The 72,089-nt window shown below is 39.1% G+C and overlaps 2 protein-coding genes across 2 annotated transcripts in view; both read right to left on the bottom strand.

Moving 5' to 3' along the window:
- LOC117394136 (uncharacterized) overlaps positions 1-8,208 on the bottom strand; it is a 137,726-nt gene extending 129,518 nt beyond the window's left edge. The window contains exon 1 of the mRNA XM_055221235.1: positions 8,112-8,208. Within this exon, the coding sequence (XP_055077210.1) occupies positions 8,112-8,168 (57 nt within the window). The 5' untranslated portion in view covers positions 8,169-8,208. The remainder of the gene's footprint in view (positions 1-8,111) is intronic.
- Positions 8,209-33,342: 25,134 nt separating this feature from the next.
- On the bottom strand, positions 33,343-66,034 carry LOC117394135 (desmoglein-2.1-like). The gene is made up of 15 exons (XM_055221336.1): positions 65,912-66,034; positions 64,436-64,552; positions 59,644-59,799; positions 58,734-58,875; positions 54,589-54,758; positions 53,911-54,045; positions 53,416-53,601; positions 47,930-48,344; positions 46,843-47,014; positions 44,358-44,500; positions 43,839-44,060; positions 42,558-42,812; positions 40,700-40,821; positions 40,018-40,320; positions 33,343-35,064 (listed from the first exon to the last, which is right to left on the bottom strand). The coding sequence occupies exons 1-15, from the start codon at positions 65,954-65,956 to the stop codon at positions 33,874-33,876; spliced, it is 3,774 nt and encodes a 1,257-aa protein (XP_055077311.1). The 5' UTR covers positions 65,957-66,034; the 3' UTR covers positions 33,343-33,873.
- Positions 66,035-72,089: the final 6,055 nt, after the last annotated feature.

Below are 72,089 nucleotides of genomic sequence, written 5' to 3'. Positions count from 1 at the left end.
TTCAAATGTTAAAGAGAGAACTACTGAGATACAGCCCTGCCTCCAGTTGGAAAATCTGACCACAATCTGGTTCTCCTTCAGCCACATTACATGATGAGTGTACTAACACAGTCAGTTGTCAGAAAGACTTATCAAAAATGGACAGCAGAGGCTTGTAACAGTCTAAGGGACTGGTTTGAGATGGATGGATGGACATTGATGAAATGACATTAGGCGGTAAGATGTTAATTTCTGCACAGAGATTGTCCTTTCAAAGAAAACCATCTGCTGCTTCGCTAACAACAAGCCCTGGTTCACCACAAAAACTAAGACTCTTTGTGATAAAAAAGGAGGCCTTTAAAAGCAGAGACAAAGCTAGGGCAAGACATGTCCAGAAACTGCTTAAAACAAGCAAAGGAAGACTACAAAAACAAATAGAAGAGACAGCTGCTGAACAACATCAGAGAAGTGTAGAAGAGAGTCTTTAACATCACAGGTTAGAAGACAAAGGGCTCTAATCATATATGAAGATAAGGGCAGAGCCAATGTGTTCTACAGGTTCTTCAACAGGTTTGACACAGGAGCCTGTTCTACCTTCTACTGCTCCAGAAATGTCTATTATCCCACTCTGTCAGTGTCTGAACCAGCCGTATTGATGGAACTGCGGAATCTGCACCCTGGAACAGCCATAGGTCCAGATGGCATCTGTACACGACTTCTAAAAGAATGTGCTCTGTGTGCTGTTGCAGAAGCTCGTTAACCTGATTCTTCAATTAGGTAGGGTCCCTACTCTGAGAAAAAAAAGTCCTGTATAGTACCAGTACCTAAATTAGGTTGCCTAGCTGAACAAAATCTTTACAAAGCAGCATTCTCACCTCTCATATTATGAAAAAAGGCTGCTAATGAGAATCTCAACATCACAGACTAAACATGCTCTAGATCCTCTACAGTTTGCCTACAACAAACATTGGTGTTGAGGATGGTGTACTATACCTGTTACACAAGGTCTATTATCACCTGAATGAAACAGGTAATTATGTTAGGGTTATGTTCTTTGATTATTCAAGTGCACTCAACACCTTCAGACCAACTGTTCTTAGTGAAAACGTAGGAGTCGGGGGGTTGACTCATCGTTTATTGTGTGAACCTCTGATTACCTGAGAGGTAGATCTCAGTATATCAGGCTAGGGAACTGTGTCTCAGATATGTTATTAGTAGCACAGGGGTTCCTCAAGGCACTGTTCTTGCTCCATTCGTTTTCACATTATACACTATTGTTTTTAATTATCAGAACATTTTTAAATGAGTCCTGCCACATTCAAAAATGCTCTGATCACAAAGCAATAGTGCCTTGCATAAAAAATTGACAAGAAGAGGAATACAGGAGTCTTATAGAGAACTTTTATAGATGGAGCCAAGAAAATAGTCTCATTCTAAACACCTCCAAAACGAAAGAGATGGTAATTTTGTTCAGGCGTGAGACACCCTTCAATTCAAACTGTGATCATCAGTGGGGAAAATATTGAAATAGTGTCCCCCTATAAATACCTGGGGGTACATCTGGACAACAAGATGGACTGGTCCAAAAATGCAGATGCACTTTATAAGAGACCAAAGCTGGCTATACAGTCTAAGAAAGCTAAGGTCTTTCAGTGTAAAGAAGTAAACTGCTGCTTTTGTTTCATCAGGCGGTAATGGCTACCTCTGTTTTTTATGCTGCAGTCTGTTGGGGGGCAGTCTCAGAAAAAGAAATCTTAGGAGACTAGAAAAACAAAACAAGAGGGCTGAATCTACCATAGGGAGTAGTTTAGAAACTCTGGTTGAGGTAGTAGAGCAACAGACACCTAACAGGATGGATTCTATAGTGAACATGGACCATCCCCTGAATTCAGCTTTTAAACAAGAGAGAGCAGACAGTGGACATCTTAGATCAAATCAAACTGCAGGACAGAACGTCACAAGAACTCCTTTTTCCCGACTGTCATAAAACTGTAAAATAAGGAGGTTTATGGCAGATAAAGATTTGAAGAGACCTACAATCTGAATTTCTCCTTGGGAATAAATAAAGTCTTTTGGATTTGATTAACTACAAAAGGAAGACATAATAAAGTATATAACTGTTCTGCTGACAGTAAAAATCTGTTTCAGTAAAGGTTCATAATAATTTACTAATTCAATTCAATTCATTTTAGTTTTGTAATGCCAAAAATCACAACAACAGTTGTCTCGAAGGGCGTTCATGTTTTGGTTGATGGGGGAAACTGGAGTACCCGGAGGAAACCCATCCAGACACGGGGAGAAATATGCAAAACTCCACACAGAAAGGCCTGGGCGACCCGGGGATCGAACCAAACCTTCTTGCTGTGAGACATGAGTGTTGCCACTCAGCCACCGTGCTGCCTACACACAAAAACAAAACAACAGGAAAAATCAGACAAAACAAGAAAAATCGGCCAGGCGAGGAGGAGGGAGGGGGACAGAGGAGGGCCCGGTGAGGAGGAATATATATATATATATATATATATATATATATATATATATATATATATATATATATATATATATATATACACACACACATCATAATTATTTGTTACTATTTCATATTAAAAACAGTAATTTTGTTAAAAAATAGTCACTATGCACTCTAGTTTTGGGTTACTTTTGTTTTATTTTGAAGGACCCAGGAAGTGGTCACAATGCATTATGGGTAACAGAAGCAGAATTCAGTCTGATGAAAATGTGTTAGATTAAGCCTGCTTGTTGATGTCAAAAACTGCTCACCTTAAGTTTAAAGAACACATCACTACTAGTTGGTCACAGTGGTGGATTTGGTTTTTAAAACTAGTTTTACTGTGACGTGTAACATTATGTTCAAACCACTATGAAGAATAAACACCGTGGTCTTCAGGAGTCTGTCACATTATTACAGGCTTTACCACAGGGTAGGTGGAAAACATCCATGCATTTCAATGGAGGAGATGGTAATGCTATGAGTAGCTACACAAATGTGTAAATATTCCTATTGGAGAGTGTCTATGCAAATGACAACAAAGCGACCACACATGAGTGGTAAGAAGCCATAAACTGCTATATCAAATGTTTAGCTCAAATACTTTATTTAGCTAGCTTGGAGTCACGTTTAGCATCTAATAATAATAGCATAGACAGGCAATGTTTGTTTTATTCCTCTGTTTTGATGTCTACCTAAATAGGTATAGAAACATTTAAACTATGTACAGATACTATAAAAAGATAAAGAGATTAATAGTACCCTGTTTTCTTATGTGAGATTGGAGTATAGACCTTAGGTTAAAAGAACTGTAAGGCTAACATCAGTATTTCTTAGTTTTTTTTTTTTGCTTTTTTTTAGATAGTAACTCAGACAACCCCACAGTGCACAGTTGTTGGTGTTGGTATGTCCACTGCTGACTTTGTGCGTAGACAGACAGTCAACACATCAACACCTGTGTAAAGGTTAAGCTTGGGTGATATTTGTGAAAGGATAATGCCAATAATAAAGCAATAAAAAAGACCCCATCTTGAAGGAATCATAGCAGAGGACCCCACAGAATGCAAAACAACAAATATAAAAAATCACAAATAACTTATAAAGTAGTAATAAACGATCTCTATGCCATAATTACAAACATAACCTCTTTAATCGCAGTCGCAATTGCAATAAAATATAAAAACAGATGCATTATAAATATAATATTTATTTTAAAAATTAACTAATTAATAAACAGAAAAAGTAACAGATGATTGTCCATTATTGCAGATTATGTTGACGACATCCTGGAGCTGATTTTTGAACAGGTGTTTCCAGACCCAGTTCCATTTGTCCAAGAGATGCTACAGATCCCCATTCCACCTCCACTTTCCACTCAACACCCCCGTCCAGACAAAGCAACTGTTGTTTCTGCTTTTACCTCCCGTTTTAATCCAGCACTGGTCTGAAGCCCAAATACTGGCCTTATTCATCTGATAACTCCTGGCGTATTCGGAGTATGACACCAGATGGCGGAACCAAGCGAACTCTCAGACCCAACCATCCCCAGAACAATGACACAAAACTTCTATAGGCACATTACCTACAGCGAATGAAGCACATATAGGAGTGTGTATTACAGTGTGCAATAATTATTCAGGTATTCTATTTATTCTATTCTATTTAATATTTTTATTTTTTTAAAGTTGTGTCTTGGGTGTGCTTGTAGTGAAACAGAAGTGAAAAAAAGTTATACAGCATGCATGAGACGAAAGTAAAAAGAAGTTACACAGTGTGTAATACTTATTTAAAGACTTTTATATGTGTCTGTGTTTACAGTGTCAGTAAAGTACTTAAAAAATATGTATTGATACAGTGTGCATTGCCATATTTTTTTATTTATTTGATTGTTCTTCCAATGTAAGTTTTAGCATTTGTTTGACAATAAATTGGCACCATAATCAAAAAGTCAACTTACTGTACCATTCCTCTCAGCTGTAATGGTCCAAACTGTGCTTTGTACAAGTTAATGGCATTTTGAAGGGAATATATATTGAGATGCACAGGCTCAAATCCTGGATGGTCCACTGTGCATGTGGGTTGGCTGGGGACTTCTTCCACTCTTGCTCGCACCTACCAAATATATTATCCATAACATGACATAATATACAGTAAATGAAAACAAGCTTTTGTAAAGCAAACTCACTTTGGGGGTTTCTCGACAGTGTCTGTTTTCCACTTCAGCTGGTGCACATGTGGCACAGGTGCCACATGTGCACCTATTGACATGATATAAATAAAATGAACTACAGCAACTGCACACATGAGCCATAACAACATGCTTGACCAGCAAATAACATCAAATGCTATGTTTACACATTAATGCTATGCAGTGAAGTAGGTACTCATAAACAAACTATGTATACACATGTGGATTGATTTATAAATGTAGCACTTTTAGTCGTATTTGTTTTAACAGTATTAGCCAAGCAAACTATATTTTTGCTCAATTTCCTCATAGAAGACAAGCATTTAAATAGGCTTGAAAACCCATGAATAAACTTCACAGATGATTTCATTTATAATAACATACATCATACATACAACATTCATTGATGCACCTAGAAATGCACCTTTGTTAGTATATAATTACAAGTTAACCAACTAACCATTGAGAAGCATTCATTTCAAGCCTATATTCCACAGGTTCGTCTTCTTCTTGCTCCAGGTCAGATTCTGGTTCCAACATGTAGGGTTGGACTGTAAAGTTTTCTTGTTGTGCCATTTTTAATCCGTAGTTAAAAAGTGATCTACTTTCAGCAAAACATCTGTGCAATTCTGTTTTCTAGATGACTACAACAATTGCTGCTGGGGAGGTGGCACAGGTAAAGAAACACTCCCAGTTGCCAGGAGGGGGGAGTGGGCTGTGAAGTATCTGATTTGCATTTAAAAGAGCCAGCGCAAAACGAGTCATTTGCATTCAGTGCTCTGAGCAAGGGTAGGAGATGGGGCTCTAGAACAGAAATGATGAGAAATTAAGATACATAGGATCTAATATTATAGTCATTATACACCATACATACATGTTTTTGTATGCTATAAAAACATAATATTTGTTTGTTTTTTTTTAAATCTTATCTACACCTGCAAAAGCAATGGTTGTAAGTTTTATGCATATTTGATAACTTTAGTAAGTTTTATAAGCTCTGCTGTAGAGATGGTTTTTGCACAGGCATCAGACCTAGCCCATGATCTTGCTAGCTCAGGAGAACTATGTATTAGCATAGTAATACCTACAATATCAAAAATTCACAAAAACGTAGTGTCTCTTTAAGTAGCAGTTTGTGGAGTTAAAAATAAAAATAACAATAATTAACAAGACCTTTTTTGCAGTGAACATACACAATCAAGACCACAAAATTTCATAGTAGTAATTCTAGATAACAGAAGTTTTGAGCTTTTGTAAATACACTTGCTTTAATCAAAGATCCAATGTTTGCAGTGCCAATTGAAATCAAGTTAAGAACAGACATAGGAAATTAGGTATTTTTTTTGTTAATAACTGGTTATTGAGTGTGGACAGATATTTCGGTCAATATCTCAACTGCTGAATTTACAACAAAATAATTTATGTTGTACTTGACCTATTTTGCCATTTTAAAGTTTAGAATCTCCAGATGCTTGTTGAAAAACACTTTCAACAAGCATCAACAAACATGAAATATAACTCTCCTTAAGAGAGAGTTACCAGTGTCAGTATCGGCCCGAGGCACTGACGAAAACTGCTCTTACAAGCTGTCAAATATATTGTCCATAAATCAAGAGTCACTAATTTAACTTATTAAGTTGTAGTGTTTTTATCTTTCCAAAAAATGTGCCAGTTCAAATGCATAATCTTCACTTGCTATACATACGTGTCATGTGTATATTTTTTTGTTTGATTTGATCAGTCAACACGTTAATTATTGTGTTAAATTTTAAGTTATTTTTAATATAAGTTCAGAATCTGTAGTTTAAAACAAGTGATGCACCACTTAAAGCTGCACTATGTAACTTTTCTTAATGGAGATTTTATTCCGTTGCCTGGAATAATTCATCGTGTCAGGACAAGTTGTAAAATTATCTAATAGTGTTGTCACAATATTAAAAATAGACTTGATACTCAATAATGATTCCAATACCACAATGATAGCTAAAACACTCTTTCTTTAGACAACAGAATACCAAGCACTATCACTTAATGTAAAAATTAAATGGCACTGCATTCTTTTATATCACCATGTGGCCTTATATCTGTGTAGTTCCTCAGTCATCCAGGTAGGTTCCACAGTGGTCCATGGGCGTAGTCTATATGGTCTTATACTTGTTTTGATACAGTTCAAGATCATTCTAAAGCTATTCAGGAAAGGTTCATTTCTGTTCTATGAAGGTGACTTTTTCAGTATAGAAACCTGCTCAAATGACTATCTAGTTTTTATATTAGTTTTAGTTTTACAAGCCCACTACCTAATTGTGGCTATGTAATACTATAGAGTGTATATATTAATGGACATAGCTAACCTGCTAGCCACAAGTTCCAAATAGGAAGTGATCATGGGCGTGCTTCCATGATCCATCGACTCAGCCACCAATTCACTTACTATTGAATAACTGTTTCCCCTCTCTGATTTGTATTTTTATTTTGCTATTGTTTCTGTAAATTGAGATATTAACTTTATATCAGGCAAATCAGGAGCCTTCTTTCGACAAGGTTGCTACTGCTAGTGTTAGCAACAGCTTTGATTGACAGTGTAAGAGCCCAAAGGGGCATTCAGCAGACTCGCTCCAGACGAGCTCTTTGGTTGCTATCATACTCGTGGTCCTAAATCCAAATATGGAACTCCCTATAACTGCTTGCCTGAACAAGCTTCATTTGGCCGGTCCCAAACACTATGGACACACTTCGTCCACTTTTTTATGCAGTCTATAGTTAAAACCCTAATGCTAAACTTCACTTAGTCAGTACTCTAAATATTGTATTTTCCTGTCAAGACTAAACAATAAAGTAAAAATAAAAATGTTTTACATGTAAAAAAAAACAAAAAACAAATACAGATAAAAACATATGCTTGATTATTATGTCAACAGCCAATATTTAGTTTATATATGTACATTTTGTCATCTTTTTTGCGAGCATGCAAAGGGTGCCATTATGAAATTCCTTAATGACACGCCATTGAGTAACTTTTAATACTGTGCTGAATGTGCACTTTTTCAATAGCTCAGCAAAATTTGGCAACAAAACAAGAGCCATTTGTTATTCAAGCCAATGCATTGTAAAATAAACTGAGTTGGTTGGAAAGAACTGAAATTTTAAATATATATATATATATATCAAAGTGCTGATAATCCTTTATGAGTTTAGTATTTAAGAGTTTTTGCTACACAACAGGTTCAGACAGATCATTGCCATGTGCTCCAGAATTCCAGCTGCTTTGATAAATATAACACCTGAATCATGTCCAATGTCCATGTCAACAAGACTAGAACACAATTATTTATTTTCCACTTAGCTCTTTGCAATGCACTATTTAGAAACAAATACCACACTTAACTTAAATAGTCCTGACCCCAATAACCTTTCAACCATGCACACACTCACCATGGCCAGTGTCAGGAGCATTAGCAGCAGCACCTGTTGATGGGGGAACCCTGCCATGTTTGCGTCGAGATGTCTCACCTCCGATGGTTGTCTGTCCTCTTCTATCCTGTCAGCTCTGCAGTCACTCTCTAATCAGGATCGTGGACACTCCTCTCTCCTTCTCTCCCCTCCCCCGCGTCCTTCTAGTGTGTGTCTATAGTATTAGTGTCACGTAAACTCATGGTGCATGTTTTGGAAGGGTGTGGTTGAATAGTTTGAAAAAAAAGTGCACAGAAGCCGGAAGCAGGTCTTTTTGATCAGTCTCTCTGACATATGGAGAGAGAAAGGGCTGCAAAGCCTTGGCCTTCTCTCAGTGAGCTTCATGATTAAGTCCCCTGAAATTACTGAGGCTCAGAGTCGCTAATTATGCAGATAACACCATAGTAATCGGTCTCATCCACATCAATAACAGCTATTGAGAAAAGATTTAGCATCTGGCCGAGCAAGTTATCAGCATATATACATCTTGGAAGACATCACCACCTCTTCTTTTTGAGGACCCTGAACAAAAAAACATGTTCTCTCTGATTCTGGTGCACCTGCCTCTGTGATAGACAGCATACTGAGTAACTGTATTACAACCTGGTATGGAAACTGTACTGTGGCAGAGGCTACTACTAGTACTACTACTACTAGTACCACTTTAAATTCAATTTCTTTGCTGTACTGAGAGCTCTCACTGCCAGCTCTGTCCGTGTTATCTTAGCCTGCATGCCTATGTTATCAGAGGTATAATACTCCTTACAACAACATAGCCAGACTGGAAAGTTCTAGACTGGAGTTAAGAAAACTATCACAATGTCTTGAGGGTTCATGTCTCTGGGTGTGACTGGCTCCCATTATGATGGTAAATAAACTTCTCCTGCGTGAGAACTCTAGCGTCATGCCTTTTCTTGGGCTACTGCAATTTATTCTACACTATTACTACTTTCACCCTGCCCACAGGCTCTTCACCCTGCTGCCCCCTGAGGCATTACATGAGCCTTCAGGCGAGAACCAGACTTTTCACCAAGCCAATTTACAAGTTATCAGAGTGCAAATACATTGGATTAGTTCATTCCAGAGGATACAACCTAAATAATAGCAGTCTTTGTGACTTTTGAAATAGTAACTGGTTTTACAGCCCTACAGAATATCAAATCAATTTGTATGGAGGGCCGAAAACTTTGTTTTCCCAAATGTTACGACATTTGACACAAAATTCCATGGGGTCATCCCAATCAATGAAGTCGATCAGACCCATGTCATTTTTTGCACTGTGTTGCCATGGCGATGCACCAGACTGCCAATGTTATCCTAATGGGAATGCTCCCAAATTTTCCCATTCATCAGAAAAAAAAAATATTAGTTTCATCAGAAAAAAAAAAAAATATTAGTTTCATGGAATAATGTCAAATTTGGCACTGTGACTCTTCATGTCATCCCGATCAAAAAAGTCAATTGGACCTATGTCATATCGTTCACTCAGTTGCCATGGCGATGCACAAATGTTTCCCATGTTATCCTAATGGGAAAATTTCCAAATATTTGTACATTTCAAAGTCTCATCAAAACTTATTGGCTTCATTGAAGAATGTGAAATTTGGCACAGTGACACTATTGTCCTTGTCAAAAAAATCCAGAGGGCCAAGTTAGTATGTTGCAAGGTGTTACCATGGCGATGCCTGGAAAATCCCATGTTTTTGCATTTTGTGCATCAGTCCTTCCACTGTGTGTAGACTTTGTTTAGTGACAAATACAGCCCAAAGCTGCAATAACATGGACGAAACTGGCATATTAGCACCTCCCGTAGGGAGTGCCGAGTCGGCCGAGTGCGAAGCACGGCCCGCGAGGGCCGTTCGATGCCACTTGGGGCTTTAATTGTATATCTTTCTTTGGTAATGAACTGGTGAACTTGGTTGCTAAAACAAACATGTAAATGTGAAGGTTCATAGTTGTTTGTTCAATGTCACTGATCAAGTATGGTATTGTTTGCTGTGTTAGATTTGAGTCATAATACTAGTATTACTGCTACTGCATTATTATTATTTTATTTTTTATTTTTTGTCTTGATAGAACAGCTTACAACCACAATTTTGTTCTATGTACATCATCATGTGATATTATTCTATTCTGTGTACATCATCATGTGATATTATTCTATAACCCCTTATAGTAAATTAGAATACTGGTGGTTTGAATGTCCCTCAAACATTTGCTGAGTGCAAACTTTATTTATTCATTTATTTATTCAGTTTGATTGGGACAATGCATGTTAATGAACACACATGATTCAACATGAATGTAAACACACCAGATTATAGCCAAAGGCTAATGTCCCAAGAGATTGGGTCACAAAAGGGTCAAAATAAAACCACACTAGTCATTGCAGTTCCCATAATTGCACATCCCACACATTGCACAGTTCTCATTATTGCACCATCCAAAATATTGCATATTCCACTCACTGCACAGTTCCCGTAATTGCACATTACATTCATTGCACAGTTCCCATTATTGCACCATATGAGATATTGCACATTCGATACATTACACAGTCCCCATTATTTCAGTCAGTTTGACTACCCATTCAAGACACATTTTATTCCCACCCCCTTCATATTTGCCCATACATGTAAAACAAATCTCTATAGAAAAGTTAAAATCACATTGCCACTATATTTATTTTATTTATTTATAGCGGACTGTGCATGTTGACCAACAGTAACTGTTTAACATGCCAGAATTAGCCCAAAGGCTAGTTTTCATCTGTTGTCCGTTGCCATGATGTACAGATGGCTCCTTATAAAAACATTCGCAAGCATGGTTAAAAAGTAGAAAAGCATTAAGTCTTAAGAAGTGAATCATTGCGAAGAAAAATAATTAAAATAGACAAGTTATTAAGAACAGCATGCAATTAATAACAGTAAAAGATTATGTTAAAAAAAGCACAAGAAAATAAACAAAGGGGCAATAAAAGATTTGTTAAAGCAGAATTACAGAGAAGCACATTCATTTCAATTCAATTCATTTATTTTTGTAACGCCCAAAATCACAACAACAGTTGTCTCAAAGGGCGTATGCAAAGGATAAACACTAGATGGCAGCAGCAGGAGTTTGGTGTTGACAGGTCTGATTTGTTAAAAGCCAACGTTTAAATTGAGACTTAAAGGAGCTATATGTGGAGCTTTCCCTGATAATTGTAGGGATGCTGTTCCACCCTTTAGAAACTCTAACAGAATAGGCTGGTTGTCTGATCCCATTCAGAAAGACAGCATTTGGTCAGTCTCCTCTTGAGGCTCCTCTAGTGATGCGGTTTGAGCTTGATCTTAGGCTAACAAAGTCATTGAGCGGTGGAGGGGCGAGTCCATGTAAGATTTTATAAACAAAGCAGGCATCTGTGAATCTAATCAGATTAACCCAACTTAAAATATTATATTTAGATAAGATGCTGCAGTGATGGAAGTGGTGTTTTTTTGTCTAGAACTTTGAGTGTCTGTTTATACAGTGATTGTAGTGGTCTGAGTGTGGTATGGTTTGCCTGGGACAAGCTCGTCAGGCAGTAAGTCAGGTGCGAGAAAATCATGGAGTTCATGTAAATATTGGCTGCTTGGGTGGACATAGAATTTCGGATGAAGCTGAAATTTGATAAATTGAATTTGACCCTTTTGATGGTTTGTTTAACATGTGACTTAAAATTAATATGTGAATCAATTACGATGCCAAGGTGCTTATATTCTTCAACCAATTGTAGTTTTTCACCAGATACAAATATGTCAGGGTTTGTGGTGGAGTTGACACTTTTAGTGAAGTACATGCCAACTGTTTTAGACACATTTAGTTGAAGGCAACACTGATTCAACCATTTGGTGACTTTGATCATAGCATCTGTAAGTTTGATAGCAACTTCGTTTTTGGAGGATCCTTGAACAAACAGGACTGTGTCGTCCGCATACATTTGGATGTTGACTTCAGGGCACACAGTTGGTAGGTCGTTCATATACATACAGAACAAAAGAGGGCCAAGGATTGACCCCTGCGGCACCCCAGTTGAAAAGCAGAGTGGTTCAGATTGATAACTGTTGATTCAAACTGTTTGTGAGCGATGGGAAAGATATGTTTCAACCCATTTTATGGCATTATCAGAGAAGTTAAAGGAAGAAAGTTTGGACAGTAATATCTTATGGTTGACAGTATCAAATGCTTTTTTTTAAATCCAAGAAAATGGCACCAACAACACTGTTATTGTCAAGTAGAAATTTCTCATCTATAGATGAGTGCATGTTTGGTTTGACAATAACCATTTTTTAATTTGATCTTTAGAAGAACTGTACATTTTCTCAGGGTTACCAGGAGCTCAATGTATGTTGTTAGTTTTTTTTTTTTTTTTTTTGTGGCGTTAAGGAACAGTATGCAAGATTTCATAAACACAACCTATCGGTGTCCCCAGAAAGGAGACAGGCATGTTCAAATCATCTTGTAATGTTGATATACATTAACACTGTAAACAGACACATTATGTTATAATTTGGCGTTTTGGTTCTCAGGGCGATTGTCCAATCAGAAAGCAGAATCATTCTCACATAAGTCTTTCATTTGGGTTGCCAGTTCCAATGCTTAAATCCAGTTTGTTTAAACCTAAAAAAACTCTCTCTGATCTGAGTCCTTACTAACTAAACCCCAGCACCTGCAGCCAATCCTTAATCAGTGCTAGTGCAGTCTCTGCAGCTCATTGAGTGAATTCTGAAAGTTCTGACCTTTCATTTGACATAGCCTGTATTGAGAATTATAAAAAAAAAAAAAAAAAAAACCTAAACAACTATGCAGGTTTAGGCACTGGCTTTGTTCAGTTGTGATTGTAACATTGTAAGAGTGCAGGCTACATACAGTTCCTTAAATTGTGAAATAAACTGAGTACATTATTATGTGCTAACCACTTAACTACCATTCTGCTCAAGTCCCGTCTTTCTTCCATATAAATATATTATTGTTACAGCTTTGACCTCTTGCTTTCAAAGTGATGCTTTTATTTGCATTGCACACATATTTGTCTGTGTTTTAGTGACCATAAACATATGTAAACTTGGACATTTTGCTTCAGGATGCACTGTTGTGTTGTTTATCTTCTGTCTGTTTTTGACTTTTGTTATTTTATATGACTAGATTAGAGTTGTAGACATTTGAATGTAAAACTACTATGACTGATTTATAGACTAACTACAGTTCATTCTGCTATTTATTTATTTATTGCAGCTAGTGATATGAACAGGCCTTAAAGTGAACATTTGGAACAAGATCTTATTTTTTGAAGTAATTTAATCTTTGTCTTTCAATTTTTTTGCATTTTTATGCTGATTAACGCTGAACCAACAGAAGAATCAGCACAGAAGCAGAGTAGGAAACACAAGTAAGTGCTTTCAACAAAAAAAACCCAAACATATTTGGTACCCTAATAACAGATAATTGTTTGTTATTATTGTAATAGTGCAAGGTTTTATTTAGGTCATTTTCACAAGTTAGTGCACTCTATGGAGCGACCCAGTAAATTTAGGTCTGTTTATTTTATTTTTGGGTCAGAATTGTGTGGACAAAGTGAGTGTGATATCACTCATAGTGTTCACTCCAGTTAAATTAAACTCATCAAGGCTAGCGGTTACAAGGTGAATTTGGAGCCGGGCTCCATATTTAGTAGTCCGACCGCAAGCATCGTAGCAGCCAAACAGCCAATCTAGAGGGAAGTGTCCTTCCCTTAGCAACGCTGTCAATCAAACCTGTTGGTAATGCTAGCGGGAGGGACTTTGGGTAAAGAAGGCAGCTGATTTGTCTGTTATTAATATTCATATCTTGAGTTACGGACACAATAGCGAAATAAAAATACCAGGATCATGTCAAACAGGTCAATAAGAACATTTTAAGACCAAAATGATAAGCCTGACAGTAACATTTACGGAGAGAAAAGTGATAGTTTTCTAATGCAAAGTGAATGGGAGCCAGAGTCCACAGATCCAGAAGTACAGCCCATGATCCCTTCTTATTTGGAATGCAGCACCATTGAGGGTTCTTTTGTGTATAGTGTATAGTGTATTGTGTATATATGTGTGTGTGTGTGTGTGTGTGTGGGGGGGGGGGGGGGGTACAGAAATAACTGAAAGGTCACAGAAATAACTTGAATCTGACAAAAGTAATAATAAATAAAAACTTCTATGAAATTTAACAAGTAAAAATCAGACATTGCTTTTCAACCATGCTTCAACAGAATTATTTAAAAAAATAAACTTATGAAACAGGCCTGGACAAAATTTATGGGAAGGTATATGTGAAAAAATAATGTGACCAAAGGGACATGGTGTGTTCACTAATTAACATCACAGGTGTCTACAATGTTGTAATCAGTCAGTGGGCCTATATATAGGGCTACAGGTAGTCATTGTGCTGTTTGGTGACATGGTGTGTACCACAGTCAGCATGGACCAGAGGAAGCAAAGGAAAGAGATGTCTCAGGAGATTAGAAAGAAAATTATAGACAAGCATGTTAAAGGTAAAGGCTATAAGACCACTCCAAGCAGCTTGATGTTCTTGTGACTACAGTTGCACATGTTATTCAGAAATTTAAGATCCATGGGACTGTAGCCAACCTCCCTGGACGTGGCCACAGGGAAAATTGATGACAAATCAACAGACGGGTAATGCGGATGGTAACAAAAGAGCCCAGACAAATGTCTAATGAGATTAAAGGTGAACTTCAAGCTCAAGGAACATCAGTGTCATATCCCACCATCCGTCATTGTTTGAGCCAAAGTGGAATTAATGGAAGACGACCAAGAAGGAGACCATTGTTGAAAACAAAATCATAAAAATGCCAGATTGGACTTTGCCAAACTACATGTTGACAAGCCACAAAGCTTCTGGCAGAATGTCTTCTGGACAGATGAGACACAAATGGAACTTTTTGCCAAGGCACATCAGCTCTATGTTCACAGACGGAAAAATGAAACATATCAAGAAAAGAGCACTGTCCCTCCTATGAAACATGGAGGAGGCTCTGTTATGTTCTGGGGCTGCTTTGCTGTATCTGGCACAGGGTGTCTTGAATCTGTGCAGGGTACAATGTAATCTCAAGAATATCAGGGGATTCTAGAGAGAAATGTGCTGGCCAATGTCAGAAAGCTTTGTCTCAGTCGCAGGTCATGGGTCTTGCAACAGGCAAACATGCCATCTGGAAAAGGCACCCTTCAAACATGAGACAACTGACAACTTGCTCATGAGGAGTGGGCCAAAATACCTCCTGAGAGGTGCAAAGTCTCATTAACAGTTACAGGAATTGTCTGATTGCAGTGAGTGCCTCAAACTGTTGTTTTTGTCCAGGCCTGTTTCATGAGTTTATTTTTTTAAATAATTATGTTGAAGCATGGTTTAAAAGCAAAGTTTGACTTTCATTGGTTCAATTTCATAGAATTGTTATGTATTATTACTTTTGTGAGTTTTTCTTTCATTAACCGAAGGGTACCAACAATTTTGTCCACGTGTGTGTGTGTATATATATATATATATATATATATATATATATATACACACCATGAGAAAATAGGGCTGTGGGAACATATGTGCTCTCCCCACCATCAACAAGCCTAATGTAGACACATGGCAAGGTCAGTATTAAACATAAAAAGTAAATGAAGAGTGAAACTTCTTACACCACAGGGAAAAAAATCTCAATCTTATGACAATCTTATCTCACGAGATGTTGCATCCCTGCTTGAACCAAGCACATATCCTGTTGTATAGTTTTTCTATATTGGCTGCACATCAAAATGGGAGGATTAAACCATAATGAGACGTTCACATAGTTAATAAACATCTTTGACAGTTTTATTTGAATATGCCTTGAGTTATTTGAGTTCAAACCTGTTGGACCGGTCTGAGGCTAGCACATGTGAGCTACTTTCAGGTGATCTTATCTGAATAAGGCAGAAAAACAGGGTGGGGCTGCAAGCAGTGACACAGGAAACATAACATCTGCAGTAGTTCTGTGGAATTTCAAATTTAAATTCAAAAAGACTTCAAGTGCTTGTCAACAGTTCAACAGAAAGCCACATCAACAGGTGCAGCACATATTAACCTTTGAAGTTAGCTGGTAGAATGTAAAACTTTGGCAACAAACTAAATTATTTTACTGTCCTTTTTCTTGATCCAGTTAGGTTCATTTGGTCTTCTGATAATTTATTATAATAGAGTCCTTTTTCAGACCAAAGTTTAGGTTGTTTTCATACCTGACAGTTCACTGAAGGCTCACTCAAAACCTGTGGGAATAAGATATTGGCGCTGACAGAATCTCAAGTGTGTGTTTATAAAAGATAGAATTAGGAGAATTGCATTATGGACTGGGACAGAGGAAACATCATTGAGACAGTTGACAACAAAGATTGGTGCAGGATCAAGGATTCAATTGAAATATGGAAATGTCCCCACAGCAGTATAAAGCAAGCGCTGCTGTCCTGCCTTTCAGTAGGAAGACAGTGCTTAAACCTGTATAAATCAGCTGACCACAGGTCACAGCAATACCACATGACCACCCTGAGGAGGACTACGAGTGAGCAGTTGAAACTGTCAGGTGTGGAAACAAACTAAACTTTGGTCTGAAAAAGAATCTGTAAGAATAAGAATCCGTTCTTTACTGAGCATACCATATCTATATTATGCCTGTGATCAGAGGTGGGTGAGTAGCCAAAGAATTGCACTCAACTAAGAGTAACGTTACTTTAAATTAATATTATTCAAGTAAAAGTGCAAAGTAATATTTATAAGGATAGAATATAACAATGCCAATAAGCTGAATAATATCTGAAGGATTAGTGCAAAAACACAAACATTAAAATCATTTAATGTTGACAAGCTTTTGTCACTTGTAGACTAGTGGGAAAAATTACAAAAACTCTGTTAAAAACCACTTGGCCTTCCGAAGGCCTGCTCGCGGGCTGTCGGAACCTTTATGTTACAACTTTACAGCAATGTACGTGTATTTCTGCGTCACCCACACAAACAATATACACATCAAATGAAAGCTACGGCATTCATCTTTCTGAATATGTAAACCATTTACACCTGTAATCACCACAGTGCTGATAGGAAAGACGTTTTTACAGAGAAGTCAGAAAGGTGGATTTGGACTTCACTTGCCTTTTGAGCGCTCTGGTTCTGTCAAACATCACCATATTCACACAAAGTCGGTCTCATTCGTTCCGTAAAGGTCCAGAGAATATAATCCAGTCCAGAAATGATGTCCACAAAGGAAGTTAGATCCTCCATGTCCAATCTGTTCCGTCACTTCTTTGCATTTCTTTTGTCGGTTTCAAGCATAATTAAAGCCGCAAGCGGCATCGAACGGCCCTCGCGGGCCGTGCTTCGCACTCGGCCGACCCGGCACTCCCTGTGGGTGGCGCTAATGCCCCACTTGTCACTTTTTTATTGCGGCTTTGGGCTGCACTTGTCACCAAACAAGTCAAAACACATGTGAAGTGCTGATGCACAAAATGCAAAAACATGGGTTTTGCAGGCATCGCCATGGCAACACCGTGGAAAATACAAACTTAGCCCCCAGACTTTTTTGTCGGGGACGACCTGAAGAATCACTGTGCAAAATTTTATGTTCGTCGTTGACGTTAATAGGTCGTTATAAGACTTTGAAATGTACAAAAATTTGGAAATTTTCCCATTAGGATAACATGGACGCTTTCGCGCATCGTCATGGCAACCCAGTGAAAAATATGACATGGGTCTGATTGACTTTTTTGATCAGGATGACATGAAGAGTCATGGTGCCAAATTTCACATTATTCCATGAAACTAATATTTTTCCCATGAATGGGAAAAATTTGGAGATTTCCCATTAGGATAACATTGGCAGTTTGGCGCATCGCCATGGCAACACGATGCAAAAAAAAGCATGGGTCTGATTGACTTTATTGATTGGAATGACCCAATGGAATTTTGTGTTAAAATTGGTAACATTTGGGAAAACTACATTTTCGGCCGTCCATACAAATATATTAGATGTTCTGTAGGGGGCGCTATCGCGCCAATTTAGTTTCTATCATAATGAGTAGCTTTAGGCCGGAAAGTTTTACAACTGATTCGAATTTGAGCCAAATCGGACTTTGCTTGCGCAAACGGGAGCAAATTTTGACTTTTGAAAATTGCAAAATTTCCGATGGAATTTTGCGGCTTCACCGCACGGAAACCGTAAAAGGGATCATCATGAATTGGATAACTTTTGATGCCCCACTTGTCTAGATGATGTACAGTGAATTTCAGCCCTGCAGGTGAAGCGCCTTCAGAGGAGTTGATTAAAATGCAAGGTCAGCGAAAACGCTGACTCTGCATTTTGGAATTTTCAATCCAAGATGGCCGACTTCCGGTGCGTCAGGGGGCGTGGCCATAATAATCTTTTTTGTTCGGCATCAGTTGAAGAATGTGTGTACCAAATTTCGTGGCTGTATGAGAAAGTTGACGTCGACGTCTCCCATTGACGCAATGTATTTTGACTTTTGCAGGGGGCACTGTCGCGCCATTTTTTTATGCCCAATGATGCACCACATAAAAAACTAAATTTTTTGCCAGACCTGAATTTTGGGCAAAATTTGGTGAGTTTTTGAATATGTTCAGGGGGTCAAATTACTGCTCAAAGAGCAGAAGAGGAAGATGCCAGGAGTGTGTTTGGGGGACATTAGCGCTTCGCGCTTCGCCCATTGACTCAATGTTGACGCTGACATGCTAGCAAGAACAAATATGCATGTCCCATGCCTACGGCATGGGTTGCTAAGACACAGGAGTCTGTGCAGGGGGCGATGGGGGACGACTCCTCCTATTGACTCCTGTTAACGCATGTCAGCGTCAACATCGAGTCAATGGGCGAAGCAACAACAAATATGAAAACCACAGGACACAGGAGTCTGTGCAAGGTGCGGTGCTGCCACGAAGTTGCGCGCTTCGCGCAACTGCAACAATGAGTGCAAAGAACTCATCGTTGCGGAAGCAATAGGCCCTACGCCCTGTAGGGGCTCGGGCCTAATAAACGTCTGACAGCGCCAACTTTGTTTCTCAGCGCAAAACAAACTTGTTAGCTTGTGATTGACACCAAAGTTGGCCAATAAGGTGAGGGTTGTGGGTTACTGGAGCCGCGGACAGTGAACGAGAGCTACAGATGACTGAAAGTGTCGTAACGGGTGAGTGTAGCGGACCAAAGGATGCAGACTCGGGGCAGATTTACAGTATTTATTGTAATAATGGAACAAGGTACAACCAGTGGGTGATCCGGAGGTGAGCAGATGAGCAGGTGAGCAGGAACACAGGAAACACAAGGACCGAGGACGACAGGAAGACAGGCAGACCAGACGGGCGTAGGGCAGAGCAGGCAGGAGACATCCAGGGCTGAAACACGGAACGCTGGAACAGACAGGAATGCAGGGACGACCGGAAGGTAGGGACACGACAGGAAGGTAGAGACACGACAGGAAGGTAGAGACACGACGATGATCCCGCGCTGAGTCTCTTCTCCCAGCTCCTTTTATGCACAGCAGGTGTGTTGATTGCACTGAGGGGCTGCAGGTGCGCGTGGGAGGAGCCAGGAGCCCAGCCCAGATCTGGCAGGTGAGGGAGGGAAGGAGCAGGACAGGAGTAAAACCAGGAGTGGACAGTGCGAATCATGACAGTACCCCCCCCCCCAAGGGCCACCTCCTGGCGGCCCAAAAATTGATACGGGTGGGCGGAGGGCAAAAGTGAACACGACAATGATCTTGCGCTGAGTCTCTCCTCCCAACTCCCTTTATGCACAGCAGGTGTGTGATTGCACTGATGGGCTGCAGGTGTGCGCAGGAGGAGCCGAGAGTTCCGCCCAGCTCTAGGTACAGGCAGGTGAGGGAGGGGGAAGAGCACACAGGGAGGAAAACCAGGAGCGGACAGTGCGGATTATGACAGAAAGACTACGTGCCACTCTCCCCCTTGTAGAATCAAGCTGTTTACATTACACACGTTTAGTAATGTTTTCCCCTTAAAGCCAGTGAACAGTGGAACACGCCGATGCATGACATTCAGTGGTTTACTGTAAACAGACGGAGTTTGCTGCGCGCTTAAAAGGAGGAGACTGGATACAAAAATCCGAGCGTAAAATTACGTGCACGTAATTGCATAATTTTACGCAGCAGTTCTGCATTTTAAACATGACGAAACGGACAAAAGAAAGGAAGTACGTGACCATGGACACTGTGGATGTTTTTACAAGTTAAACTAGAGGCATCTCGGACGCGGAGCGGTTCGTGGAACCAAGTGACGATCTCATGGTGGACTCAGGAGTATAGAACATTATGATTTGATGGACTGGATGCTGACTGGATCGGTAAGCGTGGTTTATTCTGCTATTGACTTAATTGTGGGTCAAATGTGTATAATGTGTAATCATCACGCACACACCACTTGGGCAAAGTGTCTTGCCTAAGGACACAATGACAGAAGTTAGTCCGAGCAGGACTCGATCCTCCAACCCCAACAGCTCTAACCACTGAGCCACTGTTGCAGAATGAGTGTCACACTGTACAATCATGTACAGTGTGTTCTTAGTTTCCAGTGTGTGTTTGTTTACATTATGAAGTTTTTGTGTGTTTGGTCACTGTTTGCAGTGTGTGCTTTGTAAATAATATATTTATTTTGACCCATACCACTGGTTTTGACTATATTTTATATTGTGTTTCGATATGATATATAAATGTACAGTAATACAGCAGCTGGGTGTGCAAATACAGATTTCTCTCAGTGTGAGCTTTCAGTAAAGCCCTTGTTGATGTCTGTGGGTTGAAACATTCAAAAGTTATAGCAGTTTTTCCAAACATTCTCCAAATGTCTTCATTTGGATAGGTGTGGAGAGGCCTGGACTTACTCATGATAAAATTATTTTAAAACTCTCATTTTTATAGGTATTGACCTCAAATTTGAAATGTAAGTGGTCAACAATCTGTCAGTTGAGATATAGTGTATTTTTGGCCCCAGCTCCCTACTGCAGATTTCTACACCCAAAAAATTTAGGCGAGGATGAGAACTTTTTTTTATATATATGTGTGTGTTCCAAAGTATATAAATGCTCAGCAGATATGCTTACAGTGATTCTGACACCTGTGGGTAAAACTATTGGGTGTTACCTTTACAAAGACCCCAAACTTGTCTATTTACTCAGTAATTTATGTATTACTGAGGGTTCAATAATGGTGATTATTTTAATTTGGAGAGGTCAGAACAAAGGCAATTTCACCAAAATGACCCGGAATGCTAAGGGGTTTTAAGAAGAGTGTTTTTTCAGCCAAGGGCCGGAGGGGGTCTGGTTCGGGAACCACAGGATTTCATCTCTGCTATTTGCAGATGATGTTGTCCTGATGGCTTCATCAAGCCAGGACCTGCAGCAGGCACTGGGGCAGTTTGCAGCCGAGTGCAAAGCGGATGGGATGAGAATCAGCTCCTCCAAATCCGAGGCCATGGTTCTCGACCGGAAAAAGGTGGTTTGCCCTCTCCGGGTGGGTGGTGAGTCTCTGCCCCAAGTGGAGGAGTTCAAGTATCTCGGGGTCTTGTTCACGAGTGAGGGAAGGATGGAGCGTGAGATTGACAGGCGGATCGGTGCAGCGTCTGCAGTGATGCGGTCGCTGTATCGGTCCATTGTGGTGAAGAAGGAGCTGAGCCGGAAGGCGAAGCTCTCGATTTACCGGTCAATCTACGTTCCTACCCTCACCTATGGTCATGAGCTCTGGGTAATGTCCGAAAGGACAATATCGCGGATACAAGCGGCTGAAATGGTGACCGGGCGCACCCTTAGGGATAGGGTGAGGAGCTCGGTCACACGGGAGGAGCTCAGAGTAGAGCCGCTGCTCCTACACGTGGAGAGGAGCCAGCTGAGGTGGCTCAGGCATCTGCTCAGGATGCCTCCTGGATGCCTCCCTAGGGAGGTGTTCTGGGCATGTCCCACAGGGAGGAGGCCCCGGGGAAGACCCAGAACACGCTGGAGGGACTATGTCTCTCGGCTGGCCTGGGAACGCCTTGGGGTCCCACCAGAGGAGCTGGAGGACGTGCCCAGGGTGAGGGAAGTCTGGGAGGCCCTGCTTAGACTGCTGCTCCCGCGACCCGGCCCCGGATAAGCGGAAGAAAATGGATGGATGGATGGATGGTTATGGATCATTTTAAACTGGGACATGCTTTCGTCAATATGGTAAAATTATTATACACAGATCCTTCAGCTGTGGTAATAAGTGGAAGTATTACATCATCTTCTTTTCGTATATCTAGATCATCTCGTCAAGGGTGCCCTTTAAGTCCTTTTCTTTTTGCCTTGTCTTTAGAACCCTTAGCTCAAAAAATAAGACAAAATAATTTTTCTCTTTCCTATAAGTTTTAATAATACTAATCACTACATCTCTCTATATTTTGACGACATTTTATTATATAGATAAAGCATCAACCTCTATCCCACATATACTTGAGACATTTAAAGAGTTTGGTCCACATTCTGGATCTTAATTCATATTCCAACCTTGTATCATTTTCCGTCTATAATTCCGAGAGTGGAACATTTCAAATATTTGGGTGTGGAAATCTATTCATCACTAAATGTAATTGCTTCTACAAACTTTACAAACATTTAAAACCAGGTAACTCTTGACCTACAGCGATGGGATAATTTCCCTACCACTTTGCAAACTCGAATCTGTATAATTAAACAGATATATTACCACGTATACTTTTTTATTTTGCAATGCTTCCCCTCTCTCCCCCGCCCAGGTATTTTGAAAGGCTTCACTCTCTGATTTCAAAATATCTATGGAAAGGAAACCAGCCACGTGTCTCTTTAGCTACGTTACAGCGGCACAAATCTTCAGGAGGCCTTTCAGTGTCCAATTTCAAATACTACTACTGGTCTTTTGTTTTACGTCCACTGTCTTCATGGTTCTGCTCAACAAGTGACACTGCATGGAAATGCATAGAAGAAAATCTAGTTCATCCTCATAGATTAAAGGACCTGATTTACTCTGCTATCCCACTTAAACAAGCAAAGACTTGTTTTGGCCCAATAATAACTAATCTACTATCTGTCTGGCGAAACGTGGGAAAAGAATCTAAAACCATACAAAAATGGCATAAGAACAGTCTCTCAAAAAAATCTCATTATGGAGTAAAACCTTATTAGAACTGGATAATCTTAAATAAGCAAGACTGTGTGTATATATGTACATATATAGGAATGTGTATATATATATATATATATATATATATATATATATATATATAGTAATGTATAGGGGTATATGAATACATACATAGTGTGCACACACACACTATATATATATATATATATATATATATATATATATATATATATATATATATATATATATATATATATATATATAATGTTTTATGGAATAGGTGTGTGTATATGTATGTATGCACATTGTTTGTATTTAGTTATGTATTTTGTATGTGTATGTGTGCATACACACAAATAAATTTGATTCTGTACATGTGGATTTTTTTTTTTTTTTTTTGGGGGGGGGTATTATTATTTTGTTGTGCTGTTTTTGTTATTATGTAAACAATAAAAAATTTGATCACAAAAAGACTGAAACTTTGCCTGCATCAGTATTCAAGCAGATGTTATTTGTCACCTTGAAAAGAGCAGTCTAAGTGCTGTGGTGGGGTCTAAAACCACCACACCTGGAAAACATCAAAGGAGTTGTTCATTTGGAGAAAGTTAATAAGTTGTTGGTAAACAACTTTTTTAAGGACTTTGTTTAGAAAGGGCAGATTTGAGATTGGTCGGTAATTGTTCAATATTGTGGCATCAAGGCTGCTCTTCTTTAGGAGAGGCTTCATAACCACAGTTTTCAAAGCTCTTGGAAATGTTCCAGATTGAAGTGACATATTAAGTAAGCAAGCGAGTAGTGACAGCAAACTGTTGAGTACAGACTTCAGAAATTTAGTGGGTAACACATCGAGGCAGCATGTAGATGAACTCAGACGATCTCTTGGACAGTTTAGTCATTTACAGGTGCAAAGTGAATGAGCTCTAAATGGGTGGGTGCTAGGTTGTTATTTGCTTTGTGGAATTGATGGCATTTTTAATGCCCTGAACCTTGTCATTAAAGAATACTGCAAACTCATTGCACTCAGATGTGGAAATTAGTTCTAACGGCAGCTGGAGGGTTTGTTGATCTGTTTACTGTTGCAAACAGGACACGAGAGTTACTGCAACTTCCAATAATGTCAGAAAAATACCTTTCCCTTGTTCTACATAAAGTGTGGTTGTACCTGTGCATCTTTTCTCTGTAAATCTCATAATGAACCCGAAGCTTTGACTTGCCACATTCCTGCTCAGCCCTCCGGCACTCCTTTTTCTCTGCTCTAAGTCATCATTCCTCCATGGTGCCTTCTGCTTCTCTTTAACCATTTTAATCTTCATCGGGGGAATTGTGTCCAGAGCATTCAAAACACTCGAAGTTACAGAGTTCAACATGAGGCATTTTCAAAGTGTATCATCATCAACTGCACTCATGTGCACAATCGGCTGTTTAACTCCTCAATGTGTTGACAAAAATTTTGGGAGGAGTTTTGTAATCGCTGAAACAGTGGGAAACGAGCAAGTTTGGATTCCTTTTTGGATTCCTAGCAGCAGTGTATCTCTGACCTTGATGTTTGGCACAGATCGCCTGTCTGCCGCTGCTCTTTTGCCAAGTTCAGTGCTCTTGTTTTGTGACAAAAATCAATTTTCTGTTTGTATGTTAACATCAACATCAGTATGTGACAGTGGTAAAAAATCATTTTTTATGCTGTATTTTGCATTGGCATTGTCTTTTATCACTTGTTTCGTTGGCTTGGCATTGTTGTCTTTACAAAGTTTTGGAAAAGTCACAGTATCACTCATGTTTAAGCTGAAAGTTTTTTCACCCTCTTCTCTGACAGTAACTGGAGGCTGTTTACCACTGGAAGTCACAGGGAGTGTCCGGTGAAGTCCTTTTTTTCAAATTCTAAATCAAATATCCATGCTTGTATCCATGCTTCTTCCCCCGGACATGTCGCTGGCTCATCAAAAAATGTGTTAAAAAATTTTAAAATGGTTTAAAAGTCTTGGTTTACTTAAAAGAAAATCATAACTAAACAAATCTTCCAGCACTGGAAGAGGTAAAATGATTGAAAAGCAAAGTAAAGAAGGAAGCAGCAGGAGCAAGCAAGGTTTGTGTCTGCACTCTTCAAAAGCAAGAAGTAGAGTTAAACACCCAGGCTAAATTACAGGCCATATCTATGGAGTGGCAAGCACAAATGATATGCACAGTAAGTGGGGTGCTATGGAGTCTGAAGCCCTTGTGTTCTGAGCCTTAACCCCTGCTGAACACTCTGCATTTAATATTTAAACTAATATTTTGACATTACATACTAAGACATGATACAGCCCCCTCCCCTTAAAAATCCTATAATTAAGGCATTGACCTTCTTGAGAGGTTGCCTGGTGTGCCGCACAAAAATATTCAATTTTAGTTTACTATTAAACTACTAATTTAAAGTGGGACTAAACAATACATAATTTCAAATAGAGCTGCTAAACTGGGCAGTACTTGAAGGACTAAAGAAAAGAGTGAGGGGGGATGATGGCCGTGGTCTGGACATATGAGGAACACTATGATTGGGCTAACAGGTGTCCACACTTCAGACTTTGCCTCTGCTGCTAGGTTTTTGCAATCAGAAACTTCGGGCTATAATCAGGGCAGTCTTGCTTGATGTTACCAAATACCTGAAATTGCGGTGGGCATTGGAGCCAGGACACACCAATGTTTATACATTTTTATGTAGAAAGCTGTGAAGTTACTTAGTTTGCACTAACATTGTAATAATACTATTATTATATATACCATACACGCAGTTTAGTAACAATAAAATGTTGATCTAGTGTTTAGTTTCATCCATCCATTTTCTTCCGCTTATCCGGGGCCGGGCCGCGGGGACAGCAGTCTAAGCAGGGACTCCCAGACTTCCCTACCCCAGACACCCCAGACACCCCAGAGCCCCTCCGGTGGGACCCCAAGGCATTCCCAGGCCAGCTGAGAGACAAAGTCCCTCCAGCATGTCCTAGATCTTCCCCGGGGTCTCCTCCCGGTGGGACATGCCCAGAACACCTCACTAGGGCGGCGTCCAGGAGGCATCCTGAGCAGATGCCCGAGCCACCTCAGCCAGCTTGTCTTGACGTGTAGGAGCAGCGGCTCTAATCCGAGCTCCTACCATGTAGCTGAGCTCCTCACCCTATTCCTAAGGGTGCGCCTGGCCACCCTGCGGAGGAAACCCATTTCGGCCGCTTGTAGCCACGATCTCGTCCTTTCAGTTATTTCCTAGAGCTCATGACCATAGGTGACGGTAGGAACGTAAATCAAGAGCTTTGCCTTTCGACTCAGCTCCTTCTTCACCACAGCGGACCGATACAGCCACCGCATCACTGCAGACGCTGCACCAATCCGCCTGTTAATCTCACGCTCCATCCTTCACTCACTCGTGAACAAGACCTCGAGATATTTGAACTACTCTGGATGGGTGAGGCAGAAACGCCCCACCCATCCGGAGAGGGCAAGCCACCTTTTTCCGGTCGAAAACCATGGCCTCGGATTTGAAGGAGCTGATTCTCATCCCAGCCACTTCACACTTGGCTGATCCTCTCGCGGATGGTGAGTCATAAAGGGCTTCTCAACCACTCTTATTCTGACCCGTACCCCTCGACCTGTTTGCCATGGATGACCCTACCAGGGGCATGGAGCCCCCAATAATATAGATCCCAGGATCATTTGGGTGCTCAAACCCCTCCACCACATTAAGGTGGCAATTCAGGGAGGGGTGTTTAGTTTCACTTTAACGTAATAATTGAGCAAACATCTGAAACAGAAAAATAAATAAATAAATGGCTAGCCTGTAGCAAATTACTTAGTGCCTAACACAGTAACATGAACATTTTTGACACTTTTTAAGCTCAAATTGGTCATTTGATCATGTTTTAGTAGATGGTATGGACAAAAAACATTGAAAAATACTGGGTTAAGGAGCAAGGCAAATGTTTTTACCCAAGTTGATTTTTGTTTTTTATTTAACTCCTTCATCATGCAGGGATGGACAGTTATTTTTTTCCCCAAGGCCATATTTGAAACCAGGCATGTTGCAAGGGGCTGGACCAAGGCAATCATTGGTGTAACAAATGCATATTCCTGTAAAATATAGGCTACTGTCTATATCAGGGGTGCCCAAAGTCTTTTCACCGAAGGCCATATCTTGAAAAATATTTGGGCCACAGACAAGTGGTCAGTACAGTGGATAATTAGGATGTGCTCATTTAACATACTTTAAATAAGCATTGAAATATTAATATTAGGTCTGTTTGACAATGTCATGTGATGTTACTTAGGTTACGTTGATAAGATTACTCAAATTTGCAGCTAAAGGTACTGATTATGATCAGTTGGGCCAGTTTAATTGAAGGCCTGAGGGCCAATAAAAAATGGTGTAAGGGCCACATTTGGCTCCTAGTTTGGACTCCCCTTATCTATATACTATAATTATCACTGCTGAAAACTTGCAGTATATAATTTAGGCTGATGGGGGAGTAGAATAATAATAATGGCTTACACTTGTAATGCACTTTACAGCGTGTCAAAGCCTCTCAAAGCACTACACTATACTATATCATTATTCATTAATTTCCACATTTGGTGATGGTAAGCTACTATTGTAGCCACAGCTGCCCTGGGGCTGACGGAAGCGGCCACCACTAGGTGGTGTGGGGGAAGCCTAAGGACAGACGACAGACTTGGTCCGAGCGGGACTTGACCCTCCAACCTTCAGATTTGGGGACCAACACTCTAACCACTGAGCCATTGTCACCCCTGTGTAGTAGAGGAGTAGAGGAACCTAACCAGACACAGGCAGAACTACACTCTGAAAGACCTCACACATTCTAGAAAAAAGAAGAGCGTCTACTATTTACACAACACTTTTAGATTACTCTGGCAATATTGATATACACATTAATAACTGAGCAGAGTTTATCCAAGGACAATCTTTGTGAATCAAAAAACAAGGGACTAAAATCGTACAATACAATTTATCTCCATTATTATTATTATTATTATTAGTAGTAGTAGTAGTAGTAGTAGTAGTAGTAGTAGTAGTAGTAGTAGTAGTAGTAGTAGTAGTAATTTATTTATTTATTTATTTATTAATCGATTTATTTATTTATTTATTTATAGTAATATGCTTCTTTGGCAAGGCAAGTTTATGTGTATCGCACAGTTCATACACAAGGTAATTTAAAGTGCTTTACAGAATAAGAAAGCCATTAAAATCACAAAACAACAAATCAAAACATAATCACAAATAATCATCATAAAATTTATATTTAAGGAGAAAAGTACAGAATAAAAACCTTTTAGTCATGGGCACAGCTAAACAGAACCATTTTGTCAAAGTAGAGGCCTGTCTCACATCTTCAGGAAGACTGTTCCAGGTTTTAGCTGCATAAAACTGAAATGCTTATTCCCTATGTTTAGTCGTGACTCTGGGCACCAGCAGGAGGCCGATCCCTGAAGTCCTCAGAGTGCAAGACGGTTCATATATTCATGGTATTTGTAATTAATTTTTACTTTATTGTAAATGACCTGGCAAACCCTCCACCAGAAAAGTTGCACCTTAAATATTTTCTTATCGTTCAATAAATGATAGATGAAACAATCATGTTTTGCGGTCAGTTTTTATTGTGTGTACCATTTCTTCGCACTAGTGGAACATTTTTAGTTATATTTTTGGCAATATGATAAGATTTGAGCTAGAGAAGGTGAAATTTATAACTTACTGTATATGACTCAGATATAAACTGTAAAAGTTTCATTCTGCAATTTATTTATTGCTGCTCTTTTTAACATTAACATTTAGAATCTATTTAAGGTTTAAAAATAATAATAATAATAATAATAATAATAATAATAATAATAATAATAATAATAATAATAATAATAATAATAATAAAAATAAATAAATAAAACAGTGAGATTAAAATCTCTTTTTCAAGAGTTAACCGGGGCCTGGGTTGTTGTGTCAGTGGCATAAATTAGTTTCAATATTATAGTTTTTCCTCTCTATATATACCACCAGTACCACCACCAACTGTACTTCCAAATGTGTTATCGGATAGGAATGTTTGTTCTTAAAGCTGTCCACCTCCACAGCTCACGCTAGTTTTTTATCACTACTTCTTTTCCTTCTGCTGAACTTGTTTTTGATCTCAGATATTTTGAAGTAATAGTTGTAACCTTCACCAACAAGGTTACAAATTAAAATCTAAGAACAAACTGATGAATAAAAGTAAGCCTAATTTGCTTCTATAGTTGTCATGCTTGTGCAATGGTTGGTCATATGTGAGTTGAGGTTGGGGCTAAATGACAACCTCTTCCAGCAGCTGACAGATAATTGAGTGTTACAAGGGTATTTTTTGCAGCACTTTAAAATATGGTCAAGAGCAAATCTAAGTACATTTTCACAGAAGCTTGACATGAGAAATTCATACACTTTCTAACAAACATGCTAACAACAAGTTATCAGTGATGGTTATCTTAAAGTGGACACACATGTAAAGTCTAGTTTTTTGAGCTTTTACCCATGTAATGACAGTGCCCCCCATCATTAAAGAAGCTATACCAGTGCTAACCAAGACTGGCCTTGCTTAGCTTCCAAGATCAAGATTGCACATTGACAAGCAGGTGTGTCCACATAGAGGGTGTTAAAATCTAATTATTAGTTGTTAGCTTATATGTTTATATTAATGTAACAATCACATACACGTATGACATATTTACAAGCAGAGTAGGCCTTTCAAATTACATGATGATTAAAAATATTAAAATAAAATTGTATGAATGGATAGTTACGGCAATTAAACATGTTTAAATAAATAATTGTTAACTAATAAAAAGGTTAAAGGTTCAATATGTAATTAGTATGTAAAATTTTCTATGGAAACAGTCAAGTAGAAACCCTTCTCCTATAAGAGTCAAGTTTGTGGCAATGCAAGCCTACTCATATTAAGGACATATGTTTTTTCCTATGATTTTTAGCTCAATAAACACAAACACGAAAAAAACAAACAAAAAAAACATGCTTTTATTATTTCTTTCTTTTTTCTTTTAAGTTACATAATGTGTCTTTAAGTAACATGAAAAACAGTGTTATGTCCTCTACTGCACACTTTTGTTAGTAGTATATTGATCTTGTTGGTTAGTAGTATATTGATGATGAAAAAAACATACCGAACTGGAGCAATCTCAAGTGCCCTTCCCATAATTTTATGTATTATTAGACAATTCTGAATCTATTTAGCTTGTGACAGGTTTATTATCAGACATCACAAATCTATGACTAACAAAGCGACTTGTGATCTGTGACCTGCAGTTACCCCTGCCCTGATGCCAGCAGCTGTTACAAAGGTGATGACTTCAATCTAATCATGAACCAATCCTCGCTTGTCCCATGTTCAAGATCAAGTTAGTTCAAGTTCAAGTGATTGACAGGAGGATGTTGTTAGCCAAACCTTTCCTAATGCGTAAGGCTATGGAGGGACATTTATTTTAGGCTACTTTTTAAAGACTACATCACTGTACCACATTTAAAGTCGTTTTCTGACACCATATTTTTTTTCGTTTTACTTGACTCATATTATTTTGAAGTAATGGTACTACTTGAGGAAATTACTTATTACTTGAGGAAGTTGAATTTACCCTTGGAGCTACAGCAACATGTAACAAATGCAAAGCCGCATACAAACAGATTTTTAACCCTTGTGTCTTGTTAAGAGAAATCTGAAGGAACATTTATTGCAATAACTTTGGCTGTGGCTGTTCAAATGCCATGAAAATTAACACAGATGTGTCAACTGGACAAAACATTGTAGGAGTGAAGACGTTTTGCTTCTCATCCAAGCCATTTTTTCAGTTCTGGTCAGATTGCTAAAGACCCAAAGCAAACAAAAAGAAACAACAGGAGACCATTAAAGGTGGAATAGGGTTGTTAAGGATGAAACTTGAGGCAATAGCTGTTTACAGTTTCAGTGTAGTTAGCCCCTCCAGATAGATATAAGGCAGTGTCAACCAGCAATCTGATCAGAAGTGAAGAAGCGATTTGGATGAGAAGTGAAATGTCTTCACTCCTACAACAATTTGTCCAGTTGACAGATTTAAACTCACTATGGATCAGACCTGGATGACTGAGGGATTACACAGACACTTATATAGTTTATAACTATAAAAAAGAAAGCCTTCAAATTTACCTTTACCACATTTAGAATAAGTCATGTTAGTTATAGAAACTCAATTATATAGTGCATTAATGTCAGCTTTAATGTACAAATGTGCACTATTTCATCTGCAATACAGTCAGTCATGTCTTGCAGTGATTGACAGTACAATCTTACAATTATACATCTAACCAAAAAACAAAACTTTTTTTTTGTTATTCAAGATAATCTAAAAACATGATTTACCTCAACCAACAGCTTCTAAAGTAAAGCACCATTTTGTTGAATGCATGCACAAAAATAGTATTGTCAACTGCAGTTTCACAGGAAGTAAGCTTTATGACTCTTTGAGCTGCAACTTTAATACAATGAAAAAACAGCACCGCCACCAAGAGTTCAAACATTATTACTGCAGTAGTTCTTCCCACATTTAAAACAAGTTTGATCATACCTGCACCAACATGTCCATGCAACGTTCAAAGAGGATATAAACTGGAAAAGTAGGTGTATGTCCCTGCAGCTATTTACCTGCTTACACAACACTCTCTACATGCTGCATTGTAAATTTATGCCTGCAATCTTAGTTTGTTTGTTTTGTTTTAGTGCTACAATCACAACTGAACCTGGTTTGCCAGTACCTAAACCTGCATATAGAGAACACGTGCAAATTTTCTTTATTCTCAGTATATGGACAGGCCAAGCCTCATGAGAAAGCTCAGAACCTCCAGAATTCACTCACTGAGCTTCAGAGGCTGCACTAGCATTAAAGCTTAAACTGGAGTTCAGCATGGAAACTGGCAAACCAAATGAGAGACACGTGTAAGGCTCATTCTGCTTTCTATTTGGATTATTGTCTTGAAACCCAAAACACCAAATTATAACATAAATACATGGGACATCATGTCAAACTAAAAATAAATCAGCATCAGAACTGTTATCAGTAAAAGCTGTATTGGATTTGAACATGTGCTCCTTGTATCTGGGGACACAGACAGAAATTAAAAATTAATCTGTACTAACTGTATGTTAGATGAATCTAATCTAACATACAGTTCCTAAAACATCTTACATATTACCGCCAAAATGACTTGATACCAATATTCCAGCACCAGCCACCAGAGATCCCCCATACTCCCAGCTGGGAAAGACTGACGTATAACTTAAAGTGGAACTAAACACTCAAATGTTTTTGTGTTGTTTTTTTTTCAACTAAACAGTGCATATGGAGTTTGAACAGCATTGTCTACTATTCCTAGTGCTTTTTTTGACAACTTTAGTGCAAACTTAGTATTGTTGCTGCTTTCTGGTCAGCAGTCTGCTATTTCCAGTAGTTGATGACATCATACAGGACTGCCCTGATTACAACACAGGGAGCGGAGTTTGAAGTGTGAATACCTATTAGACCAATAACACTGTACCTTATATCCCCAGATCCTGCTGCTCCTCCCCCTCACTCTTTTCATTTGTCCTCTAGATACTACCCTGGAGGAGTTAGTAGCTCTGTTTGATATGTGGTTGTGGGTGGAGTTTAGGTGTTTTGTTCCACTTTAACTGTAACTGTAACTGTGGCTCTTACACTCATGAGTCCTCGGCCTCCTTCCTTATGGCTAACGTACAGTTTTAGGGTACTGGATTTGTGATGGAATTATTATTATTATATATATATTATATTATATATATATATATATATATATATATATATATATATATATATATATATATATATATATATATATATATAATATAATATAATATATATATAATAATAATAATTCCATCACAAATCCAGTACCCTAAAACTGTACGTTAGCCATAAGGAAGGAGGCCGAGGACTCATGAGTGTAAGAGCCACAGTTCAGGATAAAACATCCAAGATCCATAAGTACAAGGACAAGATGATGTGCTCAGTGAATGTCTCAGACAGTGGAGTGCGGAGGAAGAGGTGCAGGAAGAACCATCATGGGAGGATAAGCCCTGCATGAGATGTACCACCGGAGCATAACCAAAGTGGCTCATATCAAGAAATCCTACCAATGGCTTGAGAAAGCTGGACTGAATTACAGCACAGAGGCACTCATCCTGGCTGCACAGGAGCAGGCCTTGAGCACTAGAGTGAGAGAGGCCCAGATCGACCACACCAGACAAGACCCAAGGTCTCTATAGCCTAATGTAGCACTGTTAGATGTCCTGTATTAAGCAAATACTGCTCTGACACTGCACACCTCTCCTGTCTGTTACACTGGTTCTTTTCATTGTCCACTTGCACACTCAGTTCTTCCATAGACATAATCCTCTTTCTTGTTTTCCTTCTTGCATTAACCCCTCCTGAATCCACCATGGTACTGCTTTGTGATGGATCTGCGTAGCCTTCTGAATCCAGCCAACCTTCTGAAACCTGTCTCCCTATTTTTTGACTAGCAGGCACTTGCTCTGCTTCACTGTACTGGCTGTCTGTAATGTCAAAGACCCTGCTGAATTCTGCTGACTTTCTGATAATAGTCTTCCCTTTTTGCCCATGTTTATCCACAATTTTTGACTGCCAGGCATTTGTTCAGCCTCAACATGTTGCCTGGTATCAAATGCACTCAATGATGTGGCTGAGTTTAATTGATTTTCTGACATTCTTTTGCCTTGTTTATCCAAATTTCTTCTTGATTTTTGACTATATGGTGCTTGCACTGCTGCAATATGCTGACCGACATCGATTACACTCACTGACGTGGCTGAGTTTAACTGACTTTCAGACACCTTTCTTCCTTGTTCACCCAAATGTATCCCTGATTTTTGACTGCCAGCCACTTGCTCGGCCTCTGCATGCTGGCCAATATCAAACACATTCATGTGACTTCTTCTACCTAGCGGCATCGCCCCTGGGTAAACCATATGCTCCACAGACCCAAAACCATTATTTAGCAATACAAAACCTTGCATGTTGGGTACTTGTGGCTCTGTAAAAACCATAGCATTTTGAAACTGAGGCTGGACAATATAATGCATAGGAGGTTGTAAAACTGTTGAGGTTGGTTGCATCATTGGAGAAGTTATGTAGTAAACCGGCTGCTGATGCAATACCACTCCCTGACCCAATGGAGGTGCTATTGGTGCTCTTGGAGGACTCATTGGTGGCGACTGAATAATGCTAGCACTTTGACTTTTCACCCCATAGCTAGGTGTGTCTAGTGTCAAATTTGCCGGACTTTCCGATTTCTGGATTGTGGTGAAATTTTGATTGTGTATGTTTTGGTGCTTTAATTTTGTTACATTTGGGAAGTTTTGGTTGTGCAGTGTCTGGTTTGATTTAGATAAAATTGACATATCTTGTAATGTGGAGAAAGTAGGGGCAATGGAAGCAGTCGACAGGCTTTGGTGCACTGAGACACTTGTTGTTTTGGATAGGAGAGAAGTCATGTGAGGAGCACAGATCTCAGCTAGTGTTTTGAACTTGAGTTCCAGATGATTTAGAAACTGGAGGTCACTGTCGGAGTCCAAGGAACTGCAACAACCGACTGACCCTGCTGGTGACCCCAGACCTTCAAACTCGTACACCAACAAGCTATCTTGTGCACTGTCCTTTAGACCAGCACCACTGGAACTCTGTGGAGTCACAAAAACACAGAATTGTTAATATCACAAAAATAAATAAAAAAAAATAATAATAATAATTAAAACTGCAAGCAGTGATAAAGGCCCTCGCCACCCCTTGCAACCGCGGGGTACACGCCACCGCGGAGATCCTGCCTTTCGTTCCCGCTTACATCGCCCCTCTCCCCAAAATCAGCGTCTCAGTAATACTACTCCATTCATTCTAATAGAACCATTTATGACAATGTCACGCCTGAACGGTTGGAAATAGAGGTATGTGTTCATTGGCTTTTTTGTTCAGTATGATGAGAGGAATACGTGTACCAAATTTCAATGGTCTATGACAAAGTAATCATTTTTCATCCCATTTATCCAAAACCCATGTATTTCAATGAGAAATGTCAGATGTTGCCATGGCAACAACTTTGAAAATAGAGGTATAGTGTCATTGACTTTTTTGTTCAGTATAGCAATATCGATGTCCATGCCAAATTTCAAATGTTTGTGACAAAGTAATTTTTTTGTGTACCATTTAAAATTTCAAGGGGGCACTGTGGAGCAATGTAATATTTGACATATGTAAATTGCATATCTATGCACTCAAAATAAGATTTTAAACAAAACGTATATTAATGCCGGAAAATAGGACACTGCATGTTCAAGTTACGGACCATTTAGTATTTAAAAAAACTTCTTTTTTCTTTGAAGGCTGGCCACACCCATGTTTTATAACCTAGTAGTAGCCTATAATTCCACATGGGTCTAGTTCATTTTCACCAATTTGCAAGTTTCTTGAATGACAATCCAAGGCGTAAAAAATTAAAATGTGAGAGGTAAATTTATTTTTTAAATGGGGTTCCGCCCACAATGGCTGACTTCCTGTAGGGTTTAGGGTGGGGTCATTATGTAATTTTTTACTTGTCTTGACATGTTCTATGTTTGTACCAAATTTCATTTGTCTACGATGAAAAAGGTCTCTCATTGCCGCAATGTATTTCAAATTTTGAAGTGGCGCTATTGAGTCATTTTGAAACATTAATTTTTTTGAACATCAAAATAATTAATTTTTCACCAACCTTGAATTTTGGGTCCAATAAAATTGACTTTTCGTTAACGTTCAGGGGGTCAAAAGTGAATTCAAAGTCACGAGCAAAATAAGAAGAATAATAATAATTAAAACTGCAAGCAGTGATAAAGGCCCTCGCCACCCCTTGCGACCGCGGGGTACACGCTACCGCGGAGATCCTGCCTTTCGTTCCCGCTTACATCGTCCCCTCCCAAAATCAGCGACTGAGTAATACTACTCCATTCATTCCAATGACACAATTTATCACATTTTCACGCCTGCACGGTTGGAAATAGAGGTATGTGTTCATTGGCTTTTTTGTTCAGTATGATGAGAGGAATATGTGTACCAAATTTCAATGGTCTATGACAAAGTAATTATTTTTCATCCTATTTAACCAAAACCCATGTATTTCAATGAGAAATGTCAGATGTTGTCATGGCAACACCTTTGAAAATAGAGGTATAGTGTCATTGACTTTTTTGTTCAGTATCGGAATAGGGATGTCCATACCAAATTTCAAATGTTTGTGACAAAGTAATTTTTTTGTGTACCATTTAAAATTTCAAGGGGGCGCTGTGGAGCAATGTAATATTTGATATGTGTAAATTGCATATCTATGCACTCAAAATAAGATTTTAAACAAAACGTATATTAATGCCGGAAAATAGGACACAGCATGTTCAAGTTACGGACAATTTAGAATTTCAAAAAACATCTTTTTTCTTTGAAGGCTGGCCACACCCACATTTTATAACTTAAAAAAATTTAGGAGAGTAGCCTATAATCCCACATGTGTCTAATTTTTTTTGACCAATTCGCAAGTTTCTTGAATGAATATCCAATGCGCAAAAAATTCAAATGTGTGAGGTAAAATTTTTTAAAAATTGGGTTCCGCCCACAATGGCCGACTTCCTGTAGGGTTTAGGGTGGGGTCATAATATAATTTTTTACTTGTCTTGACATGTTCTATGTTTGTACCAAATTTCATTTGTCTACGATAAAAAAGGTCTCTCATTGCCGTAATGTATTTCAAATTTTGAGGTGGCGCTATTGAGTCATTTTGATACGTTAATTTTTTTGAACATCAAAATACAAAATTTTTTGCCGATCTTGAATTTCAGGCCATAGTTTGATGAGTGTAGAGCATCTATTTAGTCTACAACAAAGTCCAGTACTCTGAACCCCATTCATTTCAATGGCACATTTATTATGTTACCACGGCAACATAGTTGCAAATAGAGGTATGATCTCATTGACTTTTTTGATCAGTATGTCAAGGAGGATGTATGTGCAAAATTTCAAATGTTTATGTCAAACTTTGCAAAAACAATGCATTGGAGTTTTAGGGGGCGCTACCGAGACATTTTTCAAAATTTTTATAAACGCAGGTAAAAATAAAATTTTTTTCACCAGTCTTGAATTTTGGGTGCAATAAAATTGACTTTTCGTTAATGTTCAGGGGGTCAAAAGTGGCTTCAATTCGGCCACCAAAATAATAATAATAATAATAAATAATGGAAACGCATTTTCCACCCATTATTTTTCTCCTAAACCATAACAGCTACAGTCATGTGACTTTGTCACATTGTGCCCCATCACAAATAAGGCCCCTGTGATTTTTTTCACACGTCCACGACAAATCCATTGTCTTCTACGAATTTTTGAAAATGAAATTTGAAGAGGGCGCTAGAGAGCCATTTTGTGAGAGAGTGCCTTGATTTGCATATCATTGCGTTCAGCTCACAAATGTGCATAAACGCTGTATTAGCGTTTTCCCAACAAAAAATGTGTGAAAGACAAATATTTTTTTGAATTATTCCAAAATTTGTGATTTTGTTGAAAATTCACCCTGACCACACCCAAAGTCATAATCAAAATGTAATTGATAATCTTTAATCACACATGGGTTTAGTGGGATTTGGCCAAATTTGAAGTGTTTGTGATGAAAACTGTGCGAGAAAATGTCCTGAATGTGAGGGTGTGCACTTTTGCCGTTCACGGGTTTGATCCAATATGGCCGACTTCCTGTACATTTTAGGGCGGGGCCATAATATCATTTTTGTCATGTCAAGACATGTTCTATTTTTTGATGTGAGTTTCGGATTTTTACGTCGACTTTTTTCCGAGTCGGGCTCCCTTTGGCCCCATGAAAATCAAAGTTTGAGGTGGCGCTACCGAGTCGTCTTTCGTTATTTTTTCTCGGGGTCTTTTGTGACAATTAGAGCTCATCGAGTTCTAATTTTTGACACCACTCACTGCCATGTCGGGGCGTGTTTACTACTTGATTTTTGCCATTTTCCGGGTTTCGGACGCGGTTTTAATGAGTCCCTCGCCGGGACGGAGTCCCAGGCTCGGGCCTAATAATAATAATAATGGAAACGCATTTTCCACCCATTATTTTTCTCCTAAACCATAACAGCTACAGTCATGTGACTTTCTCACATTGTGCCCCATCACAAATAAGGCCCCTGTGATTTTTTTCACACGTCCACGACAAATCGATTGTCTTCTACGAATTTTTGAAAATGAAATTTGAAGAGGGCGCTAGAGAGCCATTTTGTGAGAGAGTGCCTTGATTTGCATATCATTGCGTTCAGCTCACAAATGTGCATAAACGCTGTATTAGCGTTTTCCCAACAAAAAATGTGTGAAAGAGAAATATTTTATTGAAATATTGCAAAAATTGCGATTTTGTTGAAAATTCACCCTGACCACACCCAAAGTCATAATCAAAATGTAATTGTTAATCTTTAATCACACATGTGTTTAGAGGGATTTGGCCAAATTTGACGTGTTTCTGATGAAAACTGTGCGAGAAAATGTCCTGAATGCGAGGGTGTGCACTTTTGTCGTTCCCGGGTTTGATCCAATATGGCCGACTTCCTGTACATTTTAGGGCGGGGCCATAATATAATTGTTGTCATGTCCCGACATGTACTATTTTTTGATGTGAGTTTCGGATTTTTACGTCGACTTTTTTCCGAGTCGGGCTCCCATAGGCCCCATGAAAATCAAAGTTTGAGGTGGCGCTACCGAGTCGTCTTTCGTTATTTTTTCTCGGGGTCTTTTGTGACAATTAGAGCTCGTCGAGTTCTAATTTTTGACACCACTCACTGCCATGTCGGGGCGTGTTTACTACTTGATTTTTGCCATTTTCCGGGTTTCGGACGCGGTTTTAATGAGTCCCTCGCCGGGACGGAGTCCCAGGCTCGGGCCTAATTAAAACTGCAAGCAATGATAAAGGCCCTCGCCACCTCTTGTGGCCATTGGGTACATGCCACCTCTCGCCGCCGCTTACATCACCCCTCCCTCCAAAATCTATGTATGCTACGCCATTCATTCTGATGAGACCATTTATGACACTGTCATGCTTGCACAATTGGAAATATTTTTTGTTTAGTGCGTTGTGTGGAATATGTGTACCAAATTTCAATGTTTTGTGGCAAAGTTAACCAAAACCAATGTATTTCTATGAGAAATGTTAGACATTGCCATGGCAACATGGTTAAAAATATAGGTAAGTCCTAATTTGCTTTTTTGTTCAGTATGATAAGGCGGATGTCCATGCCAAATGTCAATTGCCTGCAACATATACAATTTTGTGGCCCCATTCAAATTTTCAAAGGGGTGCTGCAGAGCAGTTTTATATCATAGCTATAAATCTTGTACCTCATGTCATGTTCAGGTCAACAACTGACACAACTGTTAAACCAGAATCTAATTTTCTAGCCTCTGATGTGAAGCTGAAGTGCTAACCATTGCATTACATAATTAATATTTCAAACAGAAGTCATTGAAATATTAATTAGTCGAAGTCATTTGTGTCTATATAGCAAAAATGATTTCATCATGTGTCTGAAGCTGTAGCCAAACACCTGACAAAATACGCTACCTACCTGTGCGTAGTACTGGTGTAGAAACACATCAGGCAGAGCAAAGTCCAACATATTTTCCACGCTGAACCTCTCCTCTAGCATCACAGACACATCCCTCGGGCTCTGACCCAACTCCCCAAAGCTGCTCTTCCTCATGCAGCCACTGCCTCCGAACTTGCCCCCTGCCTCGGACATGTTCATATGGGAGCCAGACACAGAGGTGTTGTTGATCTGGCCCGTAGTATGCACTGACTTAGAAGTGATCATGTGTCGTGTAATACCACCAGCTGTCATGTGGACCGGAGAGCTGAGCAGAGGGAACTCCTGAAAAAAAATAAAATGAAACACGTTTAATACGTGTTACTATGATTGTAAACTTGCATCCATAGACATAATTTATTATATATGTATTAATTAATATTTGCCTTTCATAAAAAAAGCCCAAATTTGAATTTTGAATCAAATGGTAATGTGTGTTTGTTTGTTTTTTAAATCCAATATGTATCCAATATCCAATTTTGTTTGTTTGTTTCTAAAGTAACATGCAGTCAATGCAGAGGTACTCCCACTGCTTGGTCTGCAGGGGTGACTGTTGGTACACGTTAAAAAGCTAACCATAGGTGATTGATGAAAAGTAATGTGCCACAGAAGCAAAAAGTCTTTTTGAGGAAACAAGAACAAAACTAAATAGTATAAAGTAAACCTTGTCTTCTCCTTGACCTTCGGTGTGGTAGACCATGAGGTGGTCTTCACTGAAAAAGGGGATGACGGAGAATGCACCAGGACTTTTCCCAAACCTGCAGGTGGTCAGCAGGACAGCAGCAACTGAGGAACACAACAGGCACATGATAAATACACACACCCACACACACACCCACACACACACACACACACATACACTCGCACACACACACACACACCCACACACAGACACACACATATATATATATATATATATATATATATATATATATATATATATATATATATATATATATATGGAGAAGGTCTGGAAGGTAAACGTATCAGTGGTGCTCATCACTGGTGCACTTGGGGGCAGTGACCCCCAAATTGGAGGAGTGGCTACAGCAGATCCCAGGAAAAACATGAGCCATCTCAGTCCAGAAAAGTGTAGTACTAGGAACAGCAAAGATACTGCACATATATTGAGTCCCTGGTATATCTGTAGTTTTTCATGTTCCTTTTTCCTGATGTTCCCATCAGTTGGCACTGCGATGTCTACCACAACGGCTTTGCTCTGTTGTTTATCCACCACCAAAATGTCCGGTTGGTTCGCCATCACCATTCTGTCAGTTTGTATCTTGGAAGTCCCACAGGATCAATCATTCTCCACTACCTTTGGAGGTGTTTCCTACCTTGACTTTGGGGTTTCCAGTCCGTCCGGTCCTGGAGGAACCATCATGGAAGGACAAGTCCCTGCATGGAATGTACCACCGGAACATAACTGAAGTGGCTGATATCAAGAAATCCTATCAATGGCTTGAGAAAGCTGGATTGAAGGACAGCACAGAGGCACTCACCCTGGCAGCACAGGAGCAGGCCTTGATCACCAGAGCGATAGAGGCCCATATCTACCACACCAGACAAGACCCAAGGTGTAGGCTGTGCAAAGAGGCTGTGCAACGTCAAGGTGGGAAACACCTCCAAAGCTAGTGGAGAATGATCGAGCAAAGATTCTGTGGGACTTCCAGATACAAACTGACAGAATGGTGATGGCGCACCAACACTGTGGTGGTGGATAAAAACAGAGCAAAGCCTTTGTGGTGGACATCGCTGTACCAAGTGATGGAAACATCAGGAAAAAGGAACATGAGAAATTAAAGAAATACCAGGGACTCAAAGAAGACCTGGAGAAGGCCTGGAAGGTGAACTTATCAATGGTGTGCCCATGGTCATTGGAGCACTTGGGGCAGTGACCCACAAATTGGAGGAGTGGCTACAGCAGATCCTAGGAAAAACATCAGACATCTTAGTCCAGAAAAGTGCAGTACTAGGAACAGCAAAGATACTGCTCCAGGCCTCAGGTAGAGGTTCTGAGCGTGGAAAAGAGGGGATGAGACAATATAAACTTATATATACTTACACTAGCTCTATGTATATCACCCAAAACTAGACTAATGTATCAAGCATTTTTGATATATATTGGCAGTACCCGTTTTTTTGTTTTTTTTTTGTTTGTTTTTTTAAATAAAATAACATTTGTTTTGTCTCAATACAGATTTATTGCAAAAGACAGCTGTATGTTCTTAAAATGCTGCCCTTGTATCTGAAAACTGATGGTGCTTGGAATGTGCCAAAAAAGTGAAGAACGGGTTTGGACAACAACAAATTGTTGTTAAAAAAAATAAAATAAAATAAAAAATCACGTACAGTGCCTTTAATTTGTACAAAATCAAATTAAACACAACCAATATTTTCTGTCAACAGTTGACAAGCACTCTATTAAAAATATTTAGTGTTTTTTTATGCAAAAAGACAATTATGAATATTTTGAAGGTACATTATGTCTACCTGTATTACACATTATAAATATTACTCACTTAGCAGAGCAATCAGAGCCAGGAGCATGGCCCCTGCCCCTAGTCCTCCTATCGCTGCTGCAGAGTCCTTCTGTGTGCTCTTCTGTCCCAGGATGGTGCCCGGGCTGCAGCTCTTGTCCCCCTCACACGAGCACACATGCAGCTCCAGAGTCTGAGGCTCTGGACAGGACAGGCCCTGCTGGTCGTACACCAGGACCATCACCTCATACATCCCAGGCCACAAAGGAGACAGGGCATGTAAGCTGGCATGGATACCTTTAGCAAGTGGAGAGATGTAGCAGTTTAGTTACATTTTTGGCATAGCATTAACATCTGCATGGATACAAGCATGTAGCGTTTCTGACAATTATCAATAAAAGTATTGCAGTATGGTATCAAACATATCCATATGGATTTAATTTAATCAAAGATGTTTGTTAAAAATAATAAGCCTTAATAAGCCTATTAAGAATGATTCAGGCTTGCAATATATACTTACTTCTGTTACTAAGTGCTAATTTGGACAATCACAATAATGATCTAAAATGACTTGACAAAAGAAGCAATGATTTCCATGTTAGAAAACTGTGGGGCCCCATCAGAGCTGATGTTATCTCTGATAGATAGCTGCACAGCACACTAGTGAGCCACAGATTTTTTTCATTAGTACCAAAATGTCTATGCGATGCTGCCAAATCCTACACATATCACAGATTAGGGAAATAACATTGGAGAACAAAGTAAGTACAGAGCAATGAATGTATATCGGTGGCGGTGAAAACAGGAGTTTCAAGGTGCTAGGCAAAATGGGATCATGAAAATAGATGACTAAAGAATATTCAAACATGCACAAATCAAATACAAAGGAGTTTCAAGGTGCTAGGCAAAATGGGATCGTGAAAATAGATGACTAAAGAATATTCAAACATGCACAAATCAAATACAAATACTCAAAATACAACATCTGGTGAAGTGGAAAAAATAACATGGTTAAAAGCTCTAAAAAGTCAATTATGCATAACAAGTCTGCTTTAAATGTACTCTGCATTTTCTGGTGGAAGGTTTGCCACTTTTTGTCACTTAGAAATGTTTTTGCTTTGCATGGATTGTTCCACAGTATGGTTTTAAATGTGTATGTTTTTGTTGCTAAAAATACTTGGCCTTGTAGTGTCACCTGTATCCATAGAGTTGGATGAGATTGATGCCATTCTGAGGGACATTTCAGACCCTCCATCAGGAAAAAATAAGTTAATCTAATGGCAATCCAATGTGTCTCCCTAATAAAAGTATTCCTAAAATTACCGTCTACGGGCTTGATCTCCCACTCCCCCCTACTGCTCTCTGGGACCAGCCTGAAAGAGAAGGGGGCTCCATTAGGGTCTCCGTCATGGTCTTGCCCTGTGATCTCCACCACCTGGATGTCTGTGCAGATGTACTCCAGTGTGCTGATCAGCAACGGACAGTTATCATTCGTATCCTGGACCCGGAGAGCTATGGTTCCTGTGGCTGTGTGGGAGGGCATGTCTGGACCAATCACAACACAGAACCAACATTAATATCTTCATGATCTTTTTGACCATCTCAGATCCCTTCAAGAAGGTAAATGAGAAGGGGACTATAATATGGTTAAAAGAACTAAAGTTAATTTTGCCTAATAGCTTTAAATTTATATATATATATATATATATATATATATATATATATATATATATATATATATATATATATATATATATATATATATATATATATATATATGGGTGGTCACTGTTGAGCTGAATATAGTTTAATATAGGAGCTACAGACTCCAGTAAAACACACCCTTTGTCATGGCGATGATTTTGGCAATGTAAGTCCCGTTGATGACAAAGGCAGACTCTCGGTCTGGCACTCTCTGGATTCTGATCTCTGCCGTGTCAGGGTCGATCAGCAGCAGGTTTTCTGGGTCAAAGCCTTTAGCATAACTGTGAAGAGAAAACAGGATCACAGAAATTACACTGGATATGTTCACATTCACATCAAAATCCGATTATAGTCTGATTTCTGGACATAATGTAGATGTACAGTGTTACTATAAGACATTTTTAAATTGCAAAAGGAAGAAAAAACATACGAACCAGGGTAATAACAAGAACAGAGCAATGGTAAGCAGTATGACAATATATTTAAACTGGTCTCTCTCTGAATTCAGACCAGACTATGTCTTTATATAAAAACTTACATTTATGAATGCATGGGCATTGCTTTTATTGTGAATCCAGAGCATTCCACAATTTCACCCCACATACAGTCACACAAAAACTTTTACAAGTGGTTCAAACATTAAGTAGTATAACCTCTCAAATTATAAGTTCTCTTTTTAAGAGCAAAAAACCTTTGCATGTTACATGGTAATAACTTATCGAAGGCTTTGAATAATATAATTACAGTATAATATTTTACAAGAAAAATTGTAATCATTTGAACTGGATGAAAAGATTGTGAGTATGTTCTACAAAAACAACCTTGTGAATGATCTGCACTGCTCATATATTGTTCTTGAGTAACCCTTTATCCCGCCCTCCTAGAGACTATTTATGCCACCTGTTTCCAATATGGCAGCCTCTTTGCTGCTGCAGCACTGTCCGCTGCGCTATGTTTTTGGTTTCATTTCAAGGTAGGAAAAGGGCTCTTTACAAATCATGAAATTGTAACAGTTAATTTAAATGGCATATTTCCATTAGTGGTCCTGTTCTGTGTTGCTGTTTTGTGTGTGGGAGTTAAACCCTGGGTACATCTGCTACAGGTAGCAGCAGATGAAGTAGGTGAGGTAGGTAAAATTATAACAAAATATTTTAGCAAATTGTAAAGTTAAATTAATTTCTTTAAACAGGGCTAGTTGTTTAGTTCCTGGTTGGCATTAAAGGGTGGTAAGTTTGGTTAGCCTAAAAAAAATTTAACAAAGATGCCGTTCTTCCAGGCTAAACCTGCTGCTGTTTTGCTTTTGCTGTTATGTATTTTGTTTTGCCATTTTGTTTAACTTTGTTCTGTGTTTTTGATTTATTGAATATAATTTTGCAAGCAGGTTTTATCCTTTTGACTTTTGTCTTTTTGTTTCAGCAATGCTGGGTGCCTTCTGGCGGTTGGGCTAGGCACGTTGGTGAGGTTCTCACTTTTTGCGTGTGATTTGGTGCACTGGGATTGCAAGTTTAGAATTTTTTTTTTTGTTTTTTTTTTCATTTGCTGTGCCCTCTGCTGTGTCCACTGAGGTGAGTGTATGGTAGCACCCCTGGGCAAACCCTTGATGGTATGCTCACCACAGGTGGCCCCAGGTAGCTTATTTTGTTTTTGTTTTAATTCGTAGACCTACATTGGATGGTAATTTTACTTTTTTGTAATCTTATTTTCTACCATTTTAACTTAAAATTAAGTTAGACAAAACTAAATTTATGACAGGTACATCCAAGGACCTTAATTTTGGCTTTAGAATTTATTAAATAAAGTTTTAATTTTTTCACATCTGCCATTTTAATTCAGAACTTTACCTGTGTCTTTTAATTTGTAAATTTGATTGTGAACCTGAAGTCTTACCGTCAAATTTACCCTTCGTGATGCCACATTAGGAAGACTTTGCTTTGGCTTTATTGCAAACTGGTTTTAGTCACAGGATCTGGCAACCCAAAGTGAAGCACTCATTCTGAGATTTTGTAATGGTCTTGAGAAACAATGCACAAAATAAATTGCCTTTCCCAAATTCCAAAGTTTTAGGGTTGTCAATATTTAAACATGACAATTATCAGTATAATATTTGACTGGAATCTGATTTTGTGAAACATTTAGGACATATTGTGCTTGTGTCAGCTACACTTATAATTTGACATAATTTTAAACATTTTAATTTGCAATGGTGATCTAAAACGACTTGAAAGAAACCAGTCCGCTGACTGGTAAACTTCATAACACCAAGGAGCTGCTCAGTTGGTGATAATGATGGACAGCTCGAGAGTAGTTTGTACCAGAATGGCTATGTGACACTGCTGGATCCTACACATATCACAATTAAGGAAAAAATGCCATACAAAGTATAGAGCAGTGGGCATGTTCCAGTGACTGAAAATGGCAGTTCATCGGAGCAATGAATGAAAATAGGAATATACAGATTATTCAAACGAGCACAAATTACATGAGGGTTAATGAGATGCCTACAACATGGTTTAAAAAGTCAATTTTGCATAATATATTCCTACAAATAATTCCATACAATTTCACCAAGTGGGATTACAGTAAAGGCATGGCTGAACATTTTTTCAGGAGGATGTTTTCTTACGTGACGTTCTCAGATGGTTTTCCCGTGTCTTTGTCAATTGCGGGGTAAATGGCTATGACCCCATCTGGAAGGTCATCTGGGTTCTCTGACACAGGAACATTCAAGACCTCTGGAGTGAATGCAGCTCCCTCTGGTTCATTCTTCACTGCAATGTTCACTGCATACACCTTACCTAAATATACACACATTTATTATTGCACTTTTGAAACAGTCATAGTTTAAGGTAAAAGTTTATATGACAGTTTTTTCACTTTTAATTATTACTAGGTTTTGTGGAATAAAACCTGTGGTGAATATTTTTTCGTTTTACATCATTTAAGGCAATTTGCCAAAAGTGCATATATAGGAAGTAGCAAGCAAGTTCTAAAATGGAATCCCGCTACCTATATCAACACTGAAAATTCCATCCAAAACAGGCAATTTTTGCACAAGGCTGGACAGTTTAAACCTTATAACATAAAATGGTTTGAATACATTTTACAGTCTAATAACTATTGTATAATTTGGATTTTTAGACCTTGTTTTACAGTATGGTTGCTAGGTAAGAGTTATGGAATTGCCTCTATAGATACAATCTTCTTATGAATGAACGCCCATGAACACCTCCGTGTGGGAAAATAATCCCTTCATTTTCATTTCACCCGCTGTTCAACAACTACAAGAGCAAACAGGCTCTAAGATATACACTGCCTATTCTGCTCCATTTTAACATTAACAGAAGAATTTGTTTGCTTTTCTTGATGTAACACCAGGTTAATAATGTCTGTTAGGGCCCAATTAGCACTGGAATTTAATTAACTGTGCTTGAAATGCATAATCCACCAGGAAAGAGAGACCCCGATAATGGGAGGGCGCACGGTCAGTGCGATCAGTGGTTTAGCCACAGATCAAATTAAATCTGGCCAAATACGGAAATGGGACACAGTCTATGTCATATCTGTTCCCCATGGTCAACCAGGAAATACAATTTGATAAAAAAAAAAAAGGGAAAAAAAAACAGGCGAGAGTTTTAATAAAATCTTGAATATAATAAAATCTTAAATATAATGTTAACTAAGTTTTATGCATTTTATCTACAATAATGAACCTTTTGGCCTTTTCTTCTTGTTCTTTGGCCGTTTCGGTTTTGGCTTTCCTTCGGCTCCAGCCCCTGCCCCGAGTCCAAGATCTGGTTCTGGTGCACCCAACCCTGCCCCTCCTGCTGGCCCCACCCCTCCTCCTGCTGCTGGTCCCGGCCCTCCTCCTCCTGCTGGTCCCACTCCTCCTCCCCCTCCCAGACCTGCTCCAACATCAGCATCCAATTCTAAGTCTAAATCCAGATCGCCCCCACCCTGTCCTTCACCCTCTCCACCACCAGCTCCTCCATCCAAGTCCATCCCCAAATCCAAATCCAGGTCCATTTCTGCATCAGCTCCTAGGCCAAGGCCCAGGTCAACCAGCGGAGCCGCATTAGCCACAACAACGCCAAGCTGGATGTCGGGGTGCAGTTCAAAGTTTACTGGCTGTAAAGACAAACAGGACATAAGATGCATATTACTAATAGATTTTTTACTTTTTTTTTTTCCAAAACAATGCAAATCAACAGTGTTGTCTGTGTGTGTGTGTGTACGTACATACATATATATATATATATATATATATATATATATATATATATATATATATATATAACTGTGGACATTTTCATCACAAACACTTCAAATTTGGCCAAATCCCACTAAACCCATGTGTGATTAAAGATTATCAATTACATTTAGATTATTACTTTGGGTGTGGTCACGGTGAATTTTCAACAGAATTGCAATTTTTGGAAAAAAAATTAAATAAATTCTCTTTCACACATTTTTTGTTGGGAAAATGCTAATACAGCATTTATGCACATTTGTGAGCTGAACGCAATGATATGCAACCCTAACCCTAAACCCTACAGGAAGTCGGCCATTGTGGGCGGAACCCCATTTTTCCAAAATTTTACCTCTCACATTTGGATTTTTTGCGCCTTGGATTTTCATTCAAGAAACTTGCAAATTGGTGAAAATGAACTAGACCCATGTGGGATTATAAGGAACTGTCTTGGATTTTTCTACATCATAAAATGTGGGTGTGGCCACCAATCAAAGAAAAAAGCAATATTTTGACGTGTTAAAGTGAGCATAACTCACACATGCAGTATCCAATTTCCCGGCATTAATATACATTTTGTTCAAATGTTTGATCTGAGTGCATAGATATGCAATTTACACCTATCAAATATTACATTGCTCCACAGCGTCCCCTTGAAAATTTTAAATAACATGTAAAAAAATTACTTTGTTACAAACATTTGAAATTTGGTATGAACATCCCAACAACAAAAAGGTCAATGACACCATACCTCAATTTTGAAAGGTGTTGCCATGGCAACGTCTGACATTTCTCATTGAAATAAAAGGGTTTTGGTTAACTGGGATGAAAAATATTTACTGTGTCATAGACCATTGAAATTTGGTACACATATTCCTCTCATCATACTGAACAAAAAAGCCAATGAAGACATACCTCTATTTCCAACCGTACAGGCGTGACAATGTCATAAATGCTCTCATTGGAATGAATGGAGTAGTATTACTCAGTCGCTGATTTTGGGGGGAGGGACGATGTAAGGAACGAAAGGCAGGATCTCCGCGGTGGCGTGTACCCCACGGTCGCAAGGGGTGGCGAGGGCCTTTATCACTGCTTGCAGTTTTGATTATTATTAGGCCCGAGCCTGGGACTCCGTCCCGGCGAGGGACTCATTAAAACCGCGTCCGGAGCGTGGAAAATGGCAAAAATCAAGTAGTAAACACGCCCCGACATGGCAGTGAGTGGTGTCAAAAATTAGAACTCGACGAGCTCTAATTGTCACAAAAGACCCCGAGAAAAAATAACGAAAGACGACTCGGTAGCGCCACCTCAAACTTTGATTTTCATGGGGCCAATGGGAGCCCGACTTGGAAAAAAATTAACGTAAAAATCCGAAACTCACATCAAAAAATAGTACATGTCGGGACATGACAAAAATGATATTATGGCCCCGCCCTAAAATGTACAGGAAGTCGGCCATATTGGATCAAACACAGGAATGACAAAAGTGCACACCCTCGCATTCAGGACATTTTCTCGCACAGTTTTCATCACAAACACTTCAAATTTGGCCAAATCCCACTAAACCCATGTGTGATTAAAGATTAACAATTACATTTTGATTATGACTTTGGGTGTGGTCAGGGTGAATTTTCAACAAAATCGCAAATTTTGGAATATTTCAATAAAATATTTGTCTTTCACACATTTTTTGTTGGGAAAACGCTAATACAGCGTTTATGCACATTTGTGCGCTGAACGTAATGATATACAAATCGTGTCACTATTTCACAAAATGGCTCTGTAGCGCCCTCTTCAAATTTCATTTTCAAAAATTCGTAGAAGACAATCGATTTGTCGTGGACGTGTGAAAAAATTCACAGGGGCCTTATTTGTGATAGGGCACAATGTGAGAAAGTCACATGGACTGTACCTTTTACAGTTTAGGAGAAAAATAATGGGTGGAAAATGCGTTTCCATTATTATTATTATTATTATACGTGCCGGATTGAAGACACTTTTGACCCCCTGAACGTTAACGAAAAGTCAATTTTATTGGACCCAAAATTCAAGGTTGGTGAAAAATTTATTATTTTGGTATTCAAAAAAATTAATGTTTCAAAATGACTCACTAGCGCCACCACAAAATTTGAAATACATTGCGGCAATGAGAGACCTTTTTAATCGTAGGCAAATGAAATTTGGTGCAAACATAGAACATGTCAAGACAAGTAAAAAATTATATTATGACCCCACCCTAAACCCTACAGGAAGTCGGCCATTTTGGGTGGAACCTCATTTTTTCAAAATTTTACGTCTCACATTTGGATTTTTTGCGCCGTGGATTTTCATTTAAGAAACTTGCAAATTGGTCAAAATGAACTGGCCCCAGTTGGGATTATAGGGAGCTGTCTTTGATTTTTCTACATCATAAAATGTGGGTGTGGCCAGCAATAAAAAAATAATAATAAATTTTTCCGCTCCACAGCGCCCCCTTGAACTTTTGAATTGGACCAAAAAAATTACTTTCACATAAACATTTGAAATTCGGCATGGACATGTGGCTTGGCAAACTGAACAAAAAAGCCAATGAGAACATACCTCTGTCTGCAACTATGTTGCCGTGGCAACATCATAAATGTGTCATTGAAATGAATGGGGTTCAGAGTACTGGACTTTGTTGTAGACTAAATAGATGCTCTACACTCACCAAACTATGGCCTAAAATTCAAGATTGGCAAAAAAAATGTGTATTTTGATGTTCAAAAAAATTACCGTATCAAAATGACACAATAGCGCCACCTCAAAATTTGAAATACATTACGGCAATGAGAGACCTTTTTCATCGTAGACAAATGAAATTTGGTACAAACATAGAACATGTCAAGACAAGTAAAAAATTATATTATGACCCCACCCTAAACCCTACAGGAAGTCGGCATTGTGGGCAGAACTCCATTTTTCCAAAATTTTACCTCTCACATTTGAATTTTTCGTGCCTTGGATTTTCTTTCAAGAAACTTACAAATTGGTAAAAATAAACTAGACCCATGTGGGATTATAGGGAACTCTCTTGTATTTTCCTAAATCATAAAATGTGGGTGTGGCCAGCCTGCAAAGAAAAAATATGTTTTTTGAAGTTTTAAATGGCCCGTAACTCAAACATGCAGTGTCCTAATTCCCGGCATTAATATACGTTTTGTTCAGAATTTTTATCTGAGTGCATAGACATGCAATTCACATATGTCAAATATTACATTGCTCCACAGCGCCCCCTTGGAATTTTAAATGGTACACAAAAAATATTACTTTGTCACAAACATTTGAAATTTGGCATGGACATCCCTATTCTGATACTGAACAAAAAAGTCAATGACACCATATCTCTATTTTTAAAGGTGTTGCCATGGCAACGTCTGACATTTCTCATTGAAATACATGGGTTTTGGTTAAATAGGATGAAAAATATTTACTGTGTCATAGACCATTGAAATTTGGTACACATATTCCTCTCATAATACTGAAAAAAAAGCCAATGAAGCCAAACTTCTATTTCCAACCGTTCAAGCGTGACAATGTGATAAATGGTCTCATTGGAATGAATGGAGTAGTATTACTCAGTCGCTGATTTTGGGGGGAGGAGCGATGTAAGCGGGAATGAAAGGCGGGATCTCCGCGGTGGCGTGTACCCCGCGGTCGCAAGGGGTGGCGAGGGCCTTTATCACTGCTTGCAGTTTTAATTATTATTATTATACTTACCGCTTTGAAGTCATTTTTGACCCCCTGAACGTTAACGAAAAGTAAATTTTATTGGACCTAAAATTCAAGTTTGGCGAAAAATTTATTATTTTGATGTTAAAAAAAATGTATGTTTTAAAATGACTCAATAGCGCCACCTCAAAATCAAAATGCATTACGTCAATGAGAGACCTTTTTCATCGTAGACAAATGAAATTTGGTACAAACATAGAACATGTCAAGACAAGTAAAAAAATATATTATGACCCCACCCTACACCCTACAGGAAGTCGGCCATTGTGGGCGGAACCCCATTTTTCCAAAATTTTACCTCTCACATTTGGATTTTTTGCGCCTTGGATTTTCATTCAAGAAACTTGAAAATTTGTCAAAATTAACTAGACCCATGTGGGATTATAGGGAACTGTCTTGGATTTTTCTATATCATAAAATGTGGGTGTGGCCAGCCTGCAAAGAAAAAAGATGTTTTTTGAAGTTTTAAATGTCCCGTAGCTCAAACATGCAGTTTCCTATTTTCCGGCATGAATATACATTTTGTTCAAAATCTTCATCTGAGTGCATAGTTATGCAATTTACACATATCAAATATTACATTGCTCCACAGCGCCCCCTTGAAATTTTTAAATGACACGTAAAAAAATTACTTTGTCACAAACATTTTAAATTTGGCATGGACATCCCTATTCCGATACTGAACAAAAAAGTCAATGACACCATACCTCTATTTTTAAAGGTGTTGCCATGGCAACGTCTGACATTTCTCATTGAAATACATGGGTTTTGGTTAAATAGGATGAAAAATATTTACTCTGTCATAGACCATTGAAATGTGGTACACATTTTCCTCTCATCAGACTGAACAAAAAAGATAATGAAGACAAACTTCTATTTCCAACCGTTCAGGCGTGACAATGTGATAAATGGTCCCTTTGGAATGAATGGAGTAGTATTACTCAGTCGCTGATTTTGAGGGGAGGGGCGATGTAATGGGGAACGAAAGGCAGGATCTCCGCGGTGGCGTGTACCCCACGGTCGCAAGGGGTGGCGAGGGCCTTTATCACTGCTTGCAGTTTTAATTATTATTATTATTATTGTATATATATATATTTTTTAATTTATTTAAAATCTACTCCCAGCGCCAGTCCACTCAAGAATTACAGAGTGAGTCTCATACATAGAAAACTAGTTCAATAATAATCATCATAGGCCTACCTTCTCCAACATGAGGATGCCTTCGTTGGTGTTTGGGTCAGTTTTGATGCTGAAGATTTCGTCTTCATTTCCAGCGACAATGTCGAAGACAGCAAGCCAATTGTCTGTGGGCTCCAGATCTTTGTCCAAAGCTTTGATTCTTATCACCTCCACATGTGCTACATTCTCCACAATTTCTGCTTCATACTGCAAACAATGTGAACATTACATTAATTTAATGTATCAGCAAAATATCTCTGTTATGTTAAAGGGGCTAGATCTGACTTGAACAACACATATAATTAAACTTTTAGCAGTGGTCGCAACTTTGTCTTCACTTTTGTAACACATTCCAAACAATCCAAATTCCTCACCGCAATGTGTTTCAGCATGTTTTACAACTTTCAGGGGGCAAAGCAGAGTCAAGCCTGTTAACACTGCGCATAATGTGTGTGCTTGTGTGTCTGTGTGTCTGTGTGTGGTGTGTGTGTGTGTGTGGGTGTGTGTGCCAGTTACCGTGTCCTTCTCCAGAGTGGGGATGTTGTCATTGATGTCCAGGACTTTGATTTCAATAGTACCAGTTCCGGATCTGCCTTTGGGATCTCCGGCCATGTCCACTCCTTTAACTGTGAGAGTGTAGCTCTCCTGCCTCTATGCCAAGAATGTGAGCCATTAAGAATTATTTCACATTTACCCATTCACCAAAATTTTGACAAAACCAGAACTAAACCAAAATGGACTACAGATCTGGGCTAAACCAGGATTAGAACTGGACCAACCAAAGTCCACATCAGAAATAAAAATGGGCCTAGTTTAGGGTCAAATAACATTAAGTGTCAACGTATTAGTGCTTGTGCCTTAACCTTCAATCATAATTATAATGTATGGCATTTCTATACATAAAATGGTACAAAAGCTACGTTTGGTAATGCTAAAGTTGAATAGCTGCATACTGTTGCAATTTCAAGCACTAAAATCATCCAAAAAAGTTTGGTGTTTGTTAATAGACTTTAAGAACATGGAGGAACACTAGCCACCCCTTATGAGCTCTGGATTACTTAAATGTATGCAAATGGAACACAATGCAACTGAAAGTATGATTTAACAAAGAGAAAGTGGTCTAAATACGTGTGTTTGGCATAATAGAGGACTTATCTAGTAGAGCTTTAAAAAATAATCTTTGCCCAGTTTTACCTCTCTGTCCAGCAAGCCTTCTTTGACATAGATAGAGCCGGTGTTTTCATCAATGTAAAACTGAGGTTTGTCATCTGTGGGCCCCTGGTTGATAATGGTGTAGTTGATCTCAGCATTCAGAGTTCCGGGTTTATCGGCATCATTTGCTGTAAATGTAGTCACCAGAGTACCTGCAGTGACACAAAAATATGCATTAATTTTGTATTACCATGCTTTAACAAGAAATATATTAAAATTCATCCTTTCACTCATATCTTTCAGAACAAATTTTGTGTACCACAAGGTTCAGTACTGGGTACTAAATATACTAAATATTACTAAAAATACTTTTTCAAGCCTTCCCTGAGATGCCAACAGTATCTCCACCAAGCCCTCTGTGTATCTTCTTCCTCTTTCTTACCATTGGCCTCACCGATAAAAAAACAACTTACTCTAATTCAATAGCAATGAAACAATAAAGATGTTTGGAGGTATGAAACTCATCTTTCCCTGCGCAACAATTCCCAACCTTGGGGGTGATCCTGTACTCATCCTTCTTTGAACAAATCATCAAATCATATGCCCAATATGCCCTCTATCACATTTGCAATATCTCCTGCATTCATCACTATCCCCCGACCAATGACTTAAGACTACACTCTTGCACTTACAAGCCCCTCCATGACCAGGCCCCTCAGTACTTCCCTGACCAGCTACCAGCATTGGGAAGAATGCTTTGAAAATGCATTTAGTTACAAAATACAGATTACCTGAATTAAAATATGTTTTGTAACTAATTTTGTTACATGATCCAATCAGAATACTGCATTCTGAATACTTAAATACTTTTGCAATGAGTTGTATTATAATTGTGCGAAAAAATAAAATAAAAACAAAAATAAAAAATATGCAAACAAATGTTTGAATCCTGTGTTGATTTTGCTTTGATTTCAGGAAAGTGTAGATTTGGATGTTTCACAGTATGGCATTAAATGTATCTATCCACATGGAGACAAGTAAATGAAGCCACGAGATTAAGATACAGTCCTGATCTGTGAAGAGGTGCATTCACAGTAATAAGGCATATTTTTCTCTACACTTTAGAGCAATTACACCTGTAATGGAATAAATGCAAGTCAGATAACTTTACATGCAACTCAATAACATCTCCTTGTAGACAAACGTGGCAAACTCCCTACCAGAAAAGTGAAAAGTAAATCTCTTCAATCTCTTCAATGTAGGATTAACTCCTAATGCCTTTAAGTAATGTATAAATATCAATAATGACTAGGATGAGAAATAGGCTTGACCTAACCCATACCTTAAATATTTGTTATTGTCCTCATCAGTGAGATGAGTCTCTTGCAATAAGGCTAATTTGTATTCCATCCTTCTTGAAACTGTTTAGGATAGTTTTCCTTTTCACTCGATTATTTGATCGTTTAATATTCCAGGTATTTATCCTGACATTTTGTGTGGTACATGTGTGCTGAATTTGTAAGAACAAACGTAATTATTTTCTGTGCTACCAAACACAACTTAAGATGATTCAAGCAAGAACAAATGTACTATCGGTGGAATAGTTTCCCGGTAACCCTGAGAGAATGTTCCACGTACAGTTCTTTGAAAGCTCAACTGAAAAACTTAAACTTTTCTATAGAGACATATTTGCATGTATGGGCAAAATATGAATGGGGAAGGTATAAAATATAATTGCCTTGAATGCCAAACTGACTGAAATAATTGGGACTGTGCAATGAATGGATTGTGAATATTTTGGATAGTGCAATAATGGGAACTGCGCAATGTGTGGAATGTGGAATGAGTGGACTGTGCAATGAGTGGAATGTGTATTTATAGAAACTGTGTAATGAGTAGTGTGCAATTTTTATTTTGGTCCTTTTGTGACAAAGGATGGAAATTAGTTTTTGGCTATAATCTGGTGTGTTTACATCCATGTTGTATCATGTCTGTTCATTAGCATTCATTGTCTCAATCAAATAAATGAATAAACAAATACATGTCAACAACTACACTCCTCAGCCTTCCCCGTAAGGTCTATTTCAGGGTACTGGAGAGGAGAATCTGAGCGATAGTCGAATCTCGGATCCTGGAGGACCAGTGTGGTTTTCGTCCCGGGCGTGGAACACTGGACCAGCTCTATACTCTCCATCGGGTCCTCGAGGGTTCATGGCAGTTTGCCCAACCAGTCCACATGTGTTTTGTGGATCCACACGGCTCTTCCTGAAGAACAGAATTTCTAGGTGCAGCCAGGGGCTGGAGGGGGTCCAGTTTGGAAACCACAGGATCTCATCAGGATCTCATCTCTGCAGATGTTGTTGTCCTGATGGCTTCTTGGAGCAGGCACTGGGACAGTTTGCAGCTGAGTGTGAAGCAGCTGGGATGAGACTCAGCTCCTCCAAATCCAAGGCCATGGTTCTCGACCGGAAAAAGGTGGCTTACCCTCTCTGGGTGGGTGTTGAGTCCTTGCCTCAAGTGGAGGAGTTCAAGTATCTCGGGGTCTTGTTCACAAGTAAGGGAAGGATGAAGCATGAGATTGTCAGAAGGATCGGTGCAGCGTCTGCAGTGATACAGTCGCTGTATCGGTCTGTTGTGGTGAAGAAGGATCTGAGTCAAAAGCCAAAGCTCTAGATTTTAGGTTCATGGCAGTTTGCCCAACCAGTCCACATGTGTTTTGTGGATCCACACTGCTCTACCACACCCAAAGTCATAATCAACATGTAATTGATAATCTTTAATCACACATGGGTTTAGTGGGATTTGGCCAAATTTGAAGTGTTTGTGATGAAAACTGTGAGTTAAAATGTCCTGAATGCGAGGGTGTGCACTTTTGTCATTCCCGGGTTTGATCCAATATGGCCGACTTCCTGTACATTTTAGGGTGGGGCCATAATATCATTTTTGTCATGTCCCGACATGTTCAATTTTTTGATGGGAGTTTCAGATTTTTACGTTGACTTTTTTCCAAGTCGGGCTCCCATTGGCCCCATGAAAATCATAGTTTGAGTTGGCGCTACCGAGTCGTCTTTCGTTATTTTTTCTCGGGGTCTTTTGTGACAATTATAGCTCGTCGAGTTCTAATTTTTGACACCACTCACTGCCATGTCGCGGCGTGTTTACTTCTTGATTTTTGGCATTTTCCACGCTCCGGACGCGGTTTTAATGAGTCCCTCGCCGGGACGTAGTCCCAGGCTCGGGCTTAAAAATGGAAACGCATTTTCCACCCATTATTTTTCTCCTAAACCATAACAGCTACAGTCATGTGACTTTCTCACATTGTGCCCCATCACAAATAAGGCCCCTGTGAATTTTTTCACAAGTCTACGACAAATCGATTGTCTTCTACGAATTTTTGAAAATGAATTTTGAAGAGGGTGCTAGAGAGCCATTTTGTGAGAGAGTGCCTTGATTTGCATATCATTGTGTTCAGCTCACAAATGTGCATAAACACTGTATTAGCGTTTTCCCAACAAAAAATGTGTGAAAGAGAAATATTTTATTGAAATTTTCCAAAAATTGTGATTTTGTTAAAAATTCACCCTGACCACACCCAAAGTCATAATCAAAATGTAACTGATAATCTTTAATCACACATGGGTTTAGTGGGATTTGGCCAAATTTGAAGTGTTTGTGATGAAAACTATGCGAAAAAATGTCCTGAATGCGAGGGTGTGCACTTTTGTCATTCCCAAGTTTGATCCAATATGGCCAACTTCTTGTACATTTTAGGGCGGGGCCATAATATAATTGTTGTCATGTCCCGACATGTTCTATTTTTTGATGTGAGTTTCAGATTTTTATGTTCACTTTTTTCCAAGTCGGGCTCCCATTGGCCCCATGAAAATCAAAGTTTGAGGTGGCGCTACCGAGTCGTCTTTCGATATTTTTTTATATCTTTTTTTAGACACTTCCTAATTGTTTTTTTTTTTATTATTATTATTTATTTATTTATTTATTTATTTTAAGTAAGTTCCATGATTGGGGAAATAAAATAAAAATAACACTTGCCCAGTAGGCGACCTGGAGTAAAACAAAATTCACGTTATTACATTAAATAAATTAAGTACAGTCCCTTTAAGCTATTGGGAATTGGATTTCTCAGTGTAGAAGAGGAGCATATGAGAATCACATCATATATAGCTGACCTGCAGGGCTGCTCTCATTCACAGACACTGGGGGCACACTGGGGAACACTGGAGCGTTGTCGTTCTCGTCTTCCACATCAAACCTCAGGTCAATCCTCTTCTCTGCCACAGTGCCGTTATGAAAGCGGGCTACTCCAGTCAGCTGGAGAAAGATGCAAGACAGAGCTGTTATGTGTGGTTAAACTGGACCTAATCCCTTAATTTTATAAAAGAAATACTAGGTTCTGAATTGGGTTTTTCCCAGGCAGAGGTGGGTAGTAATGAGTTCACTTCCTTAGTGTCATGATCCGCACTGTCCGCTCCTGGTTTTCCTCCCTGTGTGCTCTTCCCCCTCCCTCACCTGCCTGTACCTGGAGCTGGGCGGAGCTCTCGGCTCCTCCCGCGCACACCTGCAGCCCATCAGTGCAATCACACACCTGCTGTGCATAAAGGGAGCTGGGAGGAGAGACTCAGCGTGAGATCATTGTCGTGTTCACTTCACCCTGCCGTGTCACGTCTTTCCTGTCTGCATTCCTGTCACCCTTGTGTTCTTGTCGTGCTCCGGTCCTGGATGTCTCCTGCCTGCTCTGCCCTACGCCTGTCTGGTCTGCCTGTCGTCCTGTCGTCCCTTCATGTGGTCTGTTCCTGTGTCCTGTGTTCCTGCTCATCTGCTCACCTGCTCACCTCCGGATCACCCGCTGTTTGTACCTGTCCTTTTCTTACAATATATCCTGTAAATATTCCCCGAGTCTGCATCCTTTGGTCCGCTACACTCACCCGTTACGACACTTAGTTACTTTTATTTGGGTAACATTTTCAAGAAATTGTGCTATGTAAATTATGAAATAATATTAGGCTAATCTGATTCTGCTTTGAGTTTTTGTTTTGGCTACTCAAGTGAGAGTAAGATAAAGTGTAAGTCTCGATTCACCACATATGTCTCTATCTCCTCTCGGTCCAGGACCCCTCGGATATATACCAGCCCCGTGGCCTCCTCCACAAAAAACAGGTTGTAGGGCCTTTTGTCTGTGCCTGGTCCATGTAGCGTGTAGTATAGCGGCTCATGCTCATCCATGTCTGAGCGGATCTGAAACAACAAGGCAAGGGACAAATAATTATCAATTGCAATATGGTTGTATGCTTGAAAAATGTGAGGTATTTTAATAACGAATTCTTGAGAATCAGTTAGTCAATTAGTGTGAGATTGAACTAAACAGAGAGTAGTTAGACTTGTTTAAACCTGTATAGGTTTAAACTTTGATTAAATTGTCTCATTCAATTGTCAAATGTCTCACCCCACTCTTCATCCCATTTCATGATTAAATCTATCTTGTCCTATCTTGTCACTCACTATATGGTATCAATGGCTGTTACTCTGTTGACAGTATTGAGTGGACTATCTACAACTAAGAGGAAACAGGTACTACAAAAGTTTCAGCTCAAAGGAGGTCATGCCAAGTGGGAATGCATGAAAGTTAGACGCATGCTAAGTAACGCCATGTAGATCCAAGTAGGTACTAGTGAAAGAACATTCATTATTTTTGTGGATTCTGACTAATTTGGCCTATGCACAACACACACAGAAAATCACATTACAAAAAAAAAAATAGGCAATTAGGTAATGACATAACCATCAAATACTATACTATATTATGCCAAAAAGAAGGGATGGGTGGCATTGGATCCCAGCTCAGACTTGTATACTGTTGTTGAGTCCTTGGGCAAGACACTTCATCTTCCTAATCTAAGTAAGAATTGTGTGTGTGTGTGTGAGTGGTGGTTGAAGAGGCCAGTGGTGTATCCACATCTCTGAAAGCCAGTCATAGTGGAGTGGGTCAGTGAATAAATAATGCAAAGTACATACAGTATATTATAAAACCATCCTCATAGCCTGAGTTCTTGGGCCTATTCATTAATAGAAATTATCTATAGTTCAGAGTTATCAATAGGAAAAAGTGACTTTTGCCCCCATCTGTAAGTATGACAATCTCATTTTAGAATCTGAAATCAGCCTATTGATAATTTGCAGTGACATCATGCTGGGACATGGAGATGCAGCATGTATGACTATGACTATGACTATGAGTAGTGGTTAGATTATTTGAAAAGTCAAGAAAAAATGTTAAATAACACATTTGGGAGCTTGTTTAAGTATTTTCATTTTCAACAAAAAAAGTGATAGCAACCTTGTCACTATAATTTGAGAGACTTGTTTGTGCCAACTTTGCAAAAGCAGCTCTCCTATTAGTAGTCGTATTTCTCGCTAAGTCATTTTTATTTTATTTTATTTTTTTATTTAAAACGAGCTCAGACTAAAGTCTAACTTGAGTAAGAAAGCTTGAGACAGTGCAGTGCCATAAGAATCCATCTGAGAGGCAGGCAGGTGGACCAATGACCAATGCAGCATTGAGGTATGTGCACAAGTGAGGTTTTGGTTTTCATTTATTTCCATCTCCTCGTGGAGAAATTTGACTTGGACCAGAGCATTAACATTAACGTATAGACATGATATAACATAACACAAAAACAACTGGATTATATGCAATTACTCAGGCTTCACACACCTGCACAAGCAATCAATGTTGTTAATCCGTTTTATGGACTGGGGCACAAACAACTTTTTATACTTGTTGTTCTTACATAAAGGAACCCTGTATCTCCTTCAGTCAGCAGGAGCTCAAACTGTGCACTGAGCACATGGGAGAGATCTCTGGGAGAGATGCCTCCCATGTGCTCAGAGCCTGTCTCACAACTGACTGTTCAAAGATGGTCTGTGGTCCAGTCAAATTAAACACACCCATGATGTTACCAGCCAGTTTTACCACTCAGACTCTATAGTAGCTCTATAAATGTCAACATAATTTTTTGGCTTACTTCAAACACCTTTAATCTCCTAAGGAAGTACAGCTGTGCCGTGTAACTTTGGTAGTCGTGCATAGCAGTATTGGCACAATATTTATAGATGAGATTATGTAATTTGCATTATATCTGAATATTGAATCGTGTGTTTACAAAAAACTGGAAGTTGAATATGAAGACTGCATAAAACAAGGTCATCCATACAGTTAGATGTTTCTATCTGTGATACAGATACAAATCTGGTCTGAACCTGACTAAGCTGGCTCTGACTCAACTGTTTTATTATCTTGATAACAGGGAGTGAGTAGAACACTCTGTGACTGTCTGTGGTGCTGAAAAACAAACCAAGTAGTAAAAGTTGAATTCCAAGAGTGTTTATAACACTAGGTTTTATGATTTAGCAGCCTGTGATGGAAACTAGCCACTGTTACGTATGTATTTTACCAGCAGATGTTCTTATGCAGTTAATTCTCTGTAAATTACGGGCTGATTTTCACACAATAAAAAGTGTGTTCATGTTAAATGTTAAATCTTAATTCTACTAATCAGTATCCCTTATACCTGTAAATTAGCTCACATCTCTCCAAGTCACAGTCACAGACTTCCCTCACCCCAAACATTTGGTCTAGCTCAGTGCTTGGAGTACCACCAGATCGGAACTAGATTCATTACAAAAACCTGTTTGAGTTAAATGAAAATAGTTTGTTTTTTATCTACTTCAAAGTAAATTTTAACACAACCACCACCAAAAAGTTGGGAGATAACAATGCTAGCGCACCTTGCATAAACTGTTTCCTTCTACAGTAAAACAACTCACTTTGAGGCTCTAAAATTGTCAAAATATCAGTGTTTACAAGTCAAATGTTCATTATTATTTGTGAAATGTGATCCAATAGTTTCGACAAATTATCTAATATACAGAAAGCTGGCAATAAATTACACAGGAAGTAGAGTCGTACTGTTGTTAATCTGCAGCAACCTAATCCTGTAAACGTACACACATGATGCAAGCTTCTTTGCCTACAATTCAAATATTAGTGGAATTTAGAGTAAATTTAATCCACAATTATGTCCTCCTTAAGGTTAAGGTTAAGTTAAGCTATACTTTATTGATTCCTCATTAGAGAAATTCATTCTCTGCATTTGACCCATCTTTCAAACAGCACCTCTGGGGCAACTTGTCAGGAGCAGTGAGCTACTGTGCATGGGTCCTCAAGCAGTCCACAAATCTTGAGCTAGACTTGGCAAAATACACTGAGAAACGTGCTAACTTTACACAAAGAAGTTTATTTCTGTGAAACGTGAATGCTAGCCACCGTGCCACCATGATAATTCCTTGTTTAGAACCAGTGTATCACTTGCATATTCCTATTTAGATTTGCGGGGGACAGGACGGCTGCATAATATGAGCAGGTGAACAAACCACACAGTTAAGACAACTTTATGTTGTTTGTTATCTCTGTGTATATAAAGATACAAATTGTGATATGAAGATACAGATCACTATTTATACTATTTATACACATGGTTCTTTAGTCTGGACCAAGACAAACTGATCCACTTTCACACCAGCTCAAACAAACCAAACTTGCAATTGTTCCAAACTCTAGTCCACTTAAAGCAGACCATATAGTGTAGGTGGACAAGCCCCAATCCAGTGGTACTTGGAAGGCCGCATTTCATCTGTTTATATCCATGATGTGTCTTATTAATATTGGCTTAGCTCTTCATTACCCATACCTTTTTTTTTTTTTTTTTGCAGAGGCTTGGAAGTGATCCATTTATTGATGATTTTCCTTTGAAAAATCCAAGATATGAATTAGTGCTGCAGTGGTTTGGTCTGAACTTGTGGTCTTGATTGTAGATTTCGGGTTGATTTTATTCAGAATGTCTCGGGGCTGTGAGTCCAGATGGATGCTCCTCTCTCCCACCCTTCCTTCTCTAAAGCTCATGCCCCATCATGCAACAGCCCTGCTCCAGAACTCCACATACACTTTCCAAGATCCACCTCAAGTGCCCATGGGAATATTGTGTTATATTACTGTAAAGCTACTCAAAACTCAGTAATGGCTTTTTTCCCCATATATTGCCCTCCAAATTGAAAACCAGCATATAACTTGGACCTCTTAAATATATGCAGGACAGTAATGTCATATAAATCATAGGTCATAAATAAAATGTATGCAGGTTTTGTAGTCACCGGTTCCATCCATAAAGCTTAGATATCTATATTCATTAAAAACAGGCTATATGATGCCACATGATGCTAGATAATGGCCTCAGCATGATAACGTATGACTTGTGGCTTGTGACTTACACACACATTTTAGTTCTCTATGGACCAATGTTACAAGTCCCAATAAATTTAACAAGTGAGGAAACCACTGAGAATACTCCAGTAGAGATATATTGTAAAATGCTTGCCTGGCAAGCCAGTTCCTCCTACATTCTGTTTGAGTGCAGAAAGATTTGTAGCCGAACCATAGCGTTTTATTGTCTGAGAATCAGGAAGTGTGCTGTTAGCATACAAGTTGTTGTTAGCATTACCATGATGGCAAAACTCTTGTTCTGGCCACTGAAAGTTGTGAAAAGCATATAACTAATTGCTGTAAATAATCAGGCTATTCGAAATGTATAGGGTAAACAACAAATAAGTTTGGACTGCTGAAACTCTTTTCAAATCACAGTAGATGGTAAAAATCTGATACAGCTCCTTTAAATCTGTTGCCAAGACATGTCACAGCAATATCATGCAGGTTCAGTCAGATACTGTATGAAAACAACAAACAGTTGTTTGCAAACAGCTTTTTGATTCACATATTTATTCTTATTTTGTATGCTTATTCTTTGGTTCCTCTACTCACTCGGGCGATGTGACTGGAGTTCCTATAGTCATAGTTCTCCTTTAGCATCTTTGTGGGTACGAGCCATTCTCTCTTCCATCTGTGGGGAGCACCACTGCAGCTCAGACAGCACAGCATCTGCACAAGTTAGAGTCAATTAGCTTTTAGTGGTGTCAAATTAGGAATGAGCCACTCTGTGGCTGTGTCCTTGAGCCAGATACTTCATCCACCAATTTTAGACTGGCAGTCTTGCTTTTGTCAGTACCTCAGAACAAAAAAAGCCTGTCATCACCACCACATATGGGGAGAGAATGATGGTATTGTTTTTAGAGGTTCATCCAAGTACAATTACAAAACTGCTATTATTAGAAAGCAAATTAGAATACAATTTTGAGTAACCATATATACCAAAATTTACCATGTATGTCATGGAATTATTATTTATTGGACTTAAGTGAACACCTTAGTTTCACCAGTTGATAAATTTAAGTAAGTTGCGCAGATAGTTTGGGAGAAGTTTGCACATTTTATTAAAATGTTATTTCATTATTCATTTCATTATTTCACTTCTATATTATAAAAGTAGAGACATAAACTGTAACAAAAGTAGTGTATTTTGTGTATTTTAATTTCCTTCAATCGTTTTTTTTTTTTTTTACATACAGTTAAGTTAGGCATTTAGATTCACATACATTTTGAACATTCTCCATTTACTGACATGATAAATGTCATATCCCATAACATGCTAGTGTGAGTACTTATACACCATATAGGCCTATGCCTGCAGCAGGTATAATTATAGGCTGTGTCTACAGGTTCAAACATCCCTCTCAGTTTCCAACACGATCAGAAACATGAACTACACACATGTAACACCATTAAAATCCTAATATTTAATTTAAACAAATTTTGCATTGTGCTTTGCTTATTCAATACACCAATGAAATGTCATAGTTAGTTTAAGGTTATACATTTCTTCACTTGATCTCATCTTGTTTACATCAAACAGTTTTCAAACCATTTCAAACCATTTAAATAGAACTAGTTACATGTTAGTCATTGAAACTTTTTGAAAAAAAATTGAAAAAATTAAAATAAAAAAATTAACAAATAAAGCAGATGTTTGACTCATTTATTCCCTCAAGGCTATTCACTTTTATTGGCTACAGTGGCTCCCATATACTTGGTTAGCAGCCAAATTTGGGTCAGCAATAAATGGCTTGTTTACTGTCTACAGAAAATTGTTATAGTTTGCATTTTTAATCATAATCTGAAATAATAATATAAATTTAAATTACAAAAACATTATGCTGGGTTTAAAAAAAAAGTTAGTATTTTAATTTCTTTAATTTAATTTTCAAAATTAAGAAAAGCAATCCTAAAGTTTTGAAATGGGTAAACAAAACTGCTTAAGCTAAACTAAATGTTCAAGTCAATGCTGTTTTCCGTTATTTTAATTATCTTTTATCTATCTGTTTTTAGCAACAAGACACTCACCAGTACAGTCAAGTGTAGCAGAGCTATAATCCTCCATCTCTCCATGTTCCAGATACTTTTACTTCATAGAGCCAGAGCTTGAGTCAAACAGGAGTGTATTCGGTGCACTGTTACTCTGTATAAGTCTGCTCTGTCTCCTAAACCTATTAACACTTGCCCGGCAGCCTCTTCTGTCTCCTTGTCTGAACCTCCCTCTTATGGGAGTGCTCAAGTTCCAAGTATCTCTCTCTTAAAGTTGCACTGTAACTATGTTTTGACTCTGGTGAACAGACTGGGTTGACAGGAAGTGCTTGGGCATAGTTAGGGTTAGGGTTAATTACCTTTCAATTTATACTAAAAGACTATCCAGCCCCGCAGAAAAAAAAAAAACTATAATGAAAAGAACATTATCAGATAAATCGGTTACAGAGTTTAAAGAAATTATTGAGCCATTACTGAAAGATATGTCATGTGACAATGAAAATAATTTTAATCCAATTGTCACTGATCAGTTGGTTGACAGAACAATGCTCACCTTAAAATCTGCTCTCGATGTTGTAGCTCCGCTAAAACAGAAAAGCATTAAACCAAGACCTCCAGCTCCATGGTACACGTTACAGCTCATGTTGCGTCTTACATGTTGTTTGAGTGTCAAACAACATGTAAGACGCACAGAGAAGCTTTGGCGCCGCTCGCGCTCTGAGCAGTCTCTGAAGGCATGGAAGCTCTGCCTGCTCACTTATAAGGCCGCTCTGCGGAAAGCCCGAACTAGATACTATTCAAATCTAATAGAAGTAAACAAAAATAACCCCAGATTTCTGTTCAGCACTGTAGCCAGGCTGACAAACTCCCACACTGCTAATGAGTCTCTTATCCCCTCGAACATTAGTTGTGATGACTTTCTTCACTTCTTCGATTACAAAATTACAACCATTAGAGACAAAATCAACAAAGCTACTCCAAAAATCAGCTCTGAGCTAATCCAGGCTGTTATGCCAATATCCCACATGGATCCTCTAATAATATTAGATAAATTTACTCCTGTTGATGAGGTGGAGATTACCTCAGCCATCATGTCATCCAAACCATCAACCTGTATGCTCGACCCTATTCCAATCAGACTCCTCAAAGAAGCCCTCCCCCTAATAATAGATTCCATCCATAACATAATAAATATGTCGTTAGAAAATGGCTACGTTCCTCAGTCCTTTAAGTATGCTGTGATTAAACCCCTTTTGAAAAAACCTAACCTAAATCCTGATGAACTAGTCAACTATAGACCTATCTCTAATCTTCCCTTCCTCTCAAAAATTCTAGAACGAGTGGTGGTGAAACAGCTCTGCCGCCACCTGCAGGACAATAATATATTTGAAAAATTTCAATCTGGATTCAGAGCTCACCACAGCACAGAGACTGCACTGCTTAAAGTAACAAATGATTTACTACTAGCTGCTGATAACGGGCTGGCTTCAGTCCTGGTCCTACTGGACCTCAGTGCAGTGTTTGACACCATTGATCACAACATTCTACTGCAAAGGTTAGAATGTGACATTGGAATCAGAGGGACTGCCCTCAAATGGTTTAAATCCTATCTATCAGATAGGTACCAGTTTGTTAGTATAAACCAGAGCACCTCTCCCTGTTCTAAAGTAGCCTGTGGTGTTCCACAAGGATATGTGCTTGGTCCAATCTATTTACTCTGTATATGTTGCCATTGGGTAACATTATCAGAAAACATGGCATTAATTTTCACTGCTATGCTGATGACACTCAGCTGTACTTATCAATGAAACCAAATCAGACTGATCAAATAGATAAACTCAGTGCCTGTGTGAAGGACATCAAAACCTGGAGGACCTTGAATTACCTGCTCTTAAATCCTGAAAAAACAGAGGTCATTGTCGTTGGTCTCAAAGGTCAAAGAGATTCTCTGTCGGACCAGATAAACTCACTCGACAATGTGAGTATAGCTTCTAGCCCTACTGTAAAAAATCTTGGAGTCCTATTTGATCAAAATCTCTCATTCACAGCCCATATAAACCTAGCTTGTAAAACCACATACTTTCACCTGCGAAATATAACTAAAATTAGAAATATTTTACCTAAAAACGATGCTGAAAAACTCATCCATGCATTTGTTACTTCTTCCAGACTTGATTACTGTAATTCTCTGCTCGCCGCCTACCCCAAAAGTACTATAAGGAGCCTCCAGTTGGTCCAAAATGCAGCGGCCAGAGTCCTAACAGGAACTAAAAGAAGAGACCACATCAGTCCTGTACTAAAATATCTGCACTGGCTTCCTGTCGAGCTTAGAATCAAATTCAAAGTCCTCCTCCTGACATACAAAGCCCTAAACGGTATGGCCCCATCCTATCTGCAAGATGCTATTGTCCCGTACCAGCCAAACAGAGCACTCCGCTCTCAGAATGCAGGACTATTAGTGGTTCCTAGAGTGTCCAAAAGTACAGTGGGAGGGAGAGCATTCAGTTACCAAGCTCCTGTGCTATGGAATCAACTCCCTGCTGATGTTAAACAGGCTCCCACAGTCTCTGTATTTAAGACCAGGCTTAAAACCTTCCTCTTCGGTATAGCGTATGACCAGGTTACATAGTGAGGGAGTTGGGGACCTTAAAAACCCGGGATAAGATAGGCTGCAGTAGGAAATAACTAGCTGGGGGAAGTATGGCAACCTGAGCACTATCCTCTGTTGTGTCCTATTTTCTCATCAGCAATGCTATTCACATGTTGTCCCCTGTCCCACTCCCCCTGTGGAGTGTAACTCTTTCAGATTCCCCCGATGACAGCTGGACCCTCTCCTCCTCCCCGCCTGGCCCTCCTCCTCGCCTGGCTCTCCTCCTCATCTGGTCTTCCCCCTCCTCGCCTGGCCGATTTTTCTTGTTTTGTCAGATTTTTCCTGTTGTTTTGTTTTTGTGTGTAGGCAGCACGTTGGCTGAGTGGCAACACTCATGCCTCACAGCAAGAGGGTTTGGTTCGATCCCCGGGTCGCCCAGGCCATTCTGTGTGGAGTTTTTCATGTTTCTCCCCGTGTCTGGATGGGTTTCCTCCGGGTACTCCGGTTTCCCCCATCAACCAAAACATGAACGCCCTTCGAGACAACTGTTGTTGTGATTTTGGGCGTTACAAAAATAAATGAATTGAATTAAAGATGACTCCAGGACCGCACATAGAGTCAAGGGATAGTTGCCTTGTAAGCAACTGACATCATCCAAACATAGCTATTTTTTTCTTATGAAATTAATTCTAATAGTACATGAATGGCCCTAACTTTGAATTTTTTTGTGGGAAACTAAACAGTCAAAATGAAAAGGATGTAAGAGGGGGTAAATACAAATATTTTAAAGTCAGAATGATGAGAGTGACAGCAGTAGTAGCAGAAAAGAAGTGAATAGGAACATGTCTTTATATCTGCTCACTGCTGTCTGTTTTTTGCCTGAGTCGGCATTCTTTCTTCTTGTTTGGTATGTACCACCTCCTTAGCTTAAGTGACCCTGGAGCTGAAGAGGGCTAGACTGCGCTTGGACTCGTCGGAAGGTAAGACCCTTCAAACAGGGCAGTATGGTTTGGCTTTACCAACAGTCAAAGTTTGTGTTTTTTGGGTTTTTTTTTTCTTATTTTTAGATCATAACGTTTTTTCTCGGTTCAAAATCCTTCAATTTTCTTAAGAACAGCTTTTTAATATTTAGCTTCAGCTCACTTTGCTCCAGTATAGCTACTGTCATGCCATGCTTGAGCCCCAGGGCTTGCTATGGAGATATTGCTTAATATAAAAAAAAGACATTGGATTTGACCCATCTTTCAGTACCTCCTACGCCAGGGCTTGGTAAACTTTTTGACACACGGGCCACAGTGGGTTCTAAAATTTGACAGAGGGGCCGGGTCAGGATATGTATATGTATATACACTCACCTGAAGGATTATTAGGAACACCATACTAATACGGTGTTTGACCCCCTTTCGCCTTCAGAACTGCCTTAATTCTACGTGGCATTGATTCAACAAGGTGCTGAAAACATTCTTTAGAAATGTTGACCCATATTGATAGGATAGCATCTTGCAGTTGATGGAGATTTGTGGGATGCACATCCAGGGCACGAAGCTCCCGTTCCACCACATCCCAAAGATGCTCTATCGGGTTGAGACCTGGTGACTGTGGGGGCCATTGTAGTACAGTGAACTCATTGTCATGTTCAAGAAACCAATTTGAAATGATTCGAGCTGTATGACATGGTGCATTATCCTGCTGGAAGTAGCCATCAGAGGGTAGGTACATGGTGGTCATGAAGGGATGGACATGGTCAGAAACAATGTTCAGGTAGCCCGTGGCATTTAAACAATGCCCAATTGGCACTAAGGGACCTAAAGTGTGCCAAGAAAACATCCCCCACACCATTACACCACCACCACCAGCCTGCACAGTGGTAACAAGGCATGATGGATCCATGTTCTCATTCTGTTTACGCCAAATTCTGAACTCTACCATTTGAATGTCCTCAACAGAAAATCGAGACTCATCAGACCAGGCAACATTTTTCCAGTCTTCAACTGTCCAATTTTGGTGAGCTCGTGCAAATTGCAGCCTCTTTTTCCTATTTGTAGTGGAGATGAGTGGTACCCGGTGGGGTATTCTGCTGTTGTAGCCCATTTGCCTCAAGGTTGTGTGTGTAGTCTAGTTGTTCTTAGACCCATGGGCTGCTCACACCACAAAAAACAAACAAAACCATACCCAGGGTGCAGTACATTTCTCTCAACACACACACTCATTTCTACATCATTTATCATTTAACACCGAAACAGGCACAAATGAATGTCTATATCTGTTATATTTCCATTGTGGTACCCTGTACCTCCTCCCCAAACTCAACAGTTCATACTCAGGGTACAACACATGTGTCGGGTCTGAAAGAATGCTCCTGGTCTGTCTCCTCATGGCCTGTTTGTAAAGTTCTTGAGGGCTCAGAGGGACAGCACAGCCCATAATTTTCCCTGCTGTCCTTACCAGATTTAAAATTTGGGTTTTTGATTTGACCAGCAAGTTTCCAAACCAGCTGGTGATTCCATATCTTAGCACCGACTCAATGGTAGCTCTGTAGAAAATGAGCATGATATTACTACTGACACCAAATAATCTGAGCCTGCGCAGAAAATGGAGGCGCTGGTGTATTCTGCTGCAGACAGTGGTCACCTGTGTGTTCCAGCTCAGATCTCTGTCAATATGGACTCCCAGATACTTAAAGGAGCTCACCTGCTCTATGTTATGGCCATGAATGGTCACTGGGCCATGGTCACCAGCTGCTCTGGGGTCAATCACCATTTCTACTGTTTTATTTGTATTAATCTGCAGTTTGTGTGAGTCACACCAGGCCACAAGCTTCTCTACAGCAACACCATGAAACTTTACATCAGATGTCTTTGTTAACAGGCTGAGTAGGACAGTATCATCAGAAAATTTCAATATATACTGGCATGATTCAGAACTAACACAATCATTGGTATAGAATGTAATCAAAAATGGAGAACTGACTGCGCCCTGAGGTGCCCCAGTGCTGCACATGGTTGTGTTGGACAGAGCTGAGTTGAACTTAACCTGTTGTGGCCTATCTGATAGAAAGGAATAGTACCATCTTATTAGAAATGGGTTTACTTTTGCCTGTACCAGCTTGCTAAGGAGGATGTGGGGTTGTATTGAATTAAATGCAGAACTAAAATCAATAAACTTTTTTAGGTTCTGGGATTATGATGGATTTTTTCCAAAGTACGGGCACCGTGCAGTTGTCAATGGAGAGCTGGTATAGCTTGTGCCAAACAGATGAGAGCTCATCTGCAAATGCTTTTAAGAAAAAAAGCAGACATGTTATCTGGCCCAGTAGCTTTGTTTGTATGAATGGTTTTAAACACTTTTGTAACAGTATGAGGCTCTATCAAAACTCTGTCTCTATTTAAATCACATATAACATTATCCAAAACTGCTGTACATTTACTTCTGTTATCTGCATCAAAACGCATGTAAAAGTCATTTAGTTCATTTGCCCTGGCCAATTCATTCTGAGCACACAGTGGTTTTCTCTTTGTGTCCATATTTGTCATTTGTCTTATAGAGTTCCACAACTTCCTTGAGTTAGATGTGGACAAATGCTGCTCAGCCTGTTCCTTATATCGACTCCTAGAGGCTCGTAGTTGG

Source organism: Periophthalmus magnuspinnatus, chromosome 4, assembly GCF_009829125.3.
Source record: "Periophthalmus magnuspinnatus isolate fPerMag1 chromosome 4, fPerMag1.2.pri, whole genome shotgun sequence".
NCBI lineage: Eukaryota > Metazoa > Chordata > Actinopteri > Gobiiformes > Gobiidae > Periophthalmus > Periophthalmus magnuspinnatus.
This window is presented reverse-complemented; position numbering and strand designations above follow the sequence as displayed.

What these genes read in the sequence shown, in the direction of transcription:
- LOC117394135 (XM_055221336.1), bottom strand. Translation starts at nt 65,956, where the DNA reads ATGGAGAGATGGAGGATTATAGCTCTGCTACACTTGACTGTACTG. An exon ending in GGCTCTGATTGCTCTGCTAA is followed by an intron (nt 40,822 to 42,557) that starts GTGAGTAATATT and finishes TGTGTTCCTCAG; the next exon opens with TTGCTGCTGTCCTGCTGACC. An exon ending in TACACCAGTACTACGCACAG is followed by an intron (nt 35,065 to 40,017) that starts GTAGGTAGCGTA and finishes GTGACTCCACAG; the next exon opens with AGTTCCAGTGGTGCTGGTCT.